Below are 72,089 nucleotides of genomic sequence, written 5' to 3'. Positions count from 1 at the left end.
CTCTTACTCAGAATATTGGAAAAGGAATCCTAAATTCAACATGGTATCAGAGCATTAAATTTAGGATCCCTCATCAAAAGGAATGCTCTAAATAAGTGATGATCAACACCACTCAAAGAAGGTTCTTTTGTGAAGAAAGATCACAAACCGTGAGATAAGTGCTTAATTTTTTTTCCTTCATGCTACTGGTGTCAAAATTTAGAAAATAATTTAAATATGAGTATGTGAATGCTTATAATCTTATTATATTGTGGATATGCACACCTCTCCATCTAGAAGAAGCTATCAAAACAGTTTTGTCGGTGTAGAAATTTTGTTAACTGAGACCAATCCATGATCAGATTGTTGGAATTTTTTTTCATGGGAACAAGAGTCCCTTGATATGTAAGATTTTTATTGAGTCTCTTATGAGTGGTATTAGAGAAAAAAATCAGAATAATAATTTAGCATCAATGCTAAAGTTCTCCATACATCGAGTTGTTTGAAGAATACTACTTGGTGTTATTGTTAGAATTTTTTTGAAGAATGGCCTATTATGACCGAAGAGAATATGAATATCAAAAGTGATATAATGAGAATTACCACTATACCCTTACATGTGGTATCAAATTTTATGAGTTGGTCCACAACGGTTCGGAGGTTTTTTATAACAAAAGACCTACTTGGTCACCTCACCACCCGAGGACCACTTATTGATGAAGATGATATTTTTTTATAACAAATGGTTGAAAAAGGATACCTTGGTAATTAGTTGGCTAATAAAAAACATGGAAGAACATCTCTCCAACAATGTCATTCATCTTTACACTGCTAAACAAATTTGGGGGACATGTGCTAAATTGTACTATTGCCTGGATAATCTACATAGACCATATGATATTCTCCAAAGGATGTTGAATACTAAACAAGGAAAAAATATTCATGAGTACACTTTAAAGGCTTTCTTCAAGAGTGGAAGCCTTAATTACTGCTATTTACCTTGCAAATATTAAACCCCATCTTGAGATTGCCAAGAGTCAACTTTTGAGTGCTTTTGTTGTTCCCAAGTTTGATGATGTCTGTGCAGCACTACTCCGTATTCTAGACACTTCTTCCTCTACTACTGAAGTATCATCCACTATGTATTCAGATCATAGAGGACCATCATCTTACCGCGGCCAAGGCTGAGGCAGAGGTTATAGAGGAGACAGAGGAAGAGGTGGAAGGACTGGTGTTGGCAGAGTAGATGGGAAAGAATGTACTCATTGTAAAAAATTTGGCCACACTATAGATCAATGCTATTACAAGGATTACAAGGCATGTAATTACTGTGGACAATATGGTCATTATAATGAAATATGCTATAAAGCCAATGGAGAATTAGAATTAACAAAGGCTAATCAAGCCTTTGTAAATGATACAAAAGAAGAACAACAAAAAAAATCAATAGCACATAAATTTTTAAATGATGAAGAGTATGAGCTATTTCAGAAAATGAAGACAATGTTGGGTTCTTCTCCTAGTTCCTCCGCAACTACTGCTGCCACTACTGCTTCAGATATGTTATTTGCCTCATTTTCATCTTGGATAATTGACTTAGGAGCCTCCGAGCATCTTACAGGTAACAAAAATTTATTACATTCTCTATCTCCGAATCTTTCACACAAGGTAGTTACCATAGCTGACGGTTCTCAAACCAAAGTCCAAGGGAAAGGATCCAATTCTGTCACACCATCACTTTCGCTCACTGATATTCTTTTCGTGCCTACTTTCCCTTTGGATCTATTATTTGTTTGTCACCTGACAAAATATTTTAATTACTCTATTACCTTCTCACCCACTTCATGTGTATAACGAAGTAGATGATTGGTGGAGGCCATGAACAAGGTGGTTTTACTACCTAGATGTGCCAAAAAGAATATCGTTTCCACTACTGAAAATGAGATAAGGTTATGGCACAATCGGTTGGGACATCTATCTATGCTGAATTTATGGAAAAGTGAAATACTTCATTAACTTCAATAACTCATTGTAATCAGAGTATATGAACTTCTATTTATAATAGAGGAAGGTAGTAGAGTCCAATTACAATAAAACGTCCCTTGTCCCAATTACACCCAAACTCTAACACTTAAGGTAAGTCCTAACATAATTAGGTAACTCAATATTAATAAAAGACAAATATAACTTAAACTAAAACTCTTCTTGGTCGTGACCCTAAGATAAAGATACTTTTTTGAGTCCTTCTTGATCTTCCAACTGATGTGGTAAGGATGCCAGCTCTTGGTAATCATTGTGGGTCCTACTTCGTATGGGTGGGCCCATCTTGTGGGTCTTCCTTGGTCATGTGGTCCATCTTATAATAATCTTACATATGTGGGCCTTCCTTGGTCGTTTGGGTTTGAGCTTATCTTCCAACACTCCTCCTCAAGTTGGGGGTGAGAGAACAACATGAACTCCCAGCTTGCTGCAAATGATGTATAAAATATTTTTGTATAAAATGGCACATCTTCCAATATGCCTTCATCTTCCAACATTCTCCCTCATGCTGTTGCGTCCTTCCATGAGGCCCTACGACATTATAAGTGAGAGTAAAAATCACCCCTAGCCGGTAAGCCATTGCTTCATACTCCACTCTTAATGCTGGATGTAGGGCACACTCCACTGCTATCGGTAGTGTGTCTATCGGCATTGCTCTGAAGTGTCCATCACCGTGTCCCTCCATAGGACAACGACTCTCAAATGGTAGGAGACATAAAATCCATTATAGGCGGTGGGGGGGGGGGGGGGGGGGGGGGGGGGGGGGGGGTGCGGAAATAACATAAATATAATCATAAGTTCCTTCGTCATGGACTGCAGACCACAACTAATTTTCATCTTTTTGACGGGGATGAAGTTCATCCGTCGTGGACTCCCAACCAAAAATAATTTTCATCTTTTTTATGGGGATAAAGTTCCTCCATCATGGACTTCCAACCACAAATAATTTTCATATTTTTTATGGGGATAAAGTTCCTCCGTCGTGGAGTCCCAACCACAAATAATTTTCATTTTTTTGACGATGATGAGTTCCTCCGTCGTGGACTCCCAACCACCAATAATTTTAATCTTTTTGACGAGGTAAAATAAATGATGACATGAGGCCACCTCTTATTCAATAATAATGTCCCCAAAGAGACATAATAGCTACAACCGAATATAACACAACCATCTCCCAACACATATAACGCGAACCAAATAGTAAACTTTGTCAAAGAACCCATGAAATAATTCAATATAAAAATTTTCTCCATTGATGCACAAGCTTCATCTTTTGTGCTCCACCTTTCTTGAATATTTTGGTCACATAAACTTATCCACAACATAAGGAATAAAATATCTCTTTCTTGTACTTATTGTACTTCTTCCCCTCAAGCTGGGAGGCAATGGCAGTGATCCCAGCTTGAACCAAATATCATAGATGTAGCAATAAGCCAAAATAATAGAGATGTATAAATAAGCTCTCAAACCAGGGAGAAATGGGATATTTTTCTGATATATCAACTCAAAACAGTGACGCAAAACAATCGGCATAAATTCGGATTTTTCAATACAACAGGATACCAGCATGACCTTTGATTCTTCCAATTCGAATATATCTTTTAATATAGATCAGATTGACATGAAATTTTTTCCTTCTGAAACTAGACTTAAATAAATTTCATCCAACTATGAATTAACTTAATTAAATATAATTATCATAAGATAAATAATCTGATAGTTTTCGGTCTCTGTCGTTTGACTGAACTAAGTTCGGTTTCTCCTTTTTTCCAGAATGACCATTGACTCTTCCAAGATCAATATTTACTTATAAAAAAATCATACCGAGAATTGGTTGAATAGGTAAGAAAATAGATTTACTTATCTTTCGTTTGATATATAATTCTCCATATAAATTCTCTTTCTTGATAGCGTAAAATACCTCGAAAATTGATGCTTTCTGCTGCCGCTCGAACCTCTTTTTCAATCTGACCTTTCTTGCTTCAAATATCGATTTCTCTTAGTAGAAAACTCAGATAAAAAATTGGTTGAATAGATAAAAGAATAGACCTACAGATATTTCTTTTCATATATATTTCTCTATATAAATTATATTTCTTCATAGCAAAAAATACCTCGGAATCTGAAGATTGTTGCTGCTGCTCGAACCTTTCTGTAATCTGACCTTTACTCATCAAATATCAATATCTCTCTGTCGATAACTCCGATTGGAACAAATCATTCTTCTTTGGAAATTAGACTCAAATATATTTCCTTAAATATGTAAATTTCAATAAGAAAAACTACGTATAGAGGTGAAAATCTCAACAAAAATTACAGGTGTAGGGACTGAAAAAAATAACTACGAACCTAGACTTAAGGTTTAGGGTTTAGAGAAAAGGATCACATTACCTCACAAAACCTGATCTGATACCATGTTGAATTTATGGAAAAGTGAAATACTTCATTGACTTCAATAACTTGTTGTAATCAGATTACATGAACCTCTATTTATAATATCGGAAGGTAGTAGAGTCCAATTATAATAAAAGTACCCTTGTCCCAATTACACCCAAAATCTAACACTTAAGGTAAGTCCTAACATAATTAAGTAACTCAATATTGATAAAAGACAAATATAACTTAAACTAAAACTCTTATTGGTCGTGACCCTAAGATAAAGATACTTTTGTGAGTCCTTCTTGATCTTCCAACTGATGTTATAAGGATGTCAGCTCTTGGTAATCATTGTGGGTCCTACTTCTTATGGGCTTGGGCCCATCTTGTGGGCCTTCCTTGGTCATGTGGCCCATCTTATAATAATCTTACATATGTGGGCGTTCCTTGGTCGTTTGGGCTTGAGCTTATCTTCCAACAATCTACAAAGTCTCTTCATTATATGTTTCCTTCTCTTAAAGTAAGGTCAGAATTTCATTGTGAGGCTTGTCAATTGAGTAAACATCAAAGGAGTACATACTCTCCTCATCCAGAAGTCAAAAGTGTTACTCCATTTTCCTTAATTCATACTGATGTCTGGGGGCCCTTGAGTGTCTCCAACATTTCTCAAGCAAAATATTTTATTACATTTATTGGTGATTTCACTCACACAACTTAGTTATTTGTATTTAAGGAGCGTTCTGAGATACCATTTATTTTTAAGTCATTTCATGCTATGGTACTCACATAGTTTGGTCAGAAAATAAAAATTTTCCAGTCTGATAATGCCAAAGAATATGTTTCCAATGACCTTGACTCTTTTTGTCAAGAAAATGGCATTATCCATTATCCATCAAACATCGTGTGTCTACTCTCCTCAACAAAATGGTGTAGACGAACCGAAAAATTGTCATATTCTTGAGGTAGCACGAGGTTTATTATATGTCATGGAAATTCCATACTTTTATTGGCCTCATGCAGTCCTTATAGTTTGCTTTCTTATAAATCGTCTATCATCTCCTTACTCTAGATTATTACCAAATGATGATCAATTTTCACTACCTTTGAAAGTCTTCGGATGTCAATGCTTTGTTCATATTCATTTCCTAGACACAGTAAACTTGATCCTAAATCTATCAAGTGTGTCTTCTTGGGATACTCTCTCACACAAAAGGGTTATGGTTGTTATAGTCTCACTCTTCAACGTTTATCTATGTCCAGGGATGTAACATTTTTTGAAGACTCTTCATTTTATTCTGATAATGCTCCTCCTGGTCTGTCCTCAGTACCAGGTTCCCTTCGACCGGTTGTGCCCTGTGATACAGAGATTATTCAACCCCCAAAGCAAGTGGCGGACACCACATTTGCCGAGTTAACAGATCCCATAGAGGCAAGTCCTTCATCGCCAATTATTTTTGGCCCTCAATATAATACTCGTCCTATTGTTGTAAGGAAATAATCTAGATCATGCACTAGACTTCTACTTCTCATCCCATTTCAAATTTTGTGTCTCATCATCGCCTCTCACCTTTATGTTGTCAGTTTCTTTCTTCTATTTCCTCCATATTTGTTCCATAGTCCTATCAGGAGGCTCTACAACATTCAGGGTGGAAGGCAACAATGGATGAAGAAATGAAGGCACTTAATGACAATCAGACATGATCACTGGTTCCTCTTCCAACAGATAAAAGACTCGTTGGTTGCAAGTAGGTTTATACTGTCAAACATAATCCGGATGGGTCAATAGCATGATAAAAGGCTCGACTGGTTGCCAAAGGTTATACTCAGTGTTATGAAATTGATTATGAAGAAACCTTCTCTCCAATGGCAAAAATGAACTCGGTACGTATATTATTATCTCTTGCGGCCAATTCATCATGGCCGATATATCAACTTGATGTGAAAAATGCATTACTGAATGGGGATATTAAAGAATATATTTATATGCAACAACCACATGGGTATGTGGTTGAGGGGGAGTCATGTTATGGACTCATTAGGGGTTTATTTGCAATTTCTATTCATTAGAGGTTTATTTTTAATTTGTTGAACATTAGGGGTTTATTTGTAATTTGTAGAACATACATACATACATATATAGATAGATAGGTAGATAGATAAAGTCTCAATGGACTCTAAAACACCCAACCAAGATGGACTTAAAGTCCCAACCAAAGCAACACACAAGAGGTTGGCCCAAAGATGTATGTGGGAGTCAAATAAAGGATGGTAGGAGAAAGGATACTGAGGCCACCACTTCTTCAATAATAATATCTCATCCAAATAGACACAGTAGTTGCAGCTGAAATGGGCCCATATAACACAAAACAAAGTAAAAAATCCTTGTAAAAAGACCCATGAATTAAAATACCTTAAAATAATAATCTAGCCTGAGAAATAGAATCGACTCAAGTATCACCAATAATTCATCTTCTTAAATGCAAAAGCTTCATCTTTTGTGTTCTACCTTTTCTTGAATATTTTGTCACATTAAAATTACCACAACATATAAAATACCTCTTTTTTGTATTTCTTCTACTTCTCCGCCTCAAGCTGGGAGGTAATGGTAGTGATCCTAGCTTGAACCAAATAACATAGATTTAGTAATAAACAACTCAAAACAGGGAGAAGTGAGAAATTTTCTTGATATAGCAACTCTAAAAGTGACGCAAAACAATCGGCTTAAATTCAGATTTTTCAATGCAACGGGATACTAGCATGACCTTTGATTCTTCCAATACAAATATATCTTTAAATATAGATCAGATTGACATGAAACTTTCTCCATGTGAAAATATACTTAAATACCTTTCATCCAAGTATAACTTCTCTTCATAAAATATATGTCTATTGAGATATATTATCTGATAGGTTTCGGTCATTGTAATCTGGCCGAAACTAAGTACTCTTTCCCCTTTTTCCAGAATGACCATTGACTCTTCCAAGATCAATATCTCCATATAAAAAACTCAGATTGAGAATTGGTTGACTAGGTAAGAAAATAGACTGATAGATATTTCTTTTGATATAAATTTCTCCTTATAAAGTCTCATTCTTGATGGCATAGAATATCTCGTAAGTTGAAACCTTTTGCAACTGCTTGAACCTGTTTTGCAATCTGAACTTTGCTGCTTCAAATATAGATTTCTCTTTGTAGATAACTCCGATTGCAAAGAAAACAACAGGTAGAGAAAAAAAGATAAATAAAAACCTAAATTACTAGAGATGATAGATAAAAAAAAAAGGGATCACATTACCTTTATGGGTTGACCGAGTCAACTCACAAAACCTGCTCTGATACCATGTTGAATTTATGGAAAAGAGAAATATTTTATTGACCTATTATAATCAGAGTACATGAACCTCTATTTATAATAGAGGAAGGTAGTAGAGTACAATTACATTTAAACTACCTTAGTCCCAATTACATCCAAACTCTAACACTTAAAGATAAGTCCTAGCATAATTAACACTCAATATAAATAGAAGACAAACATAACTAAAACTGAAACTCATCTATGAAGCATGTGATCATGTGATAAGGATGTTAGTTTGTGGTTATCATGGTGGGTCCCACTTGATCTTCCAACTGATGTGCTAAGGATGCCAGCTTGTGGTTATCATGGTGGGTGCCACTTCTTATGGGCTTAAGCCCATCTTCCAACACTCTTAGATATGTGGCCCCATCTTCCAACAAAAATGAAGAGGATTTTGATTTCAATTAAGTGTTTGGCCTACTCTGATGCCTATTGTTGGCCCAGGTGGTTTCTCAAGAGGGGGTGAATTGAGATTTTCAAATTAAAACTAAGTAATGTGTGTAATAAAAAATCATGCATCAAATAATTCCAATGTAAAATAAACATGCACACACCATCAAAAAGATTCCCTCATTGGTATTCACCACTCAAAAAAAAAAACCTTGCTTGGAAATTTAACTATTCAAAGCTCTAATAGTTGGAATTACGTAAAAAGACTTTGACTCTCTTTAAACCATGTGTAGTTCAATACACACTTTTTAAAATACCAATCTCCCCAAGATATTGCTGCAAGATTCTAACTCTAGCTAGCCCTTTCTATCTAGATTTTATAGGTTCTAGATAAACCCCTCACAAATTATAAACAAAAAGAAAGGAAAATTTACACCCTTACTTGGAGAGATCCTTCTCCTTGAGAGATCCAGATTTCCACTTCTTTAGTAGCACTATGTGGAGTCATTGTAGGAGTTTGACTAATATGAATGCAAGGAAAGGATGGAAAGAATTGTGGAATTTTCAAAGGTAAAGCTCACTCATTCACTCTAATGCATTTTTTTGAGATATTTTAAAGATTGAGAGTAAAGTCTCAAAATATTTGACAGTAAATGCCCATTAAGTTCTCAATACATGTTTTCGTGGGGTATTTATAAGTTCTCCAAGCCAAACTAGCCATATTTTGCCTGTCAGTACTTAGATTTATCAATCACTATAAAGTGATTGATAGATTATCATAACAACTTTTTTTTTGTCAAATAGGGACTTATTGGTTGATGGATTGATCAATCAATATGTTACTATTGGTCCTCAAAAATTCAAGTTGATCGATCATTGTAAGGGATGATCGATTGATCAATTAGAATTCCCTATGGCTATGCAGTACAAGTATGATCGACCATGTTTTATGTCCCTAACTAGCAAGATTTTGTTTAATCGATCAATGATGTGGGATGATCGATCATTCCATGTAAAATTTTCTTGCCTAGGTAGTATTGATCGATCAATTCAAATGGGATGATCGATCATGTTTTACAGCATGAAATGGTCATGTTCTGGATGATTGATCAATCAATTACGGTTGATCGATCATGCTTTATAATCTTGGCCTGGATACTTTTGGATGATCGATCATTGGTGGATGTTGGATGATCATTCTAGTGCCAGTTCAACTAAGTTGACTTTCAAAGGATGAGAATGATTTTATCTAAGTGCTTTAACATGTTTTAGAGGATGTTTATGATGCTCCTAAACATGTTTACATGCAATATGTGGCTTAAAGCTCCATATTCACAATTGTACTCAAAGAAGAGAGTTTAGGAATGCTTTCTTACATTTGTGACTGAGTTTAGACTTATGACTTTTACATTTTAACTTTACTCTTCTTGTTGTCATCTTCCTTGTGGGTGCATATTCAAGAAACGTCCTTTAATGATGCTTGAGGTCTTGAGTAAATTTGGTCGTTTGACGCTTGAGACCTTGAGATGAATTAACTCTTGAAGCTGAAGTATTTGAAATACTTGGTTTTACAAATTTTTATATCAATTAAGTTTTGTTATAATCAAAACCAATATGGGAGTCAACCTATGGTCAACAAGGTGAATAGGTTGGTTAACTTTTGCAATATAGTTTGACTCCTTTTTAACTTAATTCTAATAAAGTATGCATGTTAATAATAAAATGAAATGTATATACAAGATTTTTAGTGGTTCACAATCCTTCCACAAATTACTAATCCACTCCCAAAGTGTTTTTACGCCTTGGAGTTCTACTAAGTTTTGGTTGCCATATGACATCTACAACAAATTGCCTCTATGACCAATTACAATGTTGCCTACACATGAACTTATACCACGCAATTCACCACAATGGATAACTATAGTAGCTCACTCTCACTTAGTTTATAACAACAAATTATGCTTCTAGCGGAGATCCCAAAAGGGATTTTCAGTGACAAACTTGGCAATCCAACCTAGCCCACACCTGATATTTTTAGTAGGAGCTCACTAGGTACACAAGGCCTAGATCCACAATGGGATTTCAGTACGACATACCTATACAAGGACTTGTGCTCACAGCAACGACAACAAAAAGGGCTTACTAGCTTCTTCCCACAACTTTAACAACTTATCTCAACACTTTCGAGATGGTGAACAATCTTGTCATGTCAAGGTGTGAGCAAATGAGCAAAGGATGGTTGCTTTCACTTCAACCCAAATATAATGCCTCTTAATAGGAAAATATTACAATTGAAGGACAACAGATTGACACACCAGTCCTTACTATGTATTCAATATAAATATAGCTCAAAGGTCCTTAGTTGATCAGATTTCAAAATTCAAGCTTAGTAAAACAACTCAAGTATGATTGCATAATGCAAGCACACTAGATAGGGATCTGATTTTTAGTATTCAAATTTACTACACCAAGCTCAATCAACAATTTCGAAGTGTAAGTGCAATGATGCTACGATTTTGAAAACTACCATAAGAACAATTATGTTTGGATATTGAAAACTACCCCAATCAATCAATTCTATGAAACAACCCCTTTTCAAATATCCCAAATGATTTTGAATCATGCACTTCAAATCTCTTGCTAGAACAATCAATGTGACTTCATAGTTCTAATGCATGAAATCTAACAAGAATCAAGTGAATCAGATTTCAAAATAAAAGCATAAAATGTACTCAGCTCTTTTGTGTGGCTTTTAATATCATGATTCTAAACTCCAATTTAGTTTTGAAGTACTAAGTGCTTAGAATTTATCATTTTTGCTCCAATAGTCGAGAGAGATAAATTGGGCTAATATCCTCTAAAATTTTAGAGTTATCAACAATCAAAAATTGAACCATTGAGCTCAAAATGGGAAGTTTTGTACTTTTTTAGATATTGACTAAAACTTGATTAAAAGTCATGAGAAATACAAAATCTTTATAATTAAATATTAATTACATGGACAGGTCACTTGCAGATTTTGAATATCTATCTTGATCTAGGCTTACTTGGCCAGTTGATCTTCTTCATACTCTCTTTCTCGTTGGGCTTCATTTGAACTAGTTGTTCGATCATATACATGAATGAATTCAAATAGAGACTTTTTTGTCTCAACTTTTTTGATCAACTCCTTAATGATCTGTTGACTTTCTTCACTACTTCATATCTTCATGTGGGTTGCTCATCCAACCATCATGGCGTACAAATTCTAACACAAAATTTTCTCTTTCCTTAATACTGGTAGTCGAATAGTTAATCTTGATTACTTATTCCATTTTCTATGAAGCATCTAGTCAATTTTTCTTGGTCGGATGACCTTTTATCTTTCTTCCTTCTTCACTTTTTGGCTATTTATATGGGGAGTCTGATCGATTTGTACCCATTCAAATCACTTGCTTGTTTTTTTTCTTTTTTTTTCTTCATTTTTCATTGGGGCTTGCTTGCATACTATGCTAAGCTCTCTCGCTTAAGAAAATGGTGCTTCTAGGCTGCTTGAAAAAATTACCAAACATCTTCTCACAGTATTGGAGTATGTCATTTTGAGCTATAATGTGAAATTCACAGGTCTTGAAAGGTTTTTGGTAATTGAAATTTAATTTAGCTTTGGTTGCTTCACATTTGAAGCTTGAGAAGATGCCTAAACTAAATCAAGTCGTTCCAATTAGTTTCTTAAATGATTTCAGTCAATGTACTAATCATTAAGCTTATCTAGTTTTTTCACACACCAATTTACCAAGGCTTGGATAGATGGCGAATTTGTGTGCATGTTTGCCTAGCTCAAAATTTTACATATGCCATGCACACAAGCAAACCAAAAAAATGTTTGGCTTGGTCAAGTTAAGTCAAAATCACTTTGTTGAGGGGATAACTATTTGTATTAGTTCAACTTTTGACAAATGATATGAAAAGTTTGAGTTCAAAGTAAAAGTCTATATCATGGTAGCTCACATTCAAATTCAATCATTAAAAACATGTAGTTTCAGTATGTAATAAAGTTTCACAATCAAGTAAAATTAAGTCCAAGTGCTACACACACAAAATTCAAGCAAGCAGAACATGATTTAAAAGTCAGTATGGTTCCACAAATAAATTTGAGACCTTTTTTTCTCATATTGTTTGTCGTTTTGTCATCCAAGTGTACGACTTCAATTTGAGACCTTTTTTTCTCATATTGTTTGTCGTTCAGTCAACCTTCATTGGCTTAGGATAACTGCTTATAATTTTTACATGTTGTTGAGTTCTCTCGTCATGGATCGAGTCACCCGGCGATCACCTCTCGGTTCCAGATTGAATGGCAACGTTGAAGATGATTTCGAATGCTTAGAACGACCTATTGCTATAACCGTTTGAGCTTTTCGAAGGAGCTCAGCCTTGGACCTCGTCAGAGGGAGAATCCGATCTCGTTTACTCTAATTTGATCTATACTTAATTCCTTTCAAGCCTTCATTCCTCTTATAAGAGAGGACTAGGGTTCGAGTACGAAGCAAAGGCCGATAACAAGGCCCATGAAAAGAAGGAAAATTACATCTAAACCATCAAAGTGCTTAAATCCTAAAATTACATGATTTACCCACAGCGTCTAGTAATCACTCGACCTACTATGGGGTCCATAACATCACCCTCGTTGTATGGTTGGTTGTACCATTTCATAGTGAAGTGCCAAGAGCAAGATTGCGTCCCCCGTAGAACAATCCATGCCACAGGTGTCCTGTAATTCGGACGAGCAGTCAGGTAACGGAACAACACTAGGAAGCCCCGGCATGTTTGTTCCTCATCACCAGCAGCAGCAGAGAACCCAGCTTTCCATGAATCCAACCAGTTTGTGCCCTGTCAAAATTCCAGACAGCACAAACTGCTTATCACTGTCCTGGAGTACAGGAAACACCACTATGCTGAATGCAACAGGAACTATGAGCACTGTTGGCAGCACTGATTTCTGCCATGGCAAAACAGCGCCGTACAAACCAACTATAAATGGGATGGACCTGGAACAAAAGGTAGAACTGCCCTGCTTCCAATAAATGCTGCTATGTTTCTGGCCTAAAGAGTGATAGATCAGTTTTATGTAGGGCAACTTGTGTGCACAGATCTGAACAACCTGACCTTGATTCGCATGAGCCATAGATGCAACCTGTGATACATTTTCATTTCCTACATATGCTAGGTACTGCTCATCGTCATCACTTTGCACTGATTTTATTTTTTTCTGGGGAGTCTATCGCTGCATTGCCACCACTGCAGGAAAGAATGGGACAACAGCAGACATGTGACACTATTGAACCCATTGCTGCATTGTCACCGCAGCAGTAACTAAATCCAGACTGATAAGTCGACCAAGCTATCTACTTGAATCCCTGCTGTCTACCCCTTCTCTGGTAACCTCTGAATGACACATTGAGAATCTTCAAATCTCTTTGCTACCAACCCAAGAAAAGTAGCAACAAGTGGTGAATGCCCAACCTCCTACATATCAATGCAAAACTCAATCCCATCTTTCAGCTGCTTCCCTTGACACAATCCATGAATAAAAACTGTATAGCTGAAAACATTGGAAGAGATACCAATTATCTGCATTTTCCTGAAAACTCCTTTTCCATCTTCAAACTTTAGTGCCTTGTAGCAGCCATCCACCACAGCCATAAAAATTGTATAGCCTTGAATCAACCCATCCGTGCATAGGCCATCTTGCACTGCAACGGCAGTGGGGATGAGCCTCATTGCTTTCGTTGTCTTGAAATTCATATCAGCATCTGAAATAAGGACAGACTTATATCCCAGAGCAAGCCTGACGTGTACATTTGTGGCAGCGCCTATCCGATAGGAACTAGCAACATCATGGACAGGGTTGTAAGCATTGCTAGTGTGATACCGCCTCCACAAAGGTTCAAAGCCAAGGAGGAGCATTTTATCAACTGTGTGAATTGCACACTCCGCTAGATCTGCTTTAGCAAAGTCACTAATCAAGGATGACCAGGTGACAACATTAGGACGAATACCATCTGAGACCATCTCTTCCCGTGCAAATTGCCACATTGTGGCCTCTACAGAGGCCTTTATAATTCTGTTATAGGGGATGACATGATATCTGCAAGCCCCAACTAATTTTACTGCCTCATAATTGTCTTGTGCCCTCCTTACACTCCCAGCCAGACAATAGGCATTGAGAAGGATGGTATAGGTCATGAGACCAGTAGGGACATTTAATATCTGCATTTGATTGTGGATATGCATGGTATAGGGCAAAAGACATCCATTCACAATCATGAGGCTGAACTTAATAAAATCTTGCACAAAGCTGCCATACCTGATTATGTGCTCACAAACAGCAACATACTTCTTCTGTTGAAGTAATTTCTCCATCCGCATACCAATATGGTTTAGGCCTGAGTTGGTAGCAGCAACGTTGCTATAAATCTGTTGAGAGGACTCACGAAGAGCAGTGAGTGCTCATTGGTGCAGTGTTGTAGCAGCAACAGGGAATTTGGTGTTCCTATCTTCGACAAGTTGAAGCCCTCCCATTGCAATAGAGTGCAAGATTGCCGCTGCATCTCCCATCTCAATTGGCATGATTTTAACCCTCCACCTAGCTCTTGTCTGGGCAAGCACCAAGAGCAAGCAGAACATATTCTTTGTAGTCCATCCTCTTGTGAGAACGAAAATAGATGACACATCCAGTTGAAAGCCACTTTCTATCACCCCGCTGAAAAATTCTGGTTGAGTTATGGGGTCATCTTGTTGTTCATATGCAGGAAGCATATAGTTCCATATTACCAGATCTTTGCATGCCCTATCATCACATACTGGGTAGGCCGCTGCTGCCCAACCCAACGTTGCACAATTATGAATCAATGCATTGTACGCAAAAGATTCAGATTCAAAACCAAGATGTGCAGTGCTTGTTCCTAGAAGAAACAAGTCTGTGGATTTGAACGCATGAAATTTGGCATACCCTTTCGTCATAAAAATAGAGAACCTGGAGTTCCCAGAGGAAATACTCCTATCTGTCATTCTCTCAAACATCTTCTCTACGGATTGGATAAACTATGGGGATTTGATAAACTGAGCGAGAGTGTCCATTCCGACCCTTCCAACCCCAATCTAATTGTTGTAAGGGTAGGCCAATTCTCTGGATTTGCAATTCATCTCTTCAGCAATACCTCCCTTGAATCCATAAAGTTTTTTACCCATGGCATGATTCTACAAATAATCGTAATGGCTAGAATGAACATTGTGGCTGTCAGGAGCCTGTCCTCCCGATAATATAACGACAATGTTAAATTTTCGTTTCTCGTTGCAGGCTGTTGGAATAAGAGAGCTCGTTCCAAAATTGCTGCAGTCTGCCAGAAGAAGGGAGGTTGTGCCCAAGTCGGTTTTCCGTTCAAAGGGTGATAGTGGGAGTGAGAACGAGAGACAGACCTGTTCCTGATGGCGAGCGGCTGCCATATGGGTCTTCGCCATTTGGATTTTTTCTGAGACATAGTCAGGTTGGGAATTTTCCATCTTGTGGTTTGTGCCGTGGACAGCCCCTGTTGTTTGATAAGCTAGACGCATAGGAGGCATTGGGGGTGGGTGAAGAGTGGCTGATCAGAAGGTCTACTGGAACTTTCCGTCAGAGGAGCATCTCGTGCAAAATATTCACCCATGCGCAGATTAATTTGGAGAAGAGCCTCTTTGATTTCCTGCATTTTGTTTCGGATTGCTTCATTGTCATTACGAAGTGCTGAGATTTCAATCCGAACCTCTTCAATAGAATTACGCAAATCTTTTGGAGAGGATGAGTCGCCGATGGTGATCCACTCTAATACCATGTTGTTGAGTTCTCATGTCACGGATCGAGTCACCCAACGATCACCTCTCGGTTCTAGATTGAATGGCGACATTGAAGATGATTTTGAATGCTTAGAACAAACTATTGCTGTAACCATTTGAGCCTTTCAAAGGATTTCAGCCTTGGACCTCGTCAGAGAGAGAATCCGATCTCGTTTACTCTAATTTGATCAATGCTTAATTCCGTTCAAGCCTTCGTTCCCCTTATAAGAGACCTTATAAGAGATGACTAGGGTTCGAGTACAAAGCAAAGGCCAATAACAAGGCCCATGAAAAGAAGAAAAATTACATCTAAACCATCAAAGTGCTAAAATCCTAAAATTACATGATTTACCCACGGCGTCTAGTAATCACTCGACCTGCTATGGGGTCCATAACACATCCATCATGGGGTTGATCATACCTCGTGCAAACAACCTTCTTTTTGTGACTTGGTTTTCTTCTTGTCACACATTTTCTTTTCTTTTCAAACTTTGCCTTACTTGTGATATTGAGTTCTCTTGCTCAATCAAATGGTGTAGCGTGTTTGGTTAGTGCACTTTTTGACATGAACTGCTTACTTCCCTTTTTGTATTGGTTGTTTGGTCTATCCTCTGTCGGTGAACAAATGGGTTACCAAGAATTTGATTTGGGGCCTTTTAAGCTGTAAGGAAATCTTAGTGCATATTATTAGTAATTTAAGTATTTTTAAATATCAAAATTATTTTAGATAGGAATATTAAAACCAACAAAAATATATTTGTCTAAGTAGTAATGTAATTAATCTTTGAGGCAATTTTCTTTAAGTGCCAGTAGGCAAACCAAGCATAGTGGTTGAACTTTGAGGACAAAAACACCTTGGGAGTAGATTAGGAATCCAAGATAGGATTCTAAACCACTAAAAAAATTTATGTGTTCTTTGTGGGCTTGATTGATTGTGCATAAATATTTAATTGTGAAATTAATTTTTCACATTGAACTGTAATTAAGATTGTGGGTACAAATAGGATTAAGATTAAAATTAAAAAGGGTATCGAATTTAGCACTAAAAAAATAAATAAACCTACTCACCCCCTCTAAGTTTGTCTCTCACTAGACCTAACAAATACGACAAAGATAATATCTCTAATTTTATGAAGGAGACTCACGTTCGTTTGAGCTACATTTTGAAGGTATTATGTATAATGCTTGTATGTGCCTAGAAGATGTGCCCATATACGAGTAACTCTTTTATGGACCTTATATCCAACGACAATGTAAGAACCAGCCCTTCGACTCTATGTTTGATACTCACTAGAGCTCTATCTTTTGACGTTTAATTTGTATAAGGTTACTTTGATAGTGTGGTGTTCTCTTATGATGTATTTATTGTCAAACAAGTACCTTCTAATAGATTTTTTTTAGTTTTTTATTGTGATATTTGCAACTTGGGGTTTTTAGTTTTTCATTTTCTAGTGTTACATAGATGTTCAATGTAAATAACTTTTTTATTTTTGAGTGACTTGAAGTATAAACGTCAAAATGAGTCACGCTCTTACAAAGGAATCGATCCCTTACAATGGAATCATCCCATGCAATAGGAAAAAAGAAGAACCAAAGGCTCCAAGATGCAAAGGAGTTAAACTCCTCATAACAACGAGGTTTGAACTACAAAAGGTATCAACCCAAGAAGTCAAAGTATTTAGAGTACATAAGCTTAAAGGCAAGGGTGTTAATTTTATCCAATTACCTGATTTTTGTCCACCATTTATTAAATGGAATGAAAATGGAACAAAAATATTTCCCATATATATAATTGGGTAATTTTACCCATTTAAATTTTTATCATTTATTAAAATAATGAAACAGACAATACATACTCCATAATTGTTTACCTGTTTAGCAATTATGTAAGGGTATTATAATAATTTTTATAGACATATGTAGGGAAAACTTGTTATCTATGTTGTTATATGACTTTTTAATATCTTTAGAAATTATAAACATGTAGGTCTATTTTTATAATTTTTATTAAATTTGTACTATTTTTTTGTTTTTACATGTTTACCCAGTTGTTAACTGGGTAAATAAATGAAACTAGAATGTCTTAAAAAATAATCAGGTGGAATATATATGGAATACCAAAATGGTCATTTGAACGTTATAAGGAATAGCCTATTTCATTTGGTCTATGTACCATCTACACCCTTACTTAAAGGAGTGGACTCCAAAAAAAATTATAAGGAGTCGAATCCACTAGAATAATGAATTTTGAACTCAAAACAAATCAATCCTATTGTCCAATAGACAAGCAGTTGAAAAAGGAAATGAATCAATTCTATGTAAGGGATTGAGTACTATAGCTTACTGAATCTAGCAACATTTTCACAATGGAGTCGAGCCCTTGCAATAGAGATGACTCCCACTTACGAACCTAGAGGTGGCCAAACAATCAGATGATCTTTACCACAAATCAACCCAAGGAGGACCTCCCATGTCTGAGGTGCAGCCAAAGATGGGGGACCTTGACAAATCTTTTTAATGATAATTGAATAATTAGGTATTACACTAGGCTTAAAGAGAGTCGGAATTTCATTCGATTGTAAACTTCAGCTAAAAGAGCTTATTAGTGGAATTTCTCAAAGCAAGGGTTCTTAGGCAATGATTACCATTAGGGAAACATTGAGAACAAAAACTCATTGTCTCCTTGTAGTGTGTGCTTATTAATTATATGTCATAATTTTTTCACACTAGGATTGATGGAGAAAGTTCTAAATCCCCACAATTTGTTGATGGAGAGCATGAGCTTGTAGATAGGTAATGTGGGTCAAATTGGGTTGGTAGGTTGAAGGATAACTTGAGAAAGTTAGATCCATAAATAGTGGTTTGAAAAATTAGGTACAATCTAGGCAGAGAAATCAACAGTTGGAGTGAGAGATAGGGTGGGGAAAACTGGAGAAAGTCTCATAGTTGCCTACTTGTTTACATCCACTTGTTCAAACATCAAATGAATGCATGCGTAAACAACTAAATAATAAAATTATTACTTCTCCTAGGTGCAATTCCCTTTTTTCAGAAAGAAATGTCCACAGTTAGGTCCCTCTTACAAACCTAGAGGTGGCAAAACAATCAAATGATCTTTAAACCAACCCAAGGAGTAGTTCCCATATCCGAGGTGCAACCAAAGATGGGGGAACTTGACAAATCTTTTTAGATCATTGAATAATTAGGTATTACACTAGCCTAAAAGAGAGTCGGAATTTCTTTTGATTGTAAACTTCAGCTAAAAGAGCTTATTAGTGGAATGTCCCTAAGCAAGGGGTCTTAGGCAATGACTTCCATTAGGAGAACATTGTGAACAAAAAATTATTGTCTCCTTGTGATGTGTGCATATTAATTATTTACCATATTTTTTCACACTAGGATTGATGAGAAGAGTTCTAAATCACCACAATTTGTTGATGGAGAGTATGAGCTTGCTACAGACAAGTAATATGACTCAAACTATGTTGGAGGGTTGAAGGATAACTTCAAAAAGTTGTGTACATAAATAGCTATTTAAGAAACAGGCACAGTTTGGGCAGACAAATCAAATTTCGGGATGAGAGATAGGGTGGGGAAAACTGGAGAAAGTCCCATAGTTGTCTGCTTGTTTACTTCCACATGTTCAAACATCAAATGAGTGCATGAGTAAACAATCAAAAGATCAAAGCATTACTTCTCCTCAGTGCAATTCCCCTTTGCAAAAAGAAATACCAACTAATAGGTCCTACTTCATGACTTAGAGGCGGCATAACAATCAAATGATCTTTACCACAAACCAACCCTAGGAGTAGCTCGGAATTCTGAGACGCAGCCAAAGATGGGGGACCTTGACAAATCTTTTTAGATCATTGAATAATTAAGTATTACATTTGGCTTAAAGAGAGTTAGAATTTCTTTCGATTGTAAATTTCATCTAAAAGAGCTTATTAGTGGAATTTCCCTGAGCAAGGTTTCTTAGGTACCGACTACCAATAGGGGAATATTGACAACAAAAAATCATTGTCTTCTTGTGGTGTATGCATATTAATTATTTGTCATTTTTTTCACAGAAGGATTGAAGGGGAGAGGTCAAAATTAGCACAATCTATTGATGGAGAGCTTGAGCATACTGCAGATAGGTAATTGGGTTGGTAGGTTGAAGGATAACTTGAGAAAGTTGGGTCCATTGATAGTAGTTTGAGAAACAGGTACAGTCTGGGCAGAGAAATCAATAGTTGGGGTGAGAGATAGGGAGAGAAAAACTGGAGAAAGTCCCATAGTTGCCTACTTGTTTAAATCCACCTGTTCAAACATCAAATGACTGCATGAGTAATCAACCAAAAGATAAAAGCATTACTTCTCCTAGGTGTAATTCCCCTTTGCAAAAAGAAATGTTCACTGCCAGGTCCAACTTACAGACCTAGAGGTGGCAAAACAAACAGATGATCTTTAACACAAACCAACACGATGAGAAGCTCCCATGCCTGAGGTGCAGCCAAAGATCGAGGACCTTGACAAATATTTTTAGATCATTGAATATTTATGTATTAAATTATGTTTAAAGAGAGTCAGAAATTCTTTTAATTGTAAACTTCAACAAAAAGAGCTAATTAGTGGAACTTCTTTGAGCAAGGGTTCTTAGGCACAGACTACCATTAGGGGAACATTGAGAACAAAAAAGCATTGCCTCCTTGTGGTGTGTGATTATATATTATTTATAATATTTTTTAACACTAGGATTGATTGGGAGAGTTCTAAATCTCTACAATCTGTTGAGGAGAGCATGAGCTTGCTACAGACAGGTAATATGGCTCAAACTATGTTGGAAGGATGAAGGATAACTTCAAAAATTTGGGTCCATAGATAGCTCTTTAAGAAACAGGTACAGTTTGGGCAGAGAAATCAAATTTTGGAGTGAGAGATAGTATGGGGAAAATCGGAGAAAGTCTCATAGTTGCCTACTTCTTTACTTCCACATGTTCAAACATCAAATGACTGCATGAGTAAACAACCGAAAGATAAAAACATTACTTCTCCTTAGTGCAATTCCCCTTTGCAGAAAGAAATGTCCACTACTAGGTCCTACTTCCGGACCTAGACGTGGCAAAACAATCAGATGATCTTTACCACAAACCAACCCTAGGAGTAGCTCCCATGTTTGAGGTGCAGTCAAAGATGGGGGACCTTGACAAATCTTCTTAGATCATTGAATAATTAGGTATTACACTAGGCTCAAAGGGAGGGTGAATTTCTTTCGATTATAAACTTCAGTTATAAGAGCTTATTAATGGAATTTACCTGAGCAAGGATTGTTAGGTAATGACTACCTTTAGGGGAATTTTGAGAACAAAATATCATTGTCTCCTTGTGGCGTGTGCTTATTAATTATTTGTCATATTTTTTTCATAGAAGGATTGAAGGGGAGAGTTCTAAAATACCATAATCTGTTTATGGAGTGAATGAGCTTGTTGTAGACAGGTAATGTGGGTCAGACTGGGTTGGTAGGTTGATGGATAACTTGAGAAAGTCTAGTCCATATATAGTGCTTTGACAAACAGGTACAGTCTGGGCTGAGACATCAATAGTTGGGGTGAGAGATAGGGTGGGGAAAATCGGAGAAAGTCCGATAGTTGCCTACTTTTTTACATCCACTTGTACAAACATCAAATGACTGCATGAGTAAAAAACCAAAAGATAAAAGCATTACTTCTCCTAGGTGAAATTCCCCTTTGCAAAAAGAATTGTCCACTGCCAGGTCCCACTTACAGAACTAGAGGTGGCAAAATAATCAGATGATCTTCGCCACAAACCAACCCGAGGGGTAGCTCCCATGGCTAAGGTGCAGCCAAAGATTGAGGACCTTAACAAATTGTTTTAGATCATTAAATAATTAGGTATTACACTAGGCTTAAAGAGAGATGGAATTTTTTTTTATTGTAAACTTTCGCTAAAAGAGCTTATTATTGGAATGTCCTTAGGTAAGGGTTCTTAGACAATGACTACCATTAGGGGAACAATGAGACCAAAAATCATTGTCTCCTTGTGGTGTGTCCTTATATATTATTTATCATATTTTTTCACACTAGGATTGATGGGGAGAGTTCTAAATCCCCATAATCTGTTGATGGAGAGCAAGAGCTTGCTGCAGATAGGTAACGTGGGTCAGACTGGGTTGGTGGGTTGAAGGATAACATGAGAAAGTTGGATGCATAGATAGTTGTTTGAGAAACAGGTACAGTCTGGGCAGAGAAATCAATAGTTGGGGTAAGAAATAGGATGAGGAAAATCGGAGAAAGTCCCATAGTTGATTGCTAGTTTACATCCACCTGTTCAAACATCAAATGACTACATGAGTAAATAACCAAAAGATAAAAGCATTAGTTCTCCTCAGTGCAATTCCCCTTTGCGGAAAGAAATGTCCACTGCCAGATCCCACTTACGAACCTAGAGGTGGCAAAACAATCAGATGATCTTTATCACAAACCAACCCGAGTAGCTCCCATGTCCAAGGTGCAGCCAAAGATGGGAAACCTTGACAAATCTTTTGAGATCATTGCATAATTAGGTATTACGCTAGGCTTAAAGAGAATCGGAATTTCTTTCAATAGTAAACTTCAACTAAAGGAGCTTGTTAGTGGATTTTCCTTGTGCAAGGGTTCAAAGACAATGACTACCATTAGTGGAACATTGAGAATAAAAAAAATATTGTCCCCTTGTCGTGTGTGTTCATTAATTATTTGTGATATTTTTTTCACACTAGGATTGATGGAGAGAGTTCTAAATCACCTCAATCTGTTGATGGAGAGCAAGAGCTTGCTGCAAATAGGTAATGTGGGTCAGACTAGGTTGGAGGGTTGAAGAATAACTAGAGAAAGTTGTGGGTGAGAGATAGGATGGGGAAAACTGTAGAAAGTCCCATAGTTGCCTAGTTGTTTAAATCCATCTATTCAAACATCAAATGACTGCATGTGTAAACAACCAAAAAATAAAACCATTACTTCTCCTCAGTGCAATTCCCCTTTTCAGAAAGAAGTGTCCACTGCCAGGTCCCACTTACAGACATAGAGGTGGCAAAAATATCCGATGATCTTTATTATAAACCAACCCGAGGAGTAGCTCCCATGTCTCAGGTGCTGCCAAAGATGGGTGACCTTGACAAATCTTTTTAATGACCATTGAATAATTAGGTATTACACTAGGCTTCAAGAGAATCATAATTTCTTTCGATTGTAAACTTCTGCTGAAAGAGCTTATTAGTGGAATTTCGTTGAGCAAGGGTTCTTAGGCAATGACTACTATTATGGGAACATTGAGAACAAAAAACCATTGTCTCTGTGTGGTGTGTGCTTATTAACTATTTGACATATTTTTTCACACTAGGATTGATGGGGAGAGTTCAAAATCACTAAAATTTGTTGATGGAGCGCATGAGCTTGCTGCAGACAGGTAATGTGGGTCAGACGGGGTTGGTGGGTTGAAGGATGACTTGAGAAAGTTTGGTCCGTAGATAGTAGTTTGAGAAATAGGTACAATCTAGGCAGAGAAATCAATAGTTGGGGTGAGAGATAGGGTGGGGAAAACCGGAGAAATTCCCATAGTTTCCTGCTTGTTTACATCCACTTGTTCAATTATCAAATGACTACATGGGTAAACAACCAAAAGATAAAATCATTACTTCTCCTTAGTGCAATTCCTCTTTGCGGAAAGAAATGTGCACTACCAGGTCCCACTTATGGACCTAGAGGTGGCAAAACAATCAGATGATCTTTACCAAAAATTTACCCTAGGAGTATCTCCCATGTTTGAGGTGCAGCCAAAGATGTAGGACCTTGACAAATCATTTCAGATCATTGAATAATTAGGTATTACATTAGGCTTAAAGAGAGTCAAAATTTCTTTCGATTGTAAACTTCAGCAAAAAGAGGTTACCAGTAGAATTTCCCAAAGCAAGGGTGGCTACCATTAGGAGAACATTGAGAATAAAAAAAATCATTTGTCTCCTTGTGGTGGTGTGCTTATTAATTACTTGTCATATTTTTTTAACACTAAGATTGATAGGGAGAGTTCTAAATCACCACAATCTATTGATGGAGAGCATGTGCTTGTTGCAGATAGGTAATGTGGGTCATACTGGGATAGTAGGTTAAAGGATAACTTGAGAAAGTTGGGTCCATATACAGTGGTTTAAGAAACTGGTACAATCTGGGCAGAGAAATCAATAATTGGGGTGAGAGATAGGGTGGGGAAAACCGGAGAAAGTCCCATAGTTGTCTGCTTGTATACATCTAACTATTCAAACTTTAAATGACTGCATGAGTAAATAACCAAAAGATAAAAGAATTACTTCTCCACACTGCAATTCCCCTTTGAAGAAAGAAGTGTCCACTGCCAAGTCCCACTTACGGACCTAGAGGTGGCCAAACAATCAGATGATCTTTACCACAAACCAACCCGAGGAGTAGCTCCCATGTCTGAGGTGCAGCCAAAGATGGGGGACCTTGACAAATCTTTTTAGATAATTGAATAATTAGGTATTACACCAGGCATAAAGAGTGTCAAAATTTCTTTCGACTGTAAACTTCAGTTAAAAGAACTTATTAGTGCAATTTTCTTGTGCAAGGGTTCTTTGGCAATGACTGCCATTAGGGGAACATTGAGAACAAAACATCATTGTCGTCATGTGGTGTGTGCTTATTAATTATTTGTCATATTTTTTAACTCTAGGATTGATATGAAGAGTTCTAAATCACCACAATTTGTTCGTGGAGAGCATGAGCTTGTTGTAGACAAGTAATGTGGGTCAGATTGGGTTAGTGGGTTGAAGGATAACTTGAGAAAGTTGGGTCCATAGATAGTGGTTTGAGAAACAGGTGCAGTCTAGGCAGAGAACTCAATAGTTGGGGTGAGTGATAGAGTGAAAAAAACCAGAGAATGTCCCATAGTTGCTTGCTTGTTTTCATCCACCTGTTCAAACATCAAATGATTGCATGCGTAAATAACCAAAAGATAAGCATTACTTATGGACCTAGAGGTGGCAAAACAATCAAATGATATTTACCAAAAACCAACATGAGGAGTAGCTCCCATGTCTAAGGTGCAGCCAAAGATGGGGGACCTTGACAAATATTTTTAGATCATTGAATAATTAGGTATTACACTTGGCTTAAAGAGAGTCCGAATTTCTTTCAATTGTAAACTTCAGTTAAAAGAGCTTATAAGTGGAATTTCCCTGAGCAAGGGTTCTTAGGCAACGACTACCATTTGGGGAACATTGAGAACAAAAAATCATTGTCTTCTTGTGGTGTGTGCTTATTAATTATTTGTCATATTTTTTTCATAGAAGGATTGAAGGGGACAGTTCTAAATCACCACAATCTATTGATCGAGAGCATGAGTTTGTTGCATATTGGTAATGTGGGTCAGACTGCGTTGGTAGGTTGAAGGATAACTTGTTAAAGTCCGGTCCATAGATAGTGGTTTGAGAAATAGGTACAGTCTGGGCAGAGAAATCAATAGTTGGGGTGAGAGATAGGGTGGGTAAACCAGTGAAAGTCCCACTGTTGCCTACTTGTTTACATCCACATGTTCAAACATCAAATGATTACATGAGTAAACAAAGAAAAGATAAAAGCATGACTTCTCCTAGGTGCAATTCCCCTTTTCAAAAACAAATGTCTACTGCTAGGTCCCACTTACAGACCTAGAGGTGGCAAAACAATCAGATGATTTTTACCACAATCCAACCCGAGGAGTAGCTCCCATGCCTGAGGTGCAGCCAAAGATCGAGGACCTAGACAAATATTTTTAGATCATTGAATAATTAGGTATTACATTAGCCTTAGAGAGAGTTGGAATTTATTTTGATTGTAAACTTTAGCTAAAAGATCTTATTAGTGGAATTTCCCTGTGCAAGGGTTCTTAGGCAACAACTACCGTTAGGGGAACATTGAGAACAAAAAATCATTGTCTCCTTGTGGTTTGTGCTTGTTAATTATTTGTCATATTTTTTTACACTAGGATTGATAGAGAGATTTCTGAATCACCACATTCTTTTGATAGAGAGCATGAGCTTGTTGTAGACAGGTAATGTGGACCAGACTAGGGTAGTGGGTTGAAGGATAACTTGAGAAAGTTGGGTCCATAGATAGTGTTGAAAGATAGGGCCCAAGCCCACACGAGCAAGGAAGGCCCACATATCTAAGAGTATTATAAGATGGGCCGCACGACCAAAGAAGGCCCATAAGATGGGCCCAAGCCCATAAGAAGTAGGACCCACCATGATTACCACGAGTTGGCATCCTTATCTTAGAAGTTGGGAAAATCAAGAAGGACTCACAAAGTCATCTTTATCTTATAGTCACGTCCTAGAAGAGTTCTAGTTTTGAATATTTGTCTTTTATCTATATTGAGTTATTTAATTATGCTAGGACTTATCTTTAAGTGTTAAAGTTAGGGTGTAATTGGGACGAAGGTAGTTTTATTGTAATTGGAATCTACTACCTACCTCTATTATAAATAAAGGTTCATGTATTCTGATTATAATAAGTTTATGAAGTCAATGAAGTATTTTTTTTCTTTTCCATAAATTCAACATGGTATCAGAGCAGGTTCTGTGAGTTGATTTGGTCAACCCACAGAGATAATGAGATCATTTTCTCTAAACCCTAAACCCTAAGCCTAGGTTCATAGTTATTTTTTTCTGTCCCTACACCCGTAGTTTTCATTGCATTTTTTTACCTCTATACTGAGCTTTTAATATTCAAAATTATATATTGACAGAAATATATTTGGGTATACTTTCCAAATAAAAATTATTTTTTTTCAATCGGAGTTATCTACAGAGAGATATCGGTATTTGAAAGAGCAGAGGTCAGATATGCAATAAGGTTAGATCAGCAACAGCAAGCTTCCGCTTTCGTGGTATTTTATGCTATCAAGAACTAAACTTTATATGGAGAAATATATATCCAAAGAAACATATGTAATTCTATTTTTTTACCTATTCAACCAATTTTTTATCTGATTTATCTACAAAGATAAATTGATATTTGAAGTAGAAAATGTCAGATTGCAAAAGAGGTTCGAGTAGCAGTAGAAAGCTTCAACTTCTGAGGTATTTTATGTTATGAACAAAGAGACTTTATATGGATAATTATATATGAAAGGAAATATATGTAAATCTATTTTCTTACCTATTCAATCAATTCTCGTTTCGATTTTTTTATAAGGAGATATTGATCTTAGAAGAGTCAATGGTCATTTTGGAAAAAAAGGAGAAACAGTACTTAGTTCGGCTAGATGACAGAGAACGAAATCTATCAGATTATTTATCTTCTGATAATTATATTTTATGAAGAGAAATTATACTTGGATGAAATTTATTTAATTCTAGTTTCAGACAAAGAAAATTTCATGTAAATCTGATCTATATTTAAAGATATACTCGCATTGGAAGAGTCAAAGGTCATTCTGGTATTATGTTGCAATGAAAAATCCGAATTTAAGCCCATTGTTTTGCATCACTTTTTGAGTTGATATATCAGGAAAATATCTCACTTCTCCCTGGTTTGACGGCTTATCTATACATATTTGTTATTTGTCTTATGGCTACATCTATGATATTTGGTTCAAACTGGGATCACTGCCTTTACCACCCAACTTGAGGGGGAGAAGTAGAAGAAGTACAAGGAAGAGGTATTTTTATTCCATATGTTGTGGATAAGTTTTATGTGACCAAAATATTCAAGAAAGAGGGAGCACAAAAGATGAAGCTTATGCATCTAAGAAAAAAATATTTATATCGGATTATGATTATTTTATGGGTCCTTCTTCAAGGTTTATTATTTTGGTTCGTGTTATATGAGTTGGAAAATGGTCGTGTTACATTACAACTGCTGTTATTATGTCTCTTTGGATGAGAAATTATTATAGAAGAAGAGGTGGCTTCGGTATCTTTCCTCATACCATTATTTATTTGCCCCCGTAAAAAATATAAAAAATGTCAATGGTTGGGATTCCATGACGGAGGAACTTAATACCCCGTCAAAAATATCAAGTGTCAATGGTTGGGATTCCATGACGGAGGAACTTAATACCCCATAAAAAATATTAAATGTCAACGATTGGGACACCATGATGGAGGAACTTATTATTATATCTATGTTATAACCTCTGAATTGTCCTACTGGGTCTCATGGAAGAGAGCATTAGCGTGAGGGGGAGTGTTGGAAGATTGGATGACTACTATTTTATATAAAAAGATTCTATACATCATTTGCAGCAAGTTGGGAGTTCTTGATGTTCTCTCACCCTCAGCTTGAGGGGGAGTGTTGAAAGATAGAGCCCAAGCCCACACGACCAAGGAAGGCCTACATATCTAAGAGTCTTATAAGATGGGCCACATGACCAAAGCAGGCCCACAAGATGGGCCCATGCCCATAAGAAGTAGGACCCACCATGATTACCACGAGTTGGTATCCTTATCACATAAGTTGGAAGATCAAGAAGGACTCACAAAGGCATCTTTATCTTATAGTCACATCCTAGAAGAGTTCTAGTTTGAGTTATATTTGTCTTTTATCTATATTAAGTTATTTAATTATGCTAGGACTTATCTTTAAGTGTTAGAGTTTGGGTGTAATTGGGACAAAGCTAGTTTTATTGTAATTGGATTCTACTACCTTCCTCTATTATAAATAGAGGTTCATGTACTCTGATTATAATAAGTTTATGAAGTCAATGAAGTATTTTTTTTCTTTTCCATAAATTCAACAGATAGTGGTTTGAGAAACAGGTACAGTCTGGGCAGAGATATCAATAGTTGGGGTGAGAGAGGGTGGGGAAAACCGGAGAAAGTCTCTTAGTTGCCTACTTGTTTATATCCACATGTACAAACATCAAATGATTGCATGAGTAATGATTTTATCTTTTGGTTGTTTACTCATGCAGTCATTTGATGTTTGAACAGGTGGATGTAAACAAGCAGGCAACTTTGAGACTTTCTCCGGTTTTCCCCACCCTATTTCTCACCCCAACTGTTGATATCTTTGCCCATAATGCACCTTTTTCTCAAACCACTATCTATGGACCCCAACTTTCTCAAGTTATCTTTCAACCCACCAACCCCGTCTGACCCACATTACTTGTCTGCAGCAAGCTCATGCTATCTATCAACAGATTGTGGTGATTTAGAACTCTCCCCATCAATCCTAGTGTAAAAAAAATATGACAAGTAATTAATAAGCACACACCACAAGGAAACTATGATTTTTTGTTCTCAATGTTCCCCTAATGGTAGTCATTGCCTAAGAACCCTTGCTAAGGGAAATTCCACTAATAAGCTTTTTTAGTTGAAGTTTACAATCAAAAGAAATTTTGACTCCCTTTAAGCATAGTGTAATACCTAATTATTCAATGATCATGAAAAAGATTTTTCATGGTCCCCTATCTTTGGTTGTACCTAAGACATGGGAGCTACTCCTGGGGTTGGTTTGTGGTAAAGGTCATCTAATTGCTTTGCCACCTCTAGGTCCGTAAGTGGGACCTGGCAATGGATATTTCCTTATGCAAAGTGAATTGCACTGAGAAGAAACTTTTATCATTTGGTTGATTACTCATGTGTTGATTTTCAAGACTCTATGAATTTAGCTCATGGAGAAAAAAAGAGAGAGATCCATTGGAAGAAAACCAAAGGACGAAGAGATTATGGACATGATATCCTAACCCTCCCCCTGAAGCTCTATTGATAGATTAATGAAACTAATGTATTATAATAATACCCCTGAACTTAGGGTTTAGGGTTTAGAGTTTTAACCTTGGAACTTTAACCTAATTATATTAATGCCATCTCTATTAGGTGACTTTTTATTTACCATCTTGCCATCATATTATATGGGCCTATGGGCCTTCTCATTATGGACATGATATCCTAACCCTCCCCCTGCAACTCTATTTATAGATTAATGAAACTATTGTATTACAATAATACCCCTTAACTTCGGGTTTAGGGTTTAGAGTTTTAACCCTGGAAGTTTAACCTAATTACAGCAATGCTATCTCTATGAGGTGACTTTTTATTTACCATCCTGCCATCATTATATATGGGCCTATGGGTCTTCTCCTTGAGCCCGTCTTCTATATCTCTTGGATATATGGACCTTCCTTGGTCTTATGGGCTTGAACCCATCTTCCAACGCTCCCCCTCAAGCTGGAGGTGAGAGAATAGCATGAACTCTCAACTTCCTGTAAATGATGTATAAAATCATTTTTTTTATAAAATGGTACATCTTCTAATATGCTTTCATCTTCCAACACTCCCCCTCACACTGGTGCTCTCGTTCATGAGGCCCAATTGGCATAATATAAGTGAGAGTAAAATCACTCCTAGCAGCTAAGACATTGCTCCATACTCCAGTTTTAACTCATGCTAGATGTAGGGCACACTCCATCTTCTGTAGGTAGTGTGCCCATCTGCATTGCTCTAAAGTGCCCACCTCCACCACCATGTCCCTCCATAAGACAACGACTCTCTAGCGGTAGAGTAATAAATGACATTAATGGGGGGAAGTGGGCTTATTTATCATGGTGTCCCAACCGTGATATTTTTTAGAGTTAAAATAAATGATGGTGTCCCAATCCGAGCACCAACTCTCATGGTGTCCCAACCGTGATATTTTCGAGAGTCAAATAAATTATGGTATGAGAAAAGGTACTAAGGCCACCTCTTCTTTAATAATAATGTCTAATTCGAAGAGACACAATAGCACCAACTGAAATAGGTTTAGGCCCATATAACACGAACCAAAATAATCCTTGTAAAATTGACCCATGAAATAATCTAATGCACATATATGTGCAAAATAATATGTTGACCAAGGAATAATCTGTCAATTCTTCAAAATAATAATCCAGCCAGAGAAAAATTTATCTGAGTCGTGCCGAGTCAATATATCCGAGTCATGGAAGCAATTTGTATAAACTTGGATCTGGACATGTATACCGAGGTAGGAAATAAGTGTCCCGAGTCAAATTGACCCGGACCGAGTTGACTCGGTCCCAGTTGGTTCGGGTTGACTTGGTCTGGCTGGTGCAGAAGCAGTAAGTGCCCTAGGGTTGTTGGGTTGACCCGGTCTGGTCCGGGTTGAATCAGGCGCGGGCTGACGCTGTTTTAATTTTTCCTAACTGAGGAAAAATTACAACAGGCAATCGTCGGGCAGCTGGCATTCGAACAGAGCGGAATCAGAGATCTTCGGTTGGACAACAACAGCAAAGATACGATCCAGAAACAGAAACGGAAAAATTAATCTGGTTGGCATCTTCTTCCTTCCAAAACGGCAACCCATCTGGCGCAAGTAAGGCCAGCGAAGCATAAGATTCTATCTTCGGCTAGGCTGGTTTCCGAACATAGTGGAAAACCAAAGAGAAACTTCCCGACAGCAGCAGAGTATATCTCCCGGAGAATCAGTAGAAGAAGAAAACTTTCCTCGGTTAATTGACAAGCAAAAAATGGGCAGGAAATATAGGCAGGAGCGCTCGGCGACTTCCTTGCCGTGAGAAGTTGTCGTCTTCGGCGCCGAATAGAGCGGGACAACAGCAACGTTCAGACGATAATTATGGCTATATTATGTAAGAAACTTTCTGCCAGAAGCAGTAGAATCAGCGGAGCTCGGTGTCATTGTCTTCGGCAATAGCAACATCATCTTTGGCAAAACAGAACCTCGGCATTACGGCAAGGCAACACGGGGAACTAGTGAGAATTACGACAAATCAGCCAAGATGCGAGATTAATGAAATTAATGGCAACTTTGGACAGCAGAACAGCGAGGAAACTCTAGCCTCTGATCGACTATCGTGCCTCCAGCTGCGGATTCGATTTGTAGGTTGATCACAGCGCCAACCACTGTGGTCACGGTTCCGGTGGCTAATCTTAAAACTCCCTCTCTTGCTGCTTTTGAATCGAGATTCCCTATCTCGTTTTGTTTTCTAGAGACCAAGAAGAGCAAGAGATATCACAGAGACGTTGCTATCGTTTTGTCTCAGTCTGCTGCTTCTTTCTCATAATGGCAGAGGAAGAATGGCAATGGCAGAGTAATGCCGGGCAATAAGAGAAAACAATCAACAAAATAAATAAATTAATATTCAGCAACTATGAAAAAACAAAAGACGAATGAAACCTGAAAACAATAGTCTTGAAAATCAGTGCTAAGGACTCCACGGAAACTATTACGTATTGGATCCATTATCATGGTTTTCCAAAAGATTGTTCTGGATTTTAATATTGTTGCTTGAGCAAGATTTTATTGAAGTCGGTTCAGGACATGGAATCCGGTCTATTTGGGCGAGTCCTTTCCTACCCGCTCCTGACCCAACTTGAAATTTAAACAAGGAAAATTTGTAAATTATATATTAATTTAAGCTAATTCTACAATTCATAGATCAATGATGTCAAATTTACGATTTATATCCTTTGAGAAAAAAAAAATGTCCTTGTTTTCATCCCACAACTATTTGATAACTTAAAATTATGAGTAATATAATTATTATTTATTGCTTAACATAATATTGTAATGATATATAATATAGTAAAGAACCGTAGTTTTTACAACAATTAATATGTAATCCATAAAATTTTCCTTTAAATAACCCATTATGGAAACCATGTTCCTTGATTTCCCATCTTCGCGTTCACATGATACATGAAGTTGTCGGGTATTGTTTTTATGTGCCATGCGTGCCCCAGGGCAGGAAACCAGAATCCAAATGGGAACTCAGAGCACGCCGCGGCCCCTCTTATGCACGGTGGTAGCCGTGGATTCCACCTGCTTCTACTACAGGGTCTGCGCCGTCTGCGAGAAGGCACTTCCTGACAACTCTACCTGCAAATTCTGCGACTACAAGGCTTTCAACCCTGGATCTTCCGGTTCCAAACGTGTTTACAGAATTTTGGTTTGTCAATCACCATTTCAGTTTTTTACTGAAGGATTATTTGATGGTAGCATTTCAGAGTAGCCTTTTCCTGCCATAGCTTGTTGGGAAACTCATTTTTTCTTTTCCATTTTCAGTTCATGTTCATGTTCTTCTCTTTATCGTGTATGCATCATCTTTTTAATCGCATTGACCCTTTCTTTGAAAATTAGCCGGATTTTGTTTGCCTCGTCTTAATTAAGGTCAGCCATTTTCATTTCGATCTGGTTGGAATATGTTGCCGTGCTTTTTATCTTCTGGCTTGTTATAGATATTTTTTTTTTTGTAATTGTCTAGCTTTTTAACAGGGTTGTCATCCAGTTGAGTTCAATACTTTATCTCTTACTCCATTCAAAGATTGCCTTTTTTTGGTTGTGCTATCATAGTAGGCATTAGTTTGGATTCCTCATGCTAAAAAGGTTAAGGAAGACTGCGATTGATGTCATCAATATCAGGCTTTCTAGGTGTTTGATCAGCAAAACTAAGCTCATTTTGTAAGATGCCAGTAAAAAATACAAGATTGGTATTTCTTTTCTAAGTAATTTGATTATTTTGCAAGTATTGGTTCTTAGTTTTATGACATTGGTGGCAAAAATGAGCGTGTTTTTTTTTTTTCATTTTCTCCAATTTTATTGCAAATATGGAACTTTTGTTTTAACTGCCAGGTCTTGCTCATGATGTCTGTTCCAACAATTGTTGGTTTCTGGGCTTCGATGTTTTGCTTTATAAATAGGGTCACTTGTGCTTTTTTGTGTTTTTGAAGTAAACCTGTGAGGCATAATGCAGACAACTGCAACCTTACTGCAATATACTGACTGCCATGTGGACGATAAAAAGCTTTTGAACCAACTTGTTCAAAGGGCAAAAGCAGATAATATAATTACTCTTTTACCTTACCCTTCCAAGTAGAAATAAAAAGATTTTTTTTTTTTTTTTGACAACCTCTAAATTTCTAAATATCATAGTAAGACTCTGTTCATGTTCTTAAGATCTAATAACATAATTTCGCTTTTAGCTTACTCTTCCAAGTAGAGCTAAAGAGCCATAGATCCTTCATGGTGCTTTTCAACAACCTTTAAATTTCTAAATGCCATAGTAAGATACTATTCATGTTCTTAAGTCTGAGATAACGAAAAGGGTTTTCTAGATCACACAATGATATCTGTGCAGCACAGAGTTTGCAAGACATCTTTTTATGTCCCTTTATTCAGGTTTCTGGTAGAATTTGTCATTTGGATGGAAATTAGTCCATCTGAAGAGGAAATTTGCTAGTGCACCAATTGCCATGGTTTCAGTTACAACAATATCATCAATTAACTTGTATCAATTTTGATCTGTTTGAGTTTTGGACATTGACTAATTGGTTTTACCACATGCAAACAATAAAGAAAAAAGTGCTATCTGCTCCAGGGATCAAATGGCATTGAATGATTTTCTTGCATAAAAAGGCATTGAATTGAAACCTTGTACCTGAAGTTCTTGAGTTGGTTTAAGTTTAACATCTTGTCTGTCTCTGTGAACCCCTCTCAAGTGTTTGGCTTTGTTTTGCTACATGCAGTTATCTATTGCTTCTGAAAGTAAAGTCATGGTGGTCATTTGCTTCGACAGAGCTGCTCGAGTTCTTTTTGGCTGTTCTGCTGATGATTTTTTCAATTTTGCAAAGTTTAATCCCTTCTCTGGTATTGGATTCTTGATCTCAGTCCTCTAGTTATGCTCCTCTTTGCCATTTTCTTTTACTCCTTGAGGTCTTTTGTTTTGTCATTGCTTGGTTTTCTCTTTTCCTGTCCTGATCGTAGCTGAGAAGGCTGGTAGAATCCTCGTGGGAGAAATGCTTAAAGTCACATTGAGCACACCGAAAAGTGGCCATGCTCAACACCTCCGAGTAACTTCTGTTGTTCCATTGCGCTCTGATTTCTGCCCTGTGATTGAGACTTTGAGAAAGCTTTACAAGTCTGATCCTTCAGAAATTGCCCAGAGATCTCTTACACAACCATTTGAGGTAATCTAATCATTTATGCTGGGTAATGAATCTTTAGTTTTTAATTTGCAAATAATTGCTTATTCTCCAGAAATCAATGGAGCCTTTGATTATGGGTGCATAACTTGCGAATGCTCTATGTTCTAAGATTAAGAAACATAGGCAATAGTCGTTGGCATTTCCTCATTTGTCTATTTTACTGAGTTTCAGAATGAGAACTAATAAACCATTCTTGAGGAGTTCAGAAGTTGCACATTCTGCTAAATCCAAGTCGAAAGGAAGTTGGGTTTCTGTCCAAGCTTCAACTTCTGTGGCTTGAGCTACCCCCAGAAGATCACCAGTGGCAAAGACATGAAAGGAGATCCACGCTTATCTCACACACTACAGGAATGTATCCACCATTATCTTCTCGATGTTTTACCCATGTAAAGGGAAGTGTCTTTTTCCAAACTAAACATGACAGTTTGTCTCTTGCATTTGGCATTATTTTTCTGGTTGAAGTTGGCACCGGAGTTTGGGCAGATCTGAATCCATCTCTTCTGTGTACATCCAGTGATGTGATTTGCTTGAAAAAATCCCTCTGTTCTGTGTGTTTTTTTTCTGTATGGAACGTGTCTGGAGGTATACTTCTAGTAGCAGGAGCTCCGTCAAGTATGATTTGAGAGCTTTCAAAATTCTGAGACAAGGGCATTTTGGTCATTTGACCAACATGTATTTCTGTTAGTATGTTCCAGCGTGCTAGGTTTCCAGATTAGAAGTTATGTTTCAAGTTTCAGATAATTCTGTAAAGTATTGAGAGAGTTATGAGAGTAATTGAATCCATAGATAGGCTATGAAGACATCCAATGTTTGGCATGCAAAATAATATAGAAGATTTAGATGGCGAAGGGATTGGGTCTAAACAAATAGTGGGATTTTATTTTTATTAATTTTATAAGCTCTATGCCTTTTCTTCTAGCATGGCTAAACCGAACCTGTAGCATCACCATCCGGGCCAACTATGGCAAATTGGTTAAAAGAAAGGACAGCACCAGGGTTACGCCCACCATGAACTCTTATTCAGTTGGAAAACGAGTGCCCAAGTTTTGATTTTACATACCAACACATTTCGCGCCCAGCTAAAGCCCGAAAAACTTGAAGCAACTGGTGGTTTAGACCATCTGGGACAAAACAGGTCAAATATAAACAGATAATTTTTTTTAAGTAATAATTAAAACCACTACCAAGAGCTTCTGTCATCAACACCTTCAAAATCACAATAGCCACAAATTTGTCCAAGAGAAATTTGAGAAAGTGGTCGTGACAGGAAGGTTCTTCGCTCTCATAGAGCATTATTGACCAAACAGTATCCTACAGATGATGAGAAAATCAGCTACCCTTCTGCCATCTTTCCAAGATAACCTGTCTCATTCTTCCAGTGTCTTTTTGCAATAAAAATCCAGAAGGGAAATAAACCTCAAGCACTTACTCTAAATTGTTAGACTGATACTTGTATAACTGTTTAACTGTTTCCACACTAAATTGTAATAAATTTGTGCTCATTTCCCCACATCAAGGAAAAGACCACAACTCGACCCTGAACGCACTTCTGATAAACTATCTTTCTTCTGAACATACCAGGAAGCATTGCAGCTCAAGACTCAGTTTCCGACTAGATAATTGATTTACACCTCAACTTCAGGCTACTGTGAAAGGGAAAAAGACCAACACTGATCAATCCTCGACTCACTCATCCATTTTGAGGGCTGAGCCGGAACTGGATCTTTTGCCCCTCTCGGCTTTAATAGAAGCAATAACAGAATCTGCAGCAGACCCCAAACCTTTCCTCCCCACTAACTTGACACTTAATTTTTCACACAAGTAGTTCAATCTCACTTCATCCCCACCCCTGACTTCTCGCAGCTCAAGTACCTCTTGCCTTGATAGTAAACTATAAACATGTAGTAGCTGCTGATGGTTAAAATGTGACTGAAGCTGCTGAAAAAGTAATTTATTAGAGTGTGGTTGATCTGACTTCAAACCCTCATTGGTCTTCTTCCGGGACCCACCGAATGTCACCCTTAAAATAGCCTGAGATTTTGGACCGGGACATTTTCTGCCAAAAATAACAGCAAAACTCCCAAACTCCAAATCCGGCTCCCTAAACAGATCTGCAAGAAGGGTTGCACACGACTGGGTATCTTTTGATGGGCTTCTTTCAACTTTGATTTTCAAGGTCCTTGCATTAGCATGACGAGCCATACTTGCTGCTTCTCGAAGACCAGTTAGATATGCTCCGTGCATTGTGGCAGGGTATCGCCTGGTTGTGGCTTCTCCTGCAAAGAAAAGTCTCCCATCCCCAACATTTTCTGCTAAAATGTCATAGTCATCTCCTGTTGCGCCCACTGCTACATTCGAGTAAGAACCTAAACTGAAAGGATCGCTGCCCCATCTAGTGCAGACGGTTTGAATGGGGTCGGGCACATCAATTCCCTGTGGCTCGTATATACCTGTTGGTGAATGCTTATCTTAAGAATAGAACAAAGACATTCAAGCTGAAGAGAACTCCTACATGCACTAAGGCACAGAGAAGAGCACGTATACAAGGGTAGACAGGCAGACTAAACAAACCTTAAAGAAAAATTTTACACAAAAATTACTAGTCTTTGATCATCTTTTAAGCTGTAAAGTCCTTGCAAATGTATAGGAGAGAAGCCATGCCAGGATTAAACAAAGATTCAGAAAAAAAAAAAAAATAGTAACTGGAGTAGTTTCCCATTCAGGGTGTTCACTTTGAACTGAACATTAAGTTGTTTGTATAGGAAACATTCAGATTCATACCGCTATAAAAGGGAAGATATATGATGGTCATAATACATTGCACGTGGAGGTTCTTATCATCTGTAGCATACCATTGTCAGAAAAACTCCTATGATTAACTCAAACCCTAAGTTAGAAGACATATCATAAGCTTATGGAGTATTTAAAATTGAATGATCTCAATATGTTTTCCCATGTTATAAGAATCGTAGTAATTAGCATAGAAATCAAATCACCTTGGCACTTTGAGGAGGAACTTTTGTGGGAAGAATTCTAGCAACTGATAAAATATTTTACAACATCATTTAAAAAAATATATATATATATATATTTTACAAATGCACATGAAGGGTGGATGTATTGGCCACATTCTAGATAATAAAAGATAAAATAGCATGAAAATGATATATCTTTCAGGAACAGAGAAAATTAAAGTACCCCTGAGAATCTGAAGAACTCGAGTTACAGCATCAGTAGGAGGCATGCCTTCAAACTTGATGGCAGCCTCTCCAGCAACAAGTGCTATCAGAAGAGGCCCACCTGCAACAGTTGCATAACTATAAAACAGAAAGAATTCTCCCCGGCGAGTAGGGTCATCCGACAAATGCCCAAAAGTGTCAAGCTCTGTCCCCCAAAATACATAAGGGAACAACATTGCCACCTTATTTAATAAACCAAAACCCATCCTCTTGATCCCATCAAGCTTTCTCTGTGGCAACTCTGGCACAAATTTTATAGAACCACTCTTTAAGACCCCAAGAGGTACTGTACATAATGCCATTTCACCCTCAAAAACCTGATTCCCTGCAAAGACTTGGACTCCATCATTTCCATAATGTACAGCATGCACAGTTTTTTCATATTGAATGGGTAAACTCTCTGTTAAAGCAGAAACCAGCCTCCCGTTTCCACCAGGTAAAAAACAGTGATCTCCACCCATCTCGTAAGGGTCATCCTGGTCCCAGAATGCGAGGGATAATTTAGAGAGTAATCCTGCATTTGCATACTCTAAATTAGCCAGATGCCAATTGAACAAACTCATCTCTTCATTATTAACCGCATCTCCATAGACCTCTCTAAATGTCTCCAAAGCGGCACCAAGAGAAACATCTACTGAAACCTCACCCATAAACTGTCTTAATCGGCTTGCCTGATCCAGAAGCCGATTAAATGCACCCTCCACCTTTGTGTCTGCCGCAGGGTTCACTGGTAATCCATCTGGCCGATACAGTGGACATTTATCTCTGACCTTATGGAGTGGATAATTTAACTGCTTCGCCAGGATCCCTAGTGGATTTCCCAAAGTACCGGTTAGAACACTCCCACCTAAATCTGCTGAAGCAACTCTATTACCACCCTCCATCTTCTTCGTGTAAACGCGGCCACCAGCCCGCTTCCGACCTTCCAAGATAACAACTTTAAACCCAAAGGTGATCAGCTGCCGAGCTGCAGCTAGGCCGGCAAGTCCAGCTCCAATAATTACAACATTAGGCTTATCAGCCTCAGCTGGCATTTTCTCTTTAATAGCAGGTGCAACCCCAAAATTGATGTACCCATAGGAGAGTAGGAAATCATAGGCAGAATCCAAGAGGTAGTGACAATGTGGTGGGATTGAAGAGAAAAAGGGTTCTTTCTCAAGCCAGTTCCATACGTTTTCCCGCCATCTTGCAATAATATGGTTGCGAATGAGGATGTAGTTCACCTGCTCGATGCCGCCCACGGAGGGCACTACATTGGCCTCAATCTCTTCATCGGTAAGAGAATCAGCAGGGAAACCGGCAGACAGACCGATAACAGCCTCAGTTGTGGACTCCTTGTTTATCACAATAATTTCTTCAGATTCGTCGGGAGAAGGATTTGTGGGTTCAACATCTGGCGGCTTAATCCCCATCGGTGGAGCCATAAAGCTACGAACACCAGCCTTGCGGCGATTACTACTTAGGTTGCTCCGTTTGCGCTTACCAACAATTCTTGGGAATAACGAATTGGGGTTCGTGAACGGGTTAGAATCAGTCGGCAGCGTAGAAAGAGGGACAGTATTGACGTTATAGTTGGGGTCAGGGTTTGAAGCTCGACTAGCATTTGAATCTGAGATGGGTCCATAGCTTGTAGCAGGAACAGCGTAGGAGGTTGAACTGGTATTAGAATTTGAAATAATTGAACTGGTTCCCAAAAGAAGGTCAGGGTTTGTGTTTTCCGGTGGAAGAAAATAGAAATTGGAGCCAGCATTCGTCTCCGGTAGGAAAAATTGGGAATTGTTCGGCTGAGGATAAAGGAGACCGCTCGGACCAGGGTTCGGGTGAGGAACAAATAAAACAAACTGGGAGTAATTCTGACCAGCAGCAGAAGTGGAGATGAGAGGAATAGCAGGGACTTGATTAGGGACGATTCGACAGGAAGCAGTTTGATTGGGGATACTTTGGTGGGGAATTTTATCAGCCATCTTCGAGTACCTTTTCTTTTCCGGTCCTTTTCTGATACTGAACTAGGTTTTTTCCCTTCCTCTCTCTTTCTTTCTGCGGAGATTAATGGAGAAGACGCCGGAAAGAGCGAAAGCTGAGCTGCAGGTGGGGTGAGATTTACGGATGGGCACGGGTCGGGTATAGGTTTTTATAAAATCCGAACCCGACACTGAACCCTGCCCCAAACCCGAACTTACAAAAACTCTGGAAACCAACCCCGTCCCCGTCCCGTCCTCCCATCCTTCAACCCCGTCTCTCCCCTGATTCTTGAAAATTCCCGCCCAACCCATTAGATAATGATCCTGTTAAGTAGTATTCTATAAACCTATAAAAATTTACAAAAAATTCAATACTTCATAAAAATCCTTCAACTAGTTTATACCCGTAAAAAACTTATTAAATTACGTCATTATATCTAAAAAATATGTCATTCATATATTTTTAAAGAGCATTATGGGTATCAAAATCTCATAGGTCGGGTTTGACATGGATCGCTGACCCAAAAGTTCATAGGGTTATTTCCCGTCTTATCCCCAACTCGCTGGGCGAAATCTTAAACCTGGGTTGATTCAGGTCGGGTTCCCTACGAAACCCGACCCGATGCCCACCCCTAGGTGAGAAACACAAAATCCAGGATGCGAAAGTCATGTTGTGAGGTAAGAAACACAAATTCTAGGATGCAAGAGATGAGAGGGACCCTCTATGTCACCATAGGAAGCAAACCAATGGTTGAGTTTAAGGTTGAGAGAAAAATATTTTCTCTTTATTAATTTTTATCAAAAATTTTGTTAGAAATTTTTATTTTAACCGATTTTTTTGCATTTGTATTGTCATAAGATATTTTTTTATACTAGAAATAAATTAATTTTTTATAAATAATAAAAATAAAGTTAAAAATAAGAGGTAAATGATCAAGATCTACTTTAGTCTTTCTTGGTTTATTTTTCATACAGTTTCCTATTACAGCAATAAGAAATTCGTTTTCCTATTTTTTTAACATTTCTAAAAGTTAAGAAGAATAAAATCGAATCAAGAGAAAAAATTTCCAAGCACAAATGCTAGAAAATTTTGCTATGACATTTCATCTCACAGTTTCCTGTTGATACAAATACACCTAAAGAGAACCATGTGTTAGACCAAGTGGCTTCTCAAGAAGGGGTAAATTGAGACTCTAAAATAAAATATAACAAATTATTAATAAGCACATACCATAAGGAGACAATAATTTTTTGTTCTCCCAATGGTAGTCCCAAGAACCGTCACTAAGGAAAATGTCACTAATAAGCTCTATTAGCTAAAAATAAACAAGGAGATTCAGGCTCTCTTTAAGTCAAGTGTAATCCCCAATTACATAATTTAATCTCCCTAATAGATTCAATAAAAATTAGATTCTCACTCTAGTGGGCATTGCTTTTTTAGATTCTAGCTCTAGAATGACAATTCTTTTGATTTAAAGGTACTAGAGGACCTTTATTTAAGAAAGTAACATTTAAACTCACAACTTTCTTTTGGAGAGTAGTGAGATCCAAATTTCAAAATCTTTAAACACATGAACTGAAATACATAGGAGTTTGATGGAACTTTGAATGCAAAGATTGTGAAGATTAAATAGAAGGTTTTAAGCAAATTTTGAGTTTTTCTCTTTAAAAGAGTAAAATCAAAATTTAATCCAAAAATATTCTTCCAGAGGTTTGGTATGTCAATGTAAGCTTAACTTATTGTCCTTTACAAGTTTGGAAGGTTATATTTATAAGTTTTTCAGTCAAACTAGTTGTTATTTTACTATTTGCAAAAAAAAAAAAAAAAAAAAAAAACTACAAAAATTTCCTATTGATACGAATACACGTAAAGAGAACCATGTGTTGGCCCAGGTGGCTTCTCAAGAGGGGGTGAATTGAGACTAAGTTAAAATTTAAGCTCTTAATGTGAAGAATAAAATATAAGAAATTATTAATAAGCACATAACATAAGTAGAAGAATTTTTTGTTCTCAATGTTCTCTTAATGGTAGTCCCAATAACCCTTGTTAAGGAAAATGCCACTAATAAGCTCTATTAGCTAAAAACAAACAAGGAGATCCAAGCTCTCTTTAAGTCAAGTGTAATCCCCGATTACATAATTTAATCTCCCTTTGAGATTCAATACAAATTAGATTCTCACCTCTAGTGGGCATTCCTTTTTTTGGATTCTAGTTCTAGAATGCCAATTCTTCTGATTCTAATGTACTAGAGGACTTTTATTTAATAAAGTTAAAATATAATAAAGTAACATTTAAACTTACAACTTTCTTTTGGAGAGTAGTGAGATCCAAACTTCAAAATCTTTAAGCACATGAATTAAATACATAGGAGCTTGATGGAACTTTGAATAGAAAGAATGTGAAGATAAAATAGAAGGTTTAAGCAAATTTTGAGTTTTTCTCTTTGAAAGGGTAAAATCAAAATTTAAGCCAAAAATATTCTTCGAGAGGTTTGGTATGTCAATGTAAGCTTAACTTATTGTCCTTTACAAGTTTGGAAGGTTATTTGTAAGCTTCCCAGCCAAACTAACTGTTATTTGACCATTTTGCATTAAAATTACAAAAAGTGTTTATCAATCAATGAAAAAGTAAAATAAATCAACCATATATAACAACTATATTTTTTAATTTCTCCAAGTTCATTGATCAATTAGCGCATCAATCAATGAGTTTCAACATTTGACAAAACTCATTGATTTATCAACCCATTTCGATTGATAGATTATACTTTTATAGAATTAGATATGCAGATTTTTGTATAATCGATCATGAAAAAAACGATGATCCATCATGCTTTATAACCTCATTTGACAACATTTTATATGATCAATCATACCAAACCTGATAAACCAATCATACTTTAGAATTTTTGCTAGTTTGCATTCTGAATGATCGATCAAGTCTATGGATGGAGGTTGATTGATCATGCAATATGCCAGCTACTATGTTGACATATAAACAAAAAATAAAGTTATTCTACCAATTGTAAAATATTTATATGCATCGATAAAATATGGTTTTGAAATATTTCATGCCCTTAAGCTCTATAACATAATTGTGAATAAGAATTTGAATTTGGTTAGCTATCTACTTACATATCTAGAAATTCTTCTATTTGACTTTCCAAGTTTTCAAGTTTTTTTCTGTGTGTAAGTTCTTCTTCACAACAACAATCTTCAATGTGTTTTTACTTTAGGTATTGACTTTGACAACTTGGTTAATCATTTTTTGCCATAGACATGATATCATAAATTAAAATCAAAATTAATTAACTAATTCAATTTGTATAATATATAATAGGTAGTTAGCAACATATCATAAATTATATTTGTTTTAGGGTAATTTTTTAAAACAGTGTCTTGATGCCATATTTTCAAATGAGAGCTGCTTAGATTTCATATTTGACGATGTAGCTAAATTTTGAATACAATCAACCAATTTTTTTTATGAAGTGGACATGGAGAATGAAATCCTCACTCCTCCAACTACGACAAGAGCCATCAACTCTTTTACAAATCCACGAGCAGCCCACTTGTTTTAATCTCTCAAATTGCACAACCGCAAAATACAATAAATCGATAAAAGAAAATCAGAATAAAAGTAATAAACTATACTATATAAAATAAACTGATTATTCCAAATAAAACAACTACAAGTTTGAAACTGCTTGATTATGCTCAAACCCCCAAAAAAAGCAGATCTTGGAGCTCTTGGGAATGACTTTATCTCAAGATTAGGCGCTTTAATTTTTTTTTATTTTATTTTAGCTCTTGGGCACTTAGAGCTATTTGCGGAGCTTAAAATGAACTAAGCCATTTTTTACCATTGGGGATTGAGCAAAGTCTACCCTACCTCGAGTCAACTCAAGGAACCATTCCAACAACCTTAAAAAGGTACTTTAGATTTATCGCGTCAACCTAAGAACAATTAAGTTAACTCGATTGTTACAATATTTTTGGGATGTATATTAGGTATCACTTATGCTTATTGTATGTTGTTTTATGTACACAACTTAATGGGGGATTGTGGGGGGGCTCATGGGCTGATGATATGTAATCTTTGGTAAACCTATAGTATAAATAAGAAAGAGAAAAGAGGGAAAGGCAGATTTTGCATTCCTGTCAACGTTCACTTCCTTCTCCTCATCGTCATTCTAGCCGAGAAGCAAGAGAGCGTGAGGCTCTCTGTCGGGACTGTGCCGTCAGTCCCCGGAGGACGTGGTGGTTCCGTCCGCCACCAACGGAGCTTAGAGGTCTCCGTGCGAGAGGATCTGTAAGCCATGGCGTTTCGTCCCCGAGAAGACCAGAGTTCATGAACACTGGTCTCGGCTGATTCGTCGGCCGTCATTCTTGAAGAAGATCTCTGTTAACATGGTATCAAAGCTTGGTGGGAGCTTTTTGAGGTAAGCCATCTCCGTCCGAAACCTTCCTTACCGACAAGCTGCTGTCTGAAGTCTTCCCTTGCCAACGAGCTGTTGACCGACGACTCAGAGGTCGGTCGGAGCTCAGGTGAGATCGAAAGCCATCGTCCGACCTCAGAGGAGTGGTCAGAAACCACCGATGGATCTCAGAGCTCCATCCTTGATGAGCTGTTGTCCGAATCCATTCAATGCCGGCGAGATACAGCCCGAAGCCTTCCCTTGCCGACGAGCTGTTGTCCGACGACTCAGAGGTCGGCCGAAACTCAGGCGAGATCGGAAACCGTCGTCTAACCTCAGAGGAGTGGTCAGAAACCACCGACGGAGCTCAGAGCTCCGTCCTCGCCGAGAAGGTGAACGGTCATGAAATTTTTTTCACGTACGTTCTGGAAATTTTGTCCTAAGTTATGAATGATTTGGAATTTCTGAGATTCTGGGGACAGAACTGGAATTTCTGATCTTGTGGGGATAGAACAGGAATTTATGATATTGTGGGGACAAAAGTGGAATTTTCGAAATCATAGGGGCAAATCTGGAAATTTCAGCGGGTATCATGTCAACGGACAGGATATAATTCTCCCTCATTCATTTCACGGGTAAGAACTATAGTACATGGGCATTTCAGTCCCGACTATTTGTCATGGGCGAAGATTTATGGGGTCATATTGATGGGAGTGATCCGGCCCCTCGCGAGGCTGAAACATTGTCCAAGTGGACCACCATGGACGCTAGAGTCATGACCTAGATACTTGGCTCCATCGAACCTCATCTTGTCCTTAATTTGAGGCCCTACAAAACTGTCGCGAAAAATGTGGGATTACCTCCACAAGGTTTATCATCAAAACAGTACGGCCCGACGGTTTCAAGTCGAATATGAAATGGTAAATTTCACGCAAGGAGGTAGTTCCATTGAAGAATATTTCATGGGGTTTCAAAATTTATGGGCTGACTATACTGATATTGTTTATAAGAGCATCCTAGTTGCTGCACTCTCGGCAGTGCAAGCAGTACACGAAACTAGTAACAGGGATCAATTCTTGATGAAACTTCGTCCAAAATTTGAGATTGCTCGGTCACATCTAATGAATCGTCATCTAGTGCCGTCTCTAGATGTCTATTTGAGTGAACTCCAAAGGGAGGAGCAGAACTCCAGGTGGGTATGGAACATCGAGTCCAAGCTAATATATCTACTCCTATGGCCTATCCAGCACAAGAAAAAAATAAGGGCCATGACATTCGTTCTGTTCAGTGCTTCCATTGCAAGGCATATGGTCGCTGTGCTCGGGAATGCCCCAAGAAATCCTGTAACTACTGCAAGAAGTCAGACCATCTCATCACAACTTGCCCTACTCACCCTGAAAAGAAAAAGAATACAACTTATCATACCTCCACTAGTACTTCTAGTTCTGCAGATTTATTGAATGTCGTGCCAGCTACTATAGTTCTTGTTCCTCCAACACCTGCAAGTTCACCCTCCCTCACCTCTGTAATGGTACAACAGATGATCATCTCTGCTTTTTCTACTTTTGGTCTCTCAGGTAAGCAGAAAATCTCTCCTCAGCCATGGTATTTTGATTCTGGTTCTTCTAACCATATGAACAACCATGTTGGGTCTCTGTCTAATGTCAGAAAGTATGATGGAAGCTTGTACATTAACACTGCTGATGGCAGCTCTCTACCTATCAATGTTGTTGGTGATCTCTCCCCCTCTGTACCCTATGTCTTCGTGTCTCCTGACCTATCGACAAACCTTCTGTCTATTGGTCAATTGGTTGATAAAAATTGTAATATTCAGTTCTCTCGCTCTGGTTGTGTTGTGCAAGATCAAACGTCGGGGAAGGTGACTGCGAAGGGGCCTAAAGTGGGATGGCTATTTCCTCTTAAAGTCCTTTTCCACCATCATTCCACGTACTCCTGTACTTTCTTTTGCATGTAATGTTGTTGGCTCTAACCCTAAGATGTGGCATAGACACCTAGGCCACACAAACTCGGATGTTCTTCGTATATTGCTTAAATCTACTTTATTATCCAATAAAAAATGCACATCTCTTGATACGGTTTTTGAATGTTCATCATGAAAACTTGGCAAAAGTAAAGTTTTACCGTTTCCTCATCATGCCTCGCATGCCTCCCACTGTTTTGATATTATTCATAGTGATATTCGGGGAATTGCTCCTGTTGTCTCCCATGCGCAATATAAGTACTTTGTTACATTTATTGATGATTTTAGTCGATTTACCTGTCTACTTCTTATGGGCTAAGTTTGAAGTTTTTGTTGTTTTTAAGAAGTTTCTTGCTCTTCTTGAAACACAATTCTCTGGTCGTATTACAGGATTGCGCTTTGATTCTGGAGGCGAGTATATGTTCACTGAATTCCAGGAATTTCTTCAGAGCAAAGGCATTATCTCTCAACGTTCTTGTCCCTCGACACCCCAAAAAATGGGGTTGCTGTGCGGAAAAGTCATCACCTTCTTGATATGGTCCGCACCCTTCTTCTTGAATCATCCGTTCCGCCCTATTTCTGGTGTGAAGCACTCTCTACCTCAGTTTATTTAATCAACCGCCTGTCCTCGCCTACGTTGCATCATGTCTCTCCATTCGTTAAGTTATTTGGTTCTTCTCCATCATACACTGATCTTCAGATGTGCCACTGTGTTTGTTTTGTGCATCTCCCTGATCACGGACGACATAAAATCACCGCCCAATCAGTGATGTGTACATTTCTTGGATATGCCATTTCTCAAAAGGGTATGTTTGCTTTGATCCCCAGGCGCGTCGAGTCCTTGTTTCTCGGAATGTGGTCTTCTTCGAAAACCAAAATTTCTTTCCTGTATTTGACATTGACCTCCATAGGAGAAGCAAACTGAAGATGTGTCCTCCAATCCAGCTAGAGAAATAAGATCTTGAGTATACTTATGCTGGTTTAAGAAAATACCATTGGGATAATGATGTATCTCCAGCCCTAAGAAGTACGTGAGGAGTCCAAGGTCCTTCATATGAAAGCTGGCATGCAACACTTGCTGAAGCTTGGTAATCAGGCCCGAGTCAGTGCAAATAATGATGATGTCATCCACATAAACCAAGAGAATGACCAAGCCGACGTCAAACATGATAAAATAGTGATGAATCATACTGACTCTGTGTAAACTTGTGGATAATAAGTGTGTTGTGAAACTTCTCAAACCAAGCCCGAGGAGCTTGCTTGAAGCCCATACAGCGGACGACGTAGCTTGCAAACATGATCAGGAGATGAAGTAGTCATACCTGAGGAGAGCTTCATGTAGACATTTTCCTGTAGGTCACCATGGAGAAATGCATTTTTCACATCCATCTAATGCAGTGGCCAGGACTGTGAGGCTGCAATGGCTAATATAGTGCAGACGGTGATCATCTTGTCAACTGGAGCAAATGTTTCCTCATAATCAATCCCATATTCATGCTTATTTCCCCGGGCCAAGAGGCGGGCATTGTATCGATCCAACGATCCATCTGAATGCAGTTTGACAGAAAATATCTACTTACTCCCAAGAGGCAGAATGGCAGGTGGGCAAGTCACAATGTCCCAAGTGTGATTCTCCTCTAGTGGTTGCAGTTCTGTTTGCATTGTCTGTTGCCAACACTCAAGTGCCATAGCTGTTTGTAGCAAGAAGGAATGGAAATAAAGGATAAGGTAGCCACAAGTGATACAGGGGAGGGGAAACCATACCTATCAGGTGGGCAAGATGGACAAGTAGATCTCTGGAGGGTGATGGGAGCAGGAGCAAGCGCCAGGTCAGAATCGGAAGAGGGCAACAAGGAACTGGGGCAAGACTCATCAGAGTTCGACATACTAGACGGAGATGCAGATGGCGGTGTAACTACAGTGACTGGTTGGGAGTCTCATATACTTGACTACTACTCGCCCGGACATCTCCTATGATGTGCATCAGGTCAGTCAGTTTATGTCATCACCTCGGTACCTTCATCTTGCGGCGGTTCGGAGCATCATTCGCTATCTACGCGGTTCTCCTACTCGGGGGTAATTCTTTCCTACAGGCTCCACACTACAACTGGTTGCCTACAGTGATGCAGATTGGGCCGGATGCCCAGATACCCATCAATCTACTACAAACTGGTGTATGTTTTTAGGGGATGCGCTGATTTCTTGAAAATGTAAGAAACATGATCGGGTGTCTAAGTCATCCACCAAGGCTGAGTATCGCGCCATGTCTACTGCCGGTTTGGAATTTCTCTCATGTGATATGGTAGTCTACTTCAATGTGCTTTGTTCTCTCATGTAAGACCGGATTTAAGGTGATATGTATTGATGCCTGATTACCACAATGTAGATCCATAGGGGCTTCTTTATAGAATCTCAGTTCATTAAGAAGGGATCTAATCCATAGAAGCTCACTAAATGTGTGTGCCATGGCCCTATATTTTGCTTCTACATTAGACCTTGCAACTACATTTTGCTTCTTGCTTCTCCATGTAACCAAGTTCCCTCCAACCAATGTATAATATCCCAAAGTAGATTTTCTGTCATCCGGAGACCCGACCAAGTTTGTATATGAGAACCCTTCTGTGTTGAAGTGACTATGGTTCTTATAGAAAATCCCTCTTCCTGGAGCTCCTTTCAAATATCGCAATATTTTTCTAGTGCTTGCCAGTGAGTAAGTTGTGGGCTGTGCATGTATTGACTCACCACACTTACTACATATGATATATCCGGCCTTGTTACATAGAGATAAATGAGTTCCTCCATAAGTCTTTGCTATTTTTCGATATAGACAACTTCTCCAATGCATGCAGATAATTTTGTATTGGAATCTATAGGGGTTTCTGTTGGTCTACAACCCATCATTCTTGTCTCCTCCAGTAGATCAAAGACATACTTCATTTGAGATAGGATAATCTTCAATACCCAAAAAGTATTTATGTAGTCTAAGATCTTTTGTCTTGAATTCATCACATATCTTTTCCCTGGTTTCCTAAATGCCCTCGGGATCACTACCGTTAAGACAATATCATCAACATTTACTGACAAAACCACTTTGCCTTTATGTGTGTCTTTAAGAAATACGGAGTGATCTATGGAACATTTGTGAAATCTGGCACGTATGAGTGCTTGGCTAAATTTATCAAACCATGCACGAGGAGACTATTTCAGACCATAAAGGGATTTCTTCAATCGACATACCGACTCAATCCAGGTGGTTGTTACATATAAATTTATTCCTTTATATCCCCATTGAAAAAAACATTTTTCACATCAAACTGATAAACCGACTAGGAAGAGTTAGGAGCAAGAGATAATAAAATACGTACCAAGTTTATTTTGGCCACCGGGGAGTGTTTTTCTCATAATCGATCCCATAACACTGCATATAGCCTTGAACAACGAGGCGGGCCTTAAGGCGTGCAACTGACCCATCCAAATGTGTTTAACAATAAAAACCCACTTACAACCAACAATTTTTTTATCTGATGGAAGAGGAACTAGAGTCCATGTGTAATTCTCATAGAGTGCCTACATTTATTCATCCATTGCCACCTTCCACCCTAGATGTTTTAGAGCCTCCTGATAGGACTGTGGGACTGAGATGGAGAAGATAGATGCAAGAAATTGACAACATGAAGAGGATAAACGATGGTGAGACACAAAATTGGATATGGGGTGAGAAGTAGAGGGCCTAGTGCAAGTTCTGGGTTCTTTTCTAAAGGCAATGGGTTGAGTATCATATTATGGTCCAAAAGGAATAGAAGAAGATAGACTTACCTCGATGGGATCCACAAAATCCTTAGGTGTGGTATTAGCCAGCGCTTTAGGGGGTTGAACAGTTTTCGTAGAAAGGGGTACAACCGGTTGAGGAGAGTCTGGTACAGAAGAGAGACCTGGAGGAGCATTATCAGAGTAGTATGAAGAGTCTTCAAAAAAAGTTACATCCCTGGACACAAGTAACCTTTGGAGAGTGAGATTGTAGCAAATATAACTTTTCTGCGTGCGAGAGTATCCTAAGAAGATACACTTGACAGATTTTGGATCAAGTTTATTATGTTATAGGGAGGTAATATGAACAAAACATGTACAACTGAAGACTTTCAAGGGAAGCAAAAAGGGACCACCGTGTGGAAACAATAAGGAATATGGGGATTTATAACCAAGAACGGAAGAGGATAGCCTATTTATAAGAAAGAATGCAGTAAGGATAGCATGCGGCCAATAAAAGTATGGGACTTTCATGGTATAAAATAAGTTGCGAGCTACCTCAACTCGACCCATTTGCAACTCTAACTGAAATTGACCATGATTTACTTGTCATTAAAAAAGACACGACATCAAGAGAGAGATGTAGGGCACCCCATTCCCCCATCTACCAAATTTTTCTAGTACTCGCAAGTTGAATTGGTGAATCAAGTCAGTTAGATGGGTTTTGACCCTATCCTATCCTAGGTCATTAGTATTTCTAGTCTAAACAAGGAACCAAAACTAATTCACCTTAGTTCACCTACCAATTCAGTCTTAGATTATATAACATAAAAAACATATTTTTGCACTTTCAAGATTTTGTAAGTAAGCCTATAATCTTATTCTCGAGATAACACATGAAAGAAGCTAAATGTAAGCTTTATCGAGCATTATCAACTAGCTATGATACTTTGTATATAAAATAAATAAAAATTTTGAAAATTATTTGTCAATTTTTTTTTTTGAGATTTAAAATGTTTAAAGGAATAGGAAATGAATTTTCCATTGCTCCATAAAGAAATAATAGAAAAGTAAAATTTTACAATAGAAATTTTTTTTGAATAAATAAATATTTTTTCTCGTTATTTTGTTTTCTAATAATGACACAAACTATCCTAAAGTTCTAAGTGCAAATTTCTTGATGCTTTTGTGACAATGTTAAGTAATGAATCAATTGTCCAATTATTTTCTCTTGATAAACACTTGTTAAAGATCTATTTATGGACTTGAGAGGTAGAATTTACTCAATCCTCAAGTATTCAAATGGCAGAGTGAGAAAAAAATTAGAAGAGCCTAACCATTCAAATAGTCATCATAACATTTGAATGGTGCACTCGACAAAGAGTTGGAATAAAAGGACCATTGAAACAGGTAATATTGCAGTCATCTGTTAAAACTTAGGATTCCATAATGTATAATCAAAGTAGAAGAGGATTAAAGGGCAAGAAGAAGAAGGAGAGTTGTGGAGAGAGGACGAGAAAAAGAAGAGTGACGAATTTGGAGAAGGACAAAGAGGCTAGAGAATTAGGGTTGTGGAAGTTATCCAAACCCTCCCCTTAAGCTTTATTTATAAATGTCAAGAGTACATAAATTACAAGTATATCTTTCACCCTAGAGAGAGTGAAGAAAAGACAAAGAACATAAGATATTTAAAATAATGCCACCTAAGATTGTTTATGACTTTCTACACTCTCCCTCAAGCTGGTGGTGAAAAAATATTATACCCTAGCTTGGTACATGTAGTGGAGAAAATTTTGGAGTTGACTAACTTCGTGAACATATCAACAAGTTATCTATGAGTAGAGACATGTTTAAAACTTATGATTCATGATTGCAACTTTTCTCTCACAAAGTGATAGTTTGCCTCAATATGCTTAGTTCTCTCATGAAACACTTAGTTGGTGGCAATGTGGATTGTTGCTTGATTATCACAATAGATTTCCATAGGGTATTCTTTGTGGAATCCCAATTCAGCTAGAAGAAATTTAATCCATAGAAGCTCACTTACCGCACGTGCCATGACTCTGTATTCTGCTTCTGCACTAGACCTTGCAACCACATTTTATTTTTTACTCCATGTAACAAGGTTTCATCCAACTAGAATACAATATCCTGAAGTAGATTTTCTATCATTTGGTGATCCAACTCAATCCCTCATCGACAAAGCTTTCAATATTGTGATGACCATGATACTTATATAAGAGCACGTGTCCTGGTGCCCTTTTCAAGTACCTGAGAATCCATTCCAATGCCTACCAATGAGACATTTGAGGTTTATAGATATATTGACTAACCACACTAACTACAAAAGAAATATCTGGTCTAGTCACAATGAGATAGATAACCTTTCCAACTAGCCTTTGGTACTTGCCAACATCAACTTCTTCTCCCGAGCCAACACATTGTTTTGTATTTGTCTCCATAGGGGTGTCAATAGGGTGACATCCCATCATTCCTATTTCTTCAAGCAAGTCAAGAACATATTTCCTATGTGATAAGATAATACCATGTTTGGACTGAAGAACCTTAATGCCGAGAAAATACTTTAGTCCTAAGTCATTCGTCATGAATTCATTACATGTATTGTTTTTTACTTGATTGATGGCAAATCAAGGAAAGATAAATATTGATGGTAACTCAATATTTCTATCAATAGGAACTATTTTTCCCTTGTAAATATTATTACCTAAGAATCTAATAAAGGTCTGAAACAATTTCATTTTAGGTGTAGATATCACCAAACCATGTTTTCGAATGAATGTTTTGAAAATAAGTAAATGCTTAAAATGAGCATCAATAGATTCTGAATACACTAATATATCATCAATATAAACAATGGTAAATTCAGAATAAGGAGCAAAAATATCATTCATGATATTCTGAAATTCAGAAGGAGCAGGCATAACATTCCATTCAAAGTGACCAAAAGGGACAGTGAATGCAATTTTGTATTTATCCTTTACATTGATTTGAATTTGCCAATATCCAGATTTCAAATCAAATTTAGAAAAGATTTTAGCAAAAAAAAATTTGTCTAATAAATCTTTTTTGTTTGGAATTGGATACCTGATCCATTTCAAACAATCATTGAGTGATTTATAATTAACGACTAATTTAGGAACACCTCCTTCATTTTCTACATTTTTATTGACATAAAAAGCAGTACAACTCCATGGGGAGTATGACTTTCGAATTAATTTCTTATCCAATAGATTTTGGATTTCTTTCTTGCATAGGTTTAAAAAAGTATGCTTCATTTGACCAAGCTGAGCTTTGGTAAGAATGGTCCTTTCATTGAACCCATTAATATAAGGTAAAGACACAATATATTTATGTTTGTCCCAAAACGTTGTAGGAATATCACTACAAATTTCTTGAGAAAACAATTTATGAAGAGAAGTAATTTTCTCTTTAATGTTTGAAGTTTCCAGTTGTTGTTCTAAGGTTAGAAATTGAATTTCTTTACGCAAGAAACTGATTTGATTTTCTTTAACATTTCTCAATTCAGAAATATCATTGATAAAAATAACTTGAGGTTGAGATTTGAAAGAGAAATAAATAGTTTTTTGATTAACCTCTCCAAGTATTCTTTGGTTATCAATGCCTTTGATTGGCATAATTATTTTAAAAAATGGAGTGCCTAATATGACTTGTTGTGTCATATCTTGAACTAACAAAAAATTTGTAGTTATGTACTGATCCTTAGTGCAGACAGAGGCATTATTTAATTTATATTTTATTTTCATTTTCTTGCCATATGCATTGGCCAAATATTGAGTAGTTTTCTCAAAATATTGGATTGGAATTAACCCTTCTTGGATGCAGTTTAAATCTGCACCACTATCTATCAGAGTTGTCAAATGACGAATGACAAAGTTCTGGTCGATAACCAAATTAATTTTGGTGTGCCACTTTTGATGAGTGACTTTGGTAATTTGATTGAGAAAACTTTCATCTGATCTTTTCTCTTGGTTTTCAATTTTTGTTTCAAGCTTTTTATATAAAATTTTAATTCTTTTAATTCTAGCTTGATATCTTTTATTTCTCCCTATAAAGCATCCAGAGATACAAGTTGTTTTGAAGAAGTAGTTTCTTCATAACGACTCATAATTTCTTTCGAGGAATAGGGTTTAACACCTTGACTATTCTTTGAAGATTTTTCAAGATATTCTTTGATTAAATATCTTTTTCTTTGAGGATCTTCCTCTTGATCAATGTTTTCAAGTAATACTTGTTGGTCAAAGGAAAGAACATTAATCTGATGTATTTGGGCCACAAATTTAAGGTGAGAACAGCTGCAACTGTGGTCCTTATTTGATTGACTAGAGGAATCATAGGTAACATCATCCTCTGAATCAGAATTTAAGAGAATTTTTGCCAACTGAAGTCTTAATCCTTCATCTATTTCAAGTTGGTTAATTTTCTCCTTTGTTTTTCATCGATTTGAATAGTGGCCTAATTTACCACATTTATAACAGACAATTTTCTTTTTGTCTGGTTTCTTCTAAGAGTTGGTCTCGGAGGAGGTCTCCTAGATTCATGACTAGTCTTTTTATGAGACTGTCTTTTCGGATATCTCCTATCCTGGAAGTAGAGACTTTGTTTTTACCTTTCCTTTGATTGGAAAGTGGTTGTTCTGTGTGACAAGCAAATTGTTCACAGAATTCTCCTAGCTCTTTTTTCCCAGTAAAATTTTGTTTCTTAAGTTGAGCTTGGAGTTTCAAATCATTACATAAGGTTAATCCTTCTTGGATAATTGCACTTGTAAGAAGGCCATATGTATATTGATGGTAGTTTATAGTGCCGACCTCATTACCTAATCTCTTTCGGTCCTTGTTGGAAAAAAGAGTTGTTAATCCATCAATGAATTTTGCTTTCCAATATTCATTATTGGCATCAGGTCTTTGCATAACCTTAAAAATGAAAACATCCTTATACCATCTAAAATGGCTAAGAATTCTACATTTAAGATTTTGCAAAACCTCTTTTCCCTTATCTGTTTGGGAAGTCAAATTTCCAATGAAATGATGAACAATACAGTAAATCAAGGTATAAACTGCATCTTCTTCACCAATATAGGTTTGTCCAGATTTAGTTTTAATAACCTTTTTGGCATTGTAAATTTCTTGTTGTTGTTCATGGGACATAATATTATCCCACCATCCTTTTAGGGCACCAGAGAACCCTGCTATAAGCATTTCGGCAATACCTTGATCTGTATTTTTATTTTGCCGACAAGTGGTGCAATACATTAGCATTCTTCGACATAATTCGAAGATTTGGTATTCAGATAAACCATCTAAATTCCATTCATATATAGATCTTCCATCATAAGATTTTTGATCTATATAAGTATTTTCTTCATACAATAGGTCCAGAGGTGTGGGCCTATTGTGATAGGTTTTATGGGCTAGATCCCATCTCTGAGTAGATTTTTTTGTATAATCTTATTTGTGAATACTCGGTTGTTGTATCATTTCCTGAAGCATTTCTTCAGTTTGACTGATATTGATCAATTCTAACTGTGAAGGAGGGTCAGAATCCATATCAGAATGTAATGAAGGAGTTATCTCTCCTGAGATGGAAGAAGATGTAACTGTCATTTCATCTTCATCATTAACCTGTTCTTCTAGAACATATTGATTAAGGTTTTTCATTCGAGATAATAATTCAGTGACAAATTCACTATTATTATCCACTTAAAGTTCCTAATAGGAACTGGAGGTTTAATCAAGGGTTTATTATCCCTAAGTAAAGGTAATTTTTTAGAGGATGACTCATAAGAAGGGGAATGATGACTTATGACCTTTAAAGAATCTTCAATTCGGTTTAGTTGTTGACTAATTGTTTGAAGATTCAAATTAGTATAATTGTTTTGTCGCCTAATCAGATTCAATGGATGAACATTGGTATTTGGATTCACAAAAGCGACCGCTTCTATAGATTCTTTTGAGGAATTTGTTGACGTGCTTGGAAATTCAAGCTTCATTGGATCAGTAGGAGGATGTACTGATTTAATCTTGATTCCAGATTGAAGCTGTCAATCTTTCGTTAGGGTTGAAAGAGTTAGAGTTGGGGTAGAAGCTAAGGGTTGCTTTTGTTTCAATCTATATTGCACGAACCAATCAACAAAAGACATAATAACTTTATTTGTTTATAAGTAAAGATGAAATTCTTTTGAAAATTCCATGCGTTGTGCGGCCCCATAGGTGTCAAAAACCCATCTTTTGAAACCTTGATTATTGAAGTGAAAAAATTCAGCTTTAATGGCTGCTCTATCCACCACAAAAGGAGGTGGATCTGCGGGTGTAATCAATGTGGGTGTAATTATCATAATCACATATTGAAACCAGTCATTTCACTGGGAGTGGGAGAAGTACACTCAAGCTCCCTTTTGGTATAGACCCCATGAGGTATCTGGGTGTCTGATATGTGGATTCCTTTTAATGAGGAATTATCCTTACAAGAGACTTTTTCATCCACTTCTTGTAGGCGTGAGGTTTGGCCTACATTAGAGTACCTGGATGACGATGGTAAGGAGAATCGATTGGAGCCTTTTCCTTGAAATTAATTACCACATCTCCATCGGTGGATTGAATAACTTGATCAATATCCTGATTGATCAGGAGTCTTGGAGGAACAGCCTGAGGAGTGGCAACATTAGCACTCATAAGATCGGTTTTGATCAATATTTTCTTACCCTGATCAGATAAGTGGAGTACCTTAGGAACTAAGGTATTCATTATTTTGAAATGACTCCTAGCAATTACTGCTATGGTTTCAGTTCCAAGAATAAAATTGTATCCCTGTGTTATAATCCTCAATTGGAGAACTTCTAACAAATTCCTATATGTTAAAGATAGGCTAAGGTTTGGATGGACATTAAAATAAATTGGTCCCCTACTGAGACTAGTTTCCACAATACATCAAAGAGGGTTTGCAATTCAAACATCTTTCATCACGAAGGATGGTTTGCAAATAGGTGTTCATCCCCAATAATGTTAGGGGTTTGAATGCAATTTGTATGCACCCAATATGCATATACTTCTTCTCAGTATCAGCAAGATACTTATTTAAATCTGTTAACTCTAATAATTTAAGAATTGAATCTTGGTTTTCAAGATTAATTGTTTGTTCCATTGTTTTAATTCTCATGGTACTAGAAAGGGTGAAAGTCCCTTTCTTGTATATTGAAGTGGGTTGGATGGACGGGATTGTCCAATCATTCAATTGTTGTTGAACTTTATATTCAACTGAAGAGGCATTCTTGATTGATCCAGTATGTCTACTACTGGATGCCATTGTTTAACAAATTAAAAATTAAAAACTAAATTAAAAATCAAACTAAAACTAAATTAACACAAAAAGTGGTAATAGAACAACAGAAAGGGGAATATCCTAGTATAAAGTAAAAATATTATAAACTTATTATATGATAAGCATGAACGAAGTAAACTATTGTTTATAATATCATAATCAATTTACTGTTCATCATCTTTGTGTGCAGATACACGTCTGTCAACGATTTAAGAGTAAAACGACCTTTCACGCCATTCTCGGCAACACGGCCTTACTCAACGCAACTTGGGTGACGTCCAATATCTTATACAAGAACGAGGATGAATAATAAAATTCTTATAACATTAAGAAATAAGTTAACTCCCTTGATGATTAAAATATAAAAAATTTATAATATCCTACTTCATACCCCGGATATTCACCGGTTAGCCTTCCATGACTCTAATACCAATTACAGCGGGAGGAGGAATATTAAAATAAGGCAATAAAATGACAAATACAGAAGAACAAGGACAGAGAATAACTTTAAACTCTTATTCACAATATCATAAAATACTTACAAAAACAACTTTTAAGTAACCAAGCAACAAGGCAACCTTGAGTACAATTATGAACTCCGAGTGCCATGTGATGCCTTAACATAATGAAACATCCCCTTATATAAAAGGAGAAAACTAAGGGGGATTCAAAATGATTTGAAATCCACCACTAAGGAAAAGATAAGCCTCTATAATTGAGGTGGCCTAGTTGATCTTTCTCCATTATTGAGATTGCTTTGAATGTTGCCTCCATTATTGAGGTTGGAAAGAGACCTTTAATGGGCTTGCACCCAGAGCATCTTCCTTTTCTTTAATGCATTAATCCTTACACAAGTAAGGCAGCTACTTTTGGCGATCCATTGATGTGACTTGATGAAGAATAGCTGACCAAAGACACCGTAGGTGCCTAGATTGATGTGACAAATAAGCCAGATGTGGGCCGGAGGATAAGATTTCCTCTATTGATTTTGGACGGTTGTTATTGACCAATCTTGTTGTGGTAATTCGGACATATCTTCTGACATCTTGAAAGAATAAAAGTTATTTCATTTTAGACTTATATCCAAGGAGATGAATCATAGTCTCCATATAATCCACCATAGTGGGTTATTTGTCAATTGGTTGGCTATCTGGTAGTGAACTAGCATGATCTTCATCATCATCTTCAATACTGTCTTCAGCAGCAGATGGTTCTGATACTGACATATCATCCTCAACAGGTCGGGAGGAGGATGGAGAACTATCATCGTACAAATCAAGAATAGAACCCTTCATTGATCCTAAGAGTTTCTTTATTAACTCTACTTCCGTAATATTCAGATGTTTAACTCTTGATTGAGTCTTAAAATTGCTGAATAAATTCTTGGGGTCATAATGGACCTCTGGCACTTTGTATAATCCATGAGAATAGCACACTTAATTTTTGCAACTTTTTGATCAATATTGGGGAAATTTTTCTACCATCGAACATGAAATGTCCGAAGTAATATTGGCAGGTTTTCTTCATTAAAGCCTGATGTGCAATCCCATCACCATATCCATGGTATAGAGAATATTATGAAGAATAGAAATAGTTCTGCACTTGTGGTATTCTACCCAGAGCTTTTAGCTCAGGACTGGTTTTAGTCCATAAATTGAATTGAACCTTAATGGGCTTTGGTAAGATATCCATAGGCGGCCCAAATTTGATTCACCAGTTGAACACCCAATTGGGTAAAGGTAATGACCTTTTGTAGACATCCTTACTCCATTAGAAGAACCAAGAATGTCGATGTGAGGGATTCTAGTAATAAAAGTATTAGACCAAGCATCAATATAATAATCCCAATAATTGAATTCCTTGTCATTAGGAAAAGCTGTAGATTTAGCCATATAAAATTTTCCCCAACCTGAAGGTTGCATAAATCTCTGAATCGTACACTTATTGTATGCTCTTGGGCTATCCTATTTAGCCACATTAAACAGTATATGATGCACTGCAATCGAATTAAGATGAACCAAGATGGATTCAAATGAATATCACCATTTTCCTGCACGGATGGGACAATAGGCTCCTCCGAGCCATTTCTGTAATATCGCTCAGGAATCCAGGGTACCATCCAAGTCCTCTTTATTGAGATCAAAATAATTTCCTGATCAGGAGAGTAATATACTCTGGTTCAGATTCCAGTGTCTATTTATATGACATAGGGGCTTTGCCCTTATTGTTGGAGGAATTTTCTCTTTCTTGATTCTTTCGGCCTCGACCTCTGGATTAAGAACCACTTCCTCTCATTGGGAGTGGGTTACCCCGACCGGGGTTAACAATGATTAGAAAATCAGGTAAGGAGTTTAATTCTCCTTTGATATGGTCAATATCAAAATCAAAGGCGTTTAATTCCGCCTGCCATCAGAGAAACATTTGTTTGGAAGTAAGATTCTTCACTTCCTTCTTAAGAATTGATTTAGCAACAGAGCAATCAACTCTCAAAAGAAATTTTTGATTTAAATTTATGAATGCACTTAATTATTGCAAGTATTTCTTGTTTCACAGTAGAATAATTAATCTGCGGATCATACCAATTTCCAGAGGTGAATCGAACAAGTTCTTCTTTACCAACTGGATTTACTTGTTTTAAATGTCACCATAGCCAATATGAGAGTCATCAGTCTCTACCACCTTCGGATAAGAAGGATTGGTCAGGTTAAGACAAGGGAGTTGTCTAACCTTTCTTTTAATAACTTGGACTGCCTGAGTATGTTTAGGAGTCCATGACTCAGGATTCTTTCTGAGTCTTTTATGTAATAGTGTTGAGTCGTGTGCAAGATTGGGATAATAGTTAGCAATATAATTGAGACTTCCTAAAAATATCTGGAGTTGAATTTTTTCCAATAATTCATCTGGAAATTTGGAAGCAAACTCAATATTTCTATCAATGGGAACTATTTTTCCCTTGTAAATATTATGACCTAAGAATCTAACAGAAGTTTGAAACAATTTCATTTTAGGTGTAGGGGAACCCTCTTAGGCCAGTCAACTTGCAGGACAAAAATTTATATAATTAATTCTCTAGTCTTCCTTGTAGAGAATAACAAAAAATCAATCAATAAGCACGAGATCAAGTAAGGTAAGGTAGCAATTCCGAATTAGATCTTTCCAAGATCATTCTGAATATATATTTGACTCCAGCTTGGGATAAACCAATATATATTCAGTTCCTCATGAATTAGGCAAGATCTAATTGATCAAATCAAACAAAATTAGGCCTAATCAAGTAGATATTGTAAGATCTTAAAAAACAACAATCTTTCTTCAAATGGATTGGCGTCAACTAGCCACTTCCTTTCTTATTTTGTGCTGGATTCCTTTTACGTAAAACACAATATTTGATGCTTGATTTTCCAAGAATGATCAGCCACATCGTGGCTCTAAAATTATTTTCCAAAAAATCACAAAACCGAGTAGAGTTCTTCAAACAACTAGGTTAATGGAGAAGTTTAGCATAGAAGCTAAGTAATTAGATTTATGAAATTCAATGGATAAAAAACCACTCATAATAGGCTCAAGAAAAAATTTCTTCATCAGGAAAAGCTTGTTCCCACAAAATTATAACCTTTTATGCATAAAATCTCAACATAAAACAGATTTTCAGCCAAGAACTTTCAAACCGACAAAACTGCCTTGGTAAATTCTTCAAATCCGAGATGCATAAATCTCAATAATTTCATAAGATGAAGACGACAATAAAATTATCTCTGAACCATCGTTTAAAGATCCGAAAACCAAGAGCATGAAGTAATAATAACAAGAATAAAAAATTTATCTCACAAGCTTCAATCTTGCTTCATAAAGAGTCTTCTGTGAGTAGCTTTGATCATAACTTCTTAGACCATTCTTTTGACGTGGGGATCCTAAATTTGATGTTCTGATACCCCATGAATTTAAGACCCCATGATTGAAACCTCGAGCAAGATGAGAGAGGGAGAAGAAAAAGAGCAAAGAGAGAGAGAGAGAGCTCGGTTAGAGAGGAGAGAAGAGAAAAGAAAGAAAAATAGTTTAGGCTAGAGAGAGATTCTTCATGAGTTAAGAAGTGGAGAGTTTGATTGAACCCTTCAATCAAAACCCCTATTTATACTGTTTTCATTACATATTTAGAGATAAGATAGGATCCCTAATATTCCTAATTACATCAATCACCATTATCCAAATCTACATAAATCAAGGAAAGATAAATTGATTACATTAATCAAGGAAGATTACCAAATCTTCCAACTCATGTGATAAGGATGCCAGCTCGTGTGGTGACTCATCATGCCACCTCACGTGATTATGGTGGGTCCCACTAGCTCGTGTGATTATGGTGGGTCCCACCTTGTAACAAATATGATTTGAATTTTTATGTAAATGGGTCTTCACTGTCAAACAAAATCTAGATGGCATGGTGGCCTTCCTTAAAGCCCAACTTGTGGCGAAAGCCTATACCCAATGTTATGGGATTGATTATGAGGAAAAAAATTCCTCGTCGCAATGCTAAACTCGGTGCATCTCTTATTATCTCTGGCTGCTAATTCTCGATGACCTATCTTTCAGCTAGGTGTAAAAAATGCCTTCGTCAATGGTGATATTAAGGAAGAAATTTATATGCATCAATCACCTGAATATGTGGTTGAGGGGGAGTTGGTTAGCCACCTTAAAAAATCATTATATGGACTAAAATAATCTCCACTGGCCTGGTTTGACAAGTTTGGTCAAGAAATGATTCTATTTGGTTTCACTAGGTGCTCTGTGGACCATTATGTATTTATCAAGCATACTGAGAAAAGAGTTGTATTACTTGTTGTATATGTGGATGATATTATTCTGACGGGTAGTGATTTTGATGCCAGGTATCCAATTCCAAACAAAAAAGATTTATTAGACAAATTGTTTTCTGCTAAAATCTTTTTTAAATTTGATTTGAAATCTGGATATTGACAAATTCAAATCAATGAAAAGGATAAATACAAAACTGCATTCACTGTCCCTTTTGCTCATTTTGAATGGAATGTGATGCCTTTTGGTTTTAAAAATGCTCCTTCTGAATTTTAGAATATCATGAATGATATTTTTTTCTCCTTATTCTGAATTTACCATTGTTTATATTGATGATATATTAGTGTATTCAAAATCTATTGATGCTCATTTTAAGCATTTACATGTTTTCAAAATAGTCATTCGAAAACATGGTTTGGTGATATCTGCACCTAAAATGAAATTGTTTCAAACTTCTGTTAGATTCTTAGGTCATGATATTTACAAGGGAAAAATAGCTCCCATTGATAGAAGTATCAAGTTACCATCAATATTTATCTTTCCTTGATTTGCCATCAGTCAAGTAAAAAACAATACATGTAATGAATTCATGACGAAAGACTTAGGACTTAAGTATTTTCTCGGTATTGAGGTTCTTCAGTCCAAACATGGTATTATCTTATCACAGATAAAATATCTTCTTGACTTGCTTGAAGAAAAAGGAATGATGGGATGTCACCTTGTTGACACCCCTATGGAGACAAATACAAAACAATGTGTTGGCTCGGGAGAAGAAGTTGATGTTGGCAAGTACCAAAGGCTAGTTGGAAAGCTTATCTATCTCATTGTGACTAGACCAAATATTTCTTTTGTAGTTAGTGTGGTCGGTCAATATATCTATAAACCTCAAATGTCTCATTGGTATGCATTGGAATGGATTCTCATGTACTTGAAAAGGGCACCAGGACACATACTCTTATATAAGTATCATGGTCATCACAGTATTAAAAGCTTTGTCATTGAGGGATTGGGCTGGATCACCAAATGATAGAAAATCTACTTCAGGATATTGTATTCTAGTTGGAGGAAACCTCGTTACATGGAGTAAAAAATAAAATGTGTTTGCAAAGTCTAGTGTAGAAGTAGAATACAAAGTCATGGCACGTGCGGTAAGTGAGCTTCTATGGATTAAATTTCTTCTAGCTGAATTGGGATTCCACAAAGAATACCCTATGGAAATCTATTGTGATAATCAAGCAGCAGTCCACATTGCCTCCAACCCAGTGTTTCTTAAGAGAACTAAGCATATTGAGGTGAACTATCACTTTGTGAGAGAAACGTTGCAAGCAGGAATCATAAGTCTTAAACATGTCTCTACTCATAGACAACTTGTTGATATGTTCATGAAGTTAGTCAACTCCAAAATTCTCTCCACTACATGTACCAAGCTAGGGTTATACAATATTTTTTCACCACCAGCTTGAGGGAGAGTGTAGAAAGTCATAAACAATCTTAGGTGGTATTATTGTAAATATCTTATGTTCTTTGTCTTTTCTTCACTCTCTCTAGGGTGAAGGGTATACTTGTAATTTATGTACTCATGACATTTATAAATAAAGCTTAAGGGGGAGGGTTTGGATAACTTCCACAACCCTAATTCTCTAGCCTCTTTGTCCTTCTCCAAATTCGTCACTCTTCTTTTTCTCGTCCTAAATCTTCTCTCCACAACTCTTCTTCTTCTTCTTACCCTTTAATCCTCTTCTACTTTGATTATACATCATGGAATCTTAAGTTTTAATAGATGAATGCAGTACTACTGTTTCAATGGTCCTTTTATTCCAACTCTTTGTCGAGTGCACCATTCAAATGTTATGATGACTATTCTAATGGTTAGGCTCTTCTAATTTTTTACTCACTCTACCGTTTGAATACTTGAGGATTGAGTAAATTCTACCTCTCAAGTCCATAAATAGGTCTTTAACAAGGTTTTATCAGAAGAAAATAATTGGACAATTGATTCATTCACTTAACATTGTCACAAAAGCATCAAGAAATTTGCACTTAGAACTTTAGGATAGTTTGTGTCATTATTAGAAAACAAAACAACGAGAAAAAATATTTATTTATTCAAAACAATTTTCTATTGTAAAATTTTACTTTTCTATCATTTTTTTTGGAGCAATGGAAAATTCATTTCCTATTCCTTTAAACATTTTAAATCTCAAAAATAAAAAAAATTGACAAATAATTTTCAAATTTTTTATTTACTTTATATACGAAGTATCATAGCTAGTTGATAATGCTCGATAAAGCTTACATTTAGCTTCTTTCATGTGTTATCTCGAGAATAAGATTATAGGCTTACGTACCAAGTCTTGAAAGTGCAAAAATATGTTTTTAATGTTATATAATCTAGACTGGATTGGTAGGTGAACTAAGGTAAATTGGATTTGGTTCCTCGTTTAGGCTAGAAATACTAATGACCTAGGATAGGATAGGGTCAAAACCCATCTAACTGACTAGATTCACCAATTCAACTTGCGAGTACTAGAAAACTTTGGGAGATGAGGGAATGGGGTGCCCTACATCTCTCCCTTGATGTTGTGTCTTTTTTAATGACAAGTAAATCATGATCAATTTCAGTTAGAGTTGCAAATGGGTCGAGTTGGGTTAGGTCGGGGAACTGTAAGATTCACATCAGATCTAATGTTGTTTGATTTTTAAAAATTTGATCCACACATTATGGCATCAGATTAAAATTTTTTATTTATCCATGGATCTCCCACAACTTTTCTTTTCACCATCGATAAAAATCTAGGCAAAAGGATATGAATACATGAATAGGAGTCAAACACTTCAATAGAGAATAAAGATGATGACTTAAAGCATAAAGACTAAAAGGAGTGGAACACATATAGAGAAGTTGACCCCTTATAGTTGAAGAAATAAAAAATTAAAGAAAAAAAGAGAGTCGACCACTATAAACTTTTGAGTTGTGAATTTAAAAAAGAGTCAGACCTCTTTATTAGGAGAGTTGAAAACTTGAAATATATAACTCCAGAGGAGTCAACCATACTAAAAGGAGTTGACTGTTTTGCACTGGAGAGTGGCAAAAATAGCAACCCCTAAAATAAAAATTGAGTTTTGAAAATAAACAAAGTCACCTCCTCTCAAGTTTTATTAATTGCCATTGAAATTGATAAACTTATTCACCCACCTCCTCTCAAAGTTTATTCTTATAGAACTTACCATTAATATCATAAAAACTACTTAAAAGGTTAAGATACAATCAACTCCCAAATCAAATTAAAAAAGTTAGATGGCTAGATTTAAATGTTACATGTCACAAAATTAAAATAAAACATAATTAAAGAAATATTAGGATAATGCTTGATAGATACATGAAAATTTAGAAGTGCGAAAACCATTAATCATGCACCAATATATGCAAACAAATTATCAAATTTGTTATATAAAAATTATAATAAAATAAATTATTTATGGATTAGATTGGGTATCTACAAATTAGGTCTGATTTAAAATTTTTAGATTCAATCCAATCCATTTTAATTTGAGCATCAGTTCGGGTTAGGTTAGGTATACACACTGACCCATATTAAGTGCGTTTTAACCCAAATACTAATTCATTCTATTTATTTGAAGATTGAATCGAATTTTATGGATCAGGGTAGTTTAAATTGCAGAAACAACGAAACCCTTTGGCGGCTCTAAATCCACTTGAACGGAACATGATCACATTTCTAAGTTCAGTTTTAATAACACTGTTACATGCTTACTGCAGTTCAGAACCTATGCTCTCATAGACTGATTATCCATGCAATTTTTAGCGAGGTTTGCATGAAGTAAATGAGAAATTAGAACCAAATCTGAGAAAGAGATACAAGAGCCATCATAAGAATAATTAGCTTAGCTCACTATTACAGTAAGTCATTTATATTTGTAAGTTTTTCCAATGCGAAACCAGACAATAAACTAGTGTACTGTTTCTCTAACTAATATATGACAAGAATCAGGCGTGGATGTTTGTTTATCGGATTACCATACTGAAACTCTAAAAATCTGATGCTTATTATCATAGTGGAACCACCATAGACTGTCCACATTATTCCGATAGACATACAATCTCCTGTAGTTGCTCATACTGGATTGAGGATGGTTGGGAGTGAAGTAACAGAATTTTTCATTGTATTTGTTCAGCTGAAAGGATGTACCTAATGGAGATAAATGACATTTGCAGGAACCAGTAATATGTAAACCATGCCAAACCAAGAGTGATCAATATCCAGACAAAAGTATTCGAACAACTTCCATAAAGGTTTCTGCTGCACAATCAAATTGCATGATATAGATAGCAATCCCAAGGAAAAGAGTTTGATTAGATTCAATTAGTCTTGATAATGAACAAACAAACCATCACTATCTAGCTGCTTGGCAACTAAAAAGAAGCAGATCTGAATATTCATATCAGATGGTCGATGTGATGAACAAACAAACAAACAAACCATCACTATATTATGTCTTCACTTTTGAAGTCATCAATCTATACATGGGAGCCCCACGATCAAGGACATGTTGTTCCCAATCTGACCGAACCCCGAAAGGATTCTCCTTAAGCCAAACCCTACTGTCATATTCGACATCCACATCAGCGGTGATAGAAAATTTACCTTGCCCATACATTAAAAAATGTTCCTTCATTGTTGTTGAAACTTCCTCTACATTGGACTGTAGGAAGACCTGTGAAACCAAGCACACGAGTTAAAACAAGAAACATGGCAACTACTGCAAGGAATGAAACTATCGAACATGCACAACTCTTCTGATAATACACGAAGAAACATCATTCACCAGGAAAATCAATGGTGTGATTTCTATATATGCCAGTAAATAAAAGCAACTTCAATCTACCAAACTGAACCACTATCATGAAGAGGTCCACCAAACTAAACCACTATCATGAAGAAGTCATGATTCATCTACAGATAATTATCACCCCACTTTCATTTCCTCCCAAATTCTTCTGTGACTGCTGAATCTTTGATGCAGTAAGGAATGCCTAAGGGCAAGAGATCACCCCCAAGTCAGTCATGTTTGTGAAAGGAGGAAAGAGATTCAATTAAAATCAGTCAGAATTTCCTATTTCAGAATAAGTTCCAAGTTCGAAAAACTCCTAAATTAAAAAAATATCATAAAGTAACAATTTCATATTTCAAGTATGCTGAATTTAAAAATTTTTAACTAGATAACTAACTTGCTGTTTTAGTTAAAGCATTTTTCAACTAATAGTTTCCTATTTTAAGTTCTGGTCTTGTTTCCAAATTAGTGTAGTTTGGCAAATCTTTAAGTTAGAAATTGTTTCCTGTTTGGTGTTTCTTTTCCCCGCAAGTAGAAGAACTAGATTTAGTCTTAATTAAAGTCTATTTCCTAGAGTTGACAACATAGGAGTTTTACATTTAGGTGCTTACGTTTACTTATAAAAAGCCTTTATATATAACACAGAAATCACTCTTTTTTTTTTTGAAAAAATTGGCAGATGGAATTGATGCTAAAAACAGCAGCTGGAAAATTAGAGCAGTTCTGTCATCAAGACACCAAGGACCAAAAGTTGAGGAGTACAGAGGGGGAGACTGCAAACCAGCTGATGAAAGCCATCACTGTTGCTGTCTCAAACTTAGTGCAATGGTTCTGAGCACTTTCTCCTAGATCGTTACCAATGAGAACTGTTATTCCAGCGGAAGCACATGCAGCTGCAAAAGTAAGTGTAGAAGTGATCCCATCACTAATTGTGAACAAACTGACTATCCGACAATTCCTCAAACACCTCTTCACTAGAAGGGCATAGATGATGTCATGCAGTGTATGGGTTTTGGGGACAGGTGGAGATTTTGAATTCGAAATTGCATTTCATTAGCCTTTTAGTATTTACTACTTAATGGCATTGTCTGCGGCACTTCCATGGCTCCCGTGGCATCCGGTAGGGAGATCCCGTCTCCCCACTACTCTTCAATATTATTTCCAAGTACCAATCCTCTACGTTCTACTCAGCCCACAGCTTTGGATGGCTGGATGCCATTTCGGATAAGTACCTTTGACATCCTGCTTCTTACAAATGACACTATTTGCTTTGGCATTGGCACTTTCGACCAAATCGGTAATATCAAGGTTCTCCTTGGGCCTTTCTAAGATCACCACTAGGCAAAAGATTAATTGGAGCAAGACAAAAATTATGGGAATTCATAGACCCCCCTTTATTAAAAAAATTTGGCTGATAATTTGGGCTGCACGATTATGACTCCCCCCTCTACTCATCTTGGTTTCCCCGTCATCAACTGCAGGCCGCGGAAAGGGCTTTGTGCCTTGATAAATGAAAGACTAGAGCGTCGCTTATCTACATGGAAAGGGAGGCTCCTCTCTAAAGCTGGCAGATGGATGCTTCACTTTTGTTTGACGGGTATACCTAACTACTTCTTTTCCTTTGCTCCTTGCCCCCGCCTTTGATTGATGGCACATTAACATGATCAAAAGGCGATTCTTATGAAGTGGAACTAGCAATGATTTTCATTATCATCTAGTCTACTGAGATGATGTCTGTATGTCGAAGACTATGGGTGGTTTGGGAATTAGATGCACTACGGATATGGGAGTTGCTCTCCTTCTTAAGTGGTTTTGGAAGTTCAACTCCAACTCTATGGCTTTCTAGAAGCTGATGGTGGCCTCCAAGCTCCGTCTTCTCGGGGCTAACTGGATTCTTGATGGCAGCAGGGGCAACATCTGTTCCCGGTCTTCCGGTCGACCGTTAGGTTTTTAGTTGTAAACGGATCATGTCTCAATTTTTGGAATGATTGGTGGGCAGGAGTTGTCCCCTTGCCTCCAACCTCCTCCAGCTTACTAATAGTTTCAACCTCTCTGTGGCCGATGCTTGGGTTGATGGCACTTGGGATCTCCGCTTAAGACGTGATCTCTTTGATGAGGAGGCCATTGCTATCTGCAACTTGATCAATGATCTTGACACTATCACCATCCAACCTCATGTAGCTGACCGAATAATTTGACTCCTTGCTAATAGTAGCTGTTTTTTCTGTCTCCTCCGCCTACCACCACCTCATGGGTTGGACCAAATCCCCTAAGCCTCACTCAGCTGCTTCTGCCTGGCACCTGCCCTCCCCTGGATAAGATTTTTTCTTTAGAGCACTTGTCGTAACAGGATCCTCACTGCTGACAATGTTCTTCGTTGTGGCAACTCACACCGGGTCCTCTCTGCCCCTTCTATGGAATTGAGGAGGAATCTATTTGCAACTTTCCTATGCTTTGCTCTTTTGCCTGGCAAGTTTGGTCATCGCTTCTCAGTAGCTTGGGCCTCCAGTTCTATATTTCATAGGACCTGAGTTCTCTGTCTCCTCCCCAAGTTGGGCAAACTCCTATTATCTAGCTGCACGGCCCACATCCTTTCATGCCTCTGGAAAGAGAGAAATGCTAGGCGATTTTGAGCACACATATCGCACGAAAGTTGAGGTTTCTTGTACTGCCACGAGCCTCATCTCTACCTGGATGCACTCTAGAAAGGATTTTCAGCACCTCTCGTATGCCCCCCTCCAAATCAACTAGAGGGTGATTGCTCAGATGTCTACTCTCCCCCATCCCCTCGGATGGTGGCTTAGGCTCCCTCCCTGCTGGTCGCTTCAAGTTCAACTTCGATGGGTGCGCCCTTGGATGTCCAGATTAGGAAGACTTTGGTGGAGTGCTTTTTCATCCTAGTGGTACTGCAATTATTTCCTACTTTTGGCATTGCTAACTCGACTACGACAGAGCTTTCAGGGCTCTGTGGGTCGTCCTTGTGAGCTCATATGGGTCAAGTCGGTTCTGATTGAGTTTGGTATTTCTGTTCCAGATACTATGATTATGAAGTGTGATAATCTAAGTAGCAATTTTCATAGCAAGCAATCCTATGTTTCATAAAAGAAAGAAACACAAAAGTTGACTGTTATTTTATTAGAGATGTAGTCTTGCAAGGGAAGTGGTTACTCCGTATGTGAAGTCTTCAAAGCAGCTTGGAAGATGTGTTTACAAAACTATGGGAAGGAAAACATTTTGGATTTTGTGACAAACTGAGACTTTTTGATATCTACTCTCCAACTTGATTAGGAGTGTTAAATTATATAGGAAGGGATAAAGAGGCCGATGAAAGACATGATCTAATCCAACCCCTCCAACGGTCATCAAAGTCCATTTGACCCAAAAGATCATCTAAGAGATCCCGGTTAACCCTGTCAAATGCCTTCTCAAGATCAAACTTCAAGGCAAGCCGAGGGCAACTAGAACGGGAGAAATGGTCAAGGAGCTCATGAGCAGCAATGGAAGAGTCAAGGATGTTCCTCCCCCCTAGGGAAGCACCTTGACCATTGTGGATGACCAAGGGAAGGAGGGACTTCATTCGTTGAGCGAGGAGCCAGGCAATAATTTTGTAAGAGCTTGAGATGAGGCTGATGGGCCAAAAATCACCTGGCTACTCAACATTGTTTTTCTTTAGAACTAAGGCAATAAAAGAAGCCCTCATACTACTAAAGGTGATGCCATTCTTGTGAAAACCCCGGACCACATTGTGTATGTCCTACCTAATAAAATGTCAAGCACTATGATAGAAATTGACATTAAACCCGTCCGGACCAAGCGCACGATCACAGGTCATACCAAGAACGGCCTTCTCAATTTCCAAATTTGAGAAAGGAAACTCAATCAGAGAGGCGGCGGCATTGGAGATTTTGGCATAGTTGAGGTGCTAGAGCTTAGGACGATGAGGGCACTCCTTTGAATAAAGATCTGCATAAAACTTGATCAAAGCATTAGTAATGAAGGATCTATCCATGGTTACCTCATTGTCCATACACAATGAGGTAATTTGGTTAGTCCTCGTCGAGGGGACAACATGAATTTTTTTTGTATTAGTGTCTCCCTCTTTCAGCCATCTAAAACGGGCACATTGCTGCCACCTCACTTTCTCCGAGTGGAGAAGAGTAAAAAACAAGCCTGAAGAGCAGCGTGAGAAGAGAATTCAATATTGGATAGATACCTTTGTTGTTCAACTTGGTCAAAGACATCAATCTGGGAAGTGAGAGAAATTTTCTTGGCACTAAGGGAGGACTTCAGGTTGGAGGCCCAAGACTTCAGCTTACCTTTGAGAAGCTTAAGTTTTTGAGGGAGGTCCCAATCCGCACGATGACCATCGGTAAACTCGCACTACCAATCAGCAAGGAGGTGATCAAAATCCGCCCCAAGTAACCAAGAGAATTCTTTTGATCACCTCCTTGCTGATTGGTGGTGCGAGTTTACCGATGGTCATCGTGCGGATTGGGACCTCCCTCAAAAACTTAAGCTTCTCAAAGGTATGCTGAAGTCTTGGGCCTCCAACCTGAAGTCCTCCCTTGGTGCCGAGAAAATTTCTCTCACTTCCCAGATTGATGTCTTTGACCAAGCTGAAGAATAGAGGTATCTATCCAATATTGAATTCCCATCTCACGCTGCTCTTCAGGCTTGTTTTTTTACTCTTCTCCACTCGGAGAAAGTGAGGTGGAAGCAATGTGCCCGTTTTAGATGGTTCAAAGAGGGAGAC

The 72,089-nt window shown here is 37.3% G+C and overlaps 3 protein-coding genes across 3 annotated transcripts; 1 reads left to right on the top strand and 2 right to left on the bottom strand.

Moving 5' to 3' along the window:
- Positions 1-13,643: 13,643 nt before the first annotated feature.
- Positions 13,644-14,540, bottom strand: LOC137943623 (pentatricopeptide repeat-containing protein At1g12300, mitochondrial-like). Its single transcript, XM_068789079.1, has one exon. The coding sequence runs from the start codon at positions 14,538-14,540 to the stop codon at positions 13,644-13,646; it is 897 nt and encodes a 298-aa protein (XP_068645180.1).
- An 18,136-nt stretch (positions 14,541-32,676) lies between these two features.
- LOC137944691 (uncharacterized) lies at positions 32,677-35,603 on the top strand. The gene is made up of 4 exons (XM_068790410.1): positions 32,677-32,933; positions 34,510-34,630; positions 34,748-34,950; positions 35,140-35,603. The coding sequence occupies exons 1-4, from the start codon at positions 32,715-32,717 to the stop codon at positions 35,149-35,151; spliced, it is 555 nt and encodes a 184-aa protein (XP_068646511.1). The 5' UTR covers positions 32,677-32,714; the 3' UTR covers positions 35,152-35,603.
- A 362-nt stretch (positions 35,604-35,965) lies between these two features.
- On the bottom strand, positions 35,966-40,283 carry LOC137944609 (protein FLOWERING LOCUS D). The gene is made up of 2 exons (XM_068790302.1): positions 38,167-40,283; positions 35,966-37,418 (listed from the first exon to the last, which is right to left on the bottom strand). The coding sequence occupies exons 1-2, from the start codon at positions 40,169-40,171 to the stop codon at positions 36,655-36,657; spliced, it is 2,769 nt and encodes a 922-aa protein (XP_068646403.1). The 5' UTR covers positions 40,172-40,283; the 3' UTR covers positions 35,966-36,654.
- Positions 40,284-72,089: the final 31,806 nt, after the last annotated feature.

Source organism: Aristolochia californica, unplaced genomic scaffold (genome assembly GCF_029961685.1).
Source record: "Aristolochia californica isolate CCGP_79_NKW_82.1479 unplaced genomic scaffold, dmAriCali1.0.hap1 SCAF_11, whole genome shotgun sequence".
Classification (NCBI taxonomy): domain Eukaryota; kingdom Viridiplantae; phylum Streptophyta; class Magnoliopsida; order Piperales; family Aristolochiaceae; genus Aristolochia; species Aristolochia californica.
The sequence above is the reverse complement of the archived record's forward strand: the minus strand, read 5'-3'. Positions and strand labels throughout refer to the sequence as shown.

Excerpts from the sequence above, each read along its gene's own strand:
- LOC137944609 (XM_068790302.1), bottom strand. The coding sequence starts at position 40,171 with ATGGCTGATAAAATTCCCCACCAAAGTATCCCCAATCAAACTGCTTCC. Across the intron at positions 37,419-38,166 it reads AGTTCTTCAGATTCTCAGGG|GTATATACGAGCCACAGGGA; the intron begins GTACTTTAATTT and ends ATTCACCAACAG.
- LOC137943623 (XM_068789079.1), bottom strand. The coding sequence starts at position 14,540 with ATGGAGAAATTACTTCAACAGAAGAAGTATGTTGCTGTTTGTGAGCAC.
- LOC137944691 (XM_068790410.1), top strand. The coding sequence starts at position 32,715 with ATGCGTGCCCCAGGGCAGGAAACCAGAATCCAAATGGGAACTCAGAGC. Across the intron at positions 32,934-34,509 it reads AACGTGTTTACAGAATTTTG|TTATCTATTGCTTCTGAAAG; the intron begins GTTTGTCAATCA and ends TGCTACATGCAG. Across the intron at positions 34,631-34,747 it reads AAAGTTTAATCCCTTCTCTG|CTGAGAAGGCTGGTAGAATC; the intron begins GTATTGGATTCT and ends TCCTGATCGTAG.